We start from the raw sequence: 71,504 nt of genomic DNA, 5'->3' as shown, positions 1-71,504 counted from the left end.
GAAATCCCATCCCTTCGGATTGTCGCTGAGGCTGAAATTGATGATGATGAATGGGTCAAAACCCGCTTGGAGCAATTAAATTTGATTGATGAAAAGAGATTGGCAGCAGTATGTCATGGACAATTATATCAACAGAGAGTGGCGAGAGCATATAACAAAAAGGTACGTCCACGGAAGTTTGAAGTGGGTCAGATAGTGTTGAGACGTATCTTGCCTCATCAGGCTGAAGCAAAAGGAAAGTTCACCCCAAATTGGCAGGGCCATTTGTTATAACTAGAGTGTTGTCCAATGGGGCATTATATATGACAGATGTAGAAGGAAAATGTGTAGAAATGTCTATCAATTCCGATGCAGTCAAAAGATACTATGTATGATTTCTTTGTTTGATTGCACTTGTTTGTATTTGGCATATTTTAAGGATTGAAATGACGAAGGCATTTTGTTCTGCTATCTAAACACTTTATCCTTTGTCACCCCCTTTGAGCCTTATTTATTTTCTTTCATACCCCTCTTTCGGAATCAATGGCGCAATTCAGAAATGTATGCGCGGAAGATAAGTAAAAAAAAAGGAAAAGAAAAAGAAGAAAAAGAGAAAAGAATGAAAAAGAAAAAAAGAAGAAGAGAAAAACAAAAAAAAAAAAAAGAAGAAAAGAAAAGAAAAGTCACAACAAAGCAATTTATATGACATGAACTACATTCGACCTGATTCCTTTTGAGGATACGTAGGCAGCCTCACGGTTCGGTCCCATCAAAACAAAAATCCAAAAGTCCCCAAGCAAGAAAATGGGGCAGAAGTTGTGGTTGTTGTGAGAAATCTGATTCCGAAAGTTGTAATTTTTTTTAACCCATCTGAATTGTTTTGAGCCTTTTATACCCTTTCTTTTTAACCCTGTCCAAAAGCCCACGTTATGGTCTAAAGATAGACCTTCCGATCAGTCTTCGAGAAATGCCAAGTCAAGCAGGTAAAGGTAATTCATGTCAGGGGCAACACTCTAGTTCAAGCAGGAAAAATCAAAAATGAGAGAGTCTTATTGGTGAAAACCTTCACAGGCACCGTAAGGCGACGGGAGTTGAGAGAAATAAAAATGAGAGAGTCTTATTGGTGAAAACCCGCACGGGCGCCGTAAGGCGACGGGAGCTGAGAGAAATAAAATGAGAGAGTCTTATTGGTGAAAACCTTCACAGGCACCTTGAGACGAAAGTGAGTTGAAAAGTGAACGAATGAAAGAGGTCTGTTGGTGAGAACCTTTCAGGGCACCGCATGATGGACAAGGTCAAGGTTTAGGTAAAGTAATCAAGTTATGAAAATTCTGGGACAACAAAGTACGACAACTGAAAGTTGATTGGTTTGACAGATTGGGCCGATTAATCCGAAATGCATGTCATGATCATTGGTACCAGCTATTCCACTCAGATAAGTTTCTCTTCTTTTCCCTTTTAGCAGTCATCCGGTTTTGGATTCTTCTTATCCTTAACTCGCAAAGTCATTGCATTTCATTTTCTTTTAGGTTTTGTTTCTCTAAGATGTTTCAATGTTGATTTTGTTTGAGCAAGAAAGAAAGAGTTTCAAAGCTCACTACCAACTTCCAAAATTACAAGGCACAGGTTGGCCAGAACATACCAAAGACAGCATGATGTAAAGTGGGACACGGGGAATCACCGGAAGTTTCATCGATGGAATGATTTGGTAATATCATGGGATATGCAAAGGTCCAGATAAAAGGATTAGAGGTGTAAAACAACAGCATGTGTGTAGAACACTCGGGTCGTCAAAGGTCATGGGGTTTGAAAGTCAGTCAGAAAGTCAAGCGGTTCAGGGCCAGTTCGGGGAAGCCAGTCAAAACAAAACAACGCATTGGAAAGATCTTCAGCAAGAATGCCATCAGTTAATCACCCTTTTAAACAAACAACATTTTCTTTGATTGAAACAGGGTCAGGAAAATTCGTTTGTTGCGGAGAAACTCACCGCAAGGAATGACAAGCACCAAACAGGTTTGACAGTAAATTTTCAGGACCCTCCTGGAAAATGGGACTTAGTTTAAAATTCAAAACAATCATGAGTAGTAAGCTCTAGCATAAATGTACCCCAAAAGAATATAAGTTGGTTTCAAAATTCTCGTTCTGGAGATAGAATTCAGTTAGGAGTTGTCAGGACCCTCCTGAAAAATGGGACCTAGTTTAAAAGTCGAAACAATCATAAGTAGCAAAATCTAGCATAAATGTACCCCAAGGAATATAAGTTGGTTTCAAAGTTTGCATGTTTAAGATAGGATTCAATTAGGAGTTTTCTGGACCCTCCTAAATAATGGGACCTAGTTTTAAGATTTTCATTAGATAACAAGATGTAACGTAAGTTCTGTTTTAGGGTAGTATAACTCAGCCGTAGAATTGTCACTCTTAAGATAAGACTTGATTTTTGATTGTCAGGACCCTCATGGATAATGGGGAGTAGTTTAAGACCCTCTTAGATAAAAAGATTTAGCGAAAATCATACCTTTAAAAGATATAGCTTAGATTTAAAATTGTCGTTTAGTTAAGAGTTGTCAGGACCCCCCTGGATAATGGGACCTAGCTTTCAAATTCTTAGTAATATTTGGTAGAATGATTCAGTTAACACTCACCCATGTGCCCAGCTACCACACTAGGGCAGAAATTTTCTCTGTTTGTTGTCTATTTTGTTGAAGTCAGGAGCCCGCCCAGAGAGAAGGGAATACATTTCAAGTTGAAGTCAGGAGCCCGCCTGGAGAGCAGGGAATACATTTCAAGTTGAAGTCAGGAGCCCGCCTAGAGAGCAGGGAATACATTCAAGCGCAGCAGTTAGGAGCCCGCCTGGAGAACAAGGGAGTACAATTCAAGTTTTAGCTTTCAAATTCTTTGTTTTGTCTATTTGAAGTCAGGAGCCCGCCTGGAGAGCAGGGAATACATTTCAAGTTAAAGTCAGGAGCCCACCTGGAGAGCAGGGAATATATTTCAAGTTTAGCAATTAGGAGCCCGCCTGGAAAGCAGGGAATACATTTCAAGTCAGCAGTCAGGAGCCCGCCTGGAAAACAAGGGAGTACAATTCAAGTTTTAGCTTTCAAGTTCCTATTGATAGTTGGTAATGTGACTCGTTTCACGCTTACATGTGTGCCCATATACCCAAACTGGGGCAGAAAATTTTCTTTGTTTTATTTGTCTTGTAAAAGTTAGGAGTCCGCCTGGATAGCATGGGAATACATTCAAGTTTTGAAGTCAGGAGCCTGCTTGGAGAGCAAAGGAATACATTTCAAGTTAGCAGTCATGAGCCCGCCTGGAGAGCATGGGAATACATATCAAAGTTCAGCAGTCAGGCGTCCACTTGGAGAAAGGGAAAACATCTCAGTTTACAATTCAAGGCTGCAACAAATGGATTTCACCGAAAGAATACAAGACAACAAGGCAACAAAAAATATAAGATCAAGTTTGAAGATATAGATAGGACTTTTGTAATTCATATATCATAGCTTAGTCTAGCTTCTTATTATTTTGACATGGTGTAATAAGGGGGTTCATAAGCAGCAACAGCAACAAAGGAATCACAGCTTCACGGTAGTCCCAGCTACCAGACATTCCTGAACTACACTGACCTGATTCCTTTTTAGCCAAGGATATGTAGGCAACCTCAGAAGCAGGGTGCGGTTAACTCTTTCAAAAATGCTTCCCACGGAGTATTCAAATGGACAAAAATCGCTCGTATCCGCTCACTTATCTTTGCACGAAAACTCTTCGTTTTTTCGAGCAAAGAGGGGCAGCTGTGAGCACGAGATTTTTGCCCTATATGAATTACTCACATAAATTCAAAACAAAATAATTTCTTTCAGTATTTACAATTTTGTGAATTTTTGTGGCATTTTGTGTTAATTGTTCGCATTTTATCTGTGCATTTTAATTCATAAAAAATACAAAAATATCTTGCTTTTTTGAATTTAGGATTTAACTTTGCATTTTAGGAAATTAACAAATTAGTTGTTTTATGAAAATGGAAAATCACAAAAATAGTGTAATTTGCACTTTTAATTTTAACTTTTATTTTTAAGTAGTTTTCCTTATAATTTGTTTCTAAATTGAGTTAATTATTATTTAGGGTTAATTAGTGACTATATTGAGTTAATTAGTTTCTAAGAATTATTTTAGGATTTGTATTAATTCTGGAAAAGAGAAAAAGAAAAAGGGAACTAAAAGAAATAAGAAAGAAAGAAGAAGAGATTCAGCTTGGGCCAGCTCTTAACCAATCCACCCAGGCCCAAGCTCTTTTAACAAATCCACCACCTGATCTAAGCTCAAATGCCTCCACGCCCGGTTTGTTCCCCCTATTAATCAAAACGACCCCGTTTGGCTTAGAATCAATCCCAGCCGTCGAGGTTTGTAAGATCTGACGGTTAGCTAGGACTCCTAAGTATAAAATTGTCCGAACGCCCCCCTACCCCCCTCTCATCATCTCCACACCCTCAAAGAACATCCCGCCGTCTCCGCCATGAGCCGCCTGCCGGAATTCGCCTCCGCTGGTGGCGGTGCTCCAATCAACCCCATTTTTACACCATTAGTTCCTATCTTTCTCCTCTTTCCAAATCTCCAAACCCCCTCCCTCGAATCCCAGTCGAACTTCTCGAATCTAGAATCGAAGGGAACAACCAAAACCCTAATTTGTCCAATCTGTCCCAAAATTACACCCTAGGATCCCCTTCATCTCCTCACCCCAAATCCCTAACCTGTTTCCTTCAAATCTTCGTCAAGCTTTTCGAATTTTAGATCAAAAAATGAAGCCCTAATCTGTTTCTCCCCTACTGATTTCTAATGTTTTCAAGGCTCGATTCGAGCCCAAAAATTATGCCAGTCATTTGTTCTCAGTAAGAACAATTGATTAGTGTCATCTTTGGGTTTATTTCAAAGCTCTCCGGATTCCGGCCAAGTCGTCAATGTCCATTTAAGTTCGTCGCCTTTATCGTTTGCCTAAGGTTAGACCAGTGTTTTCTTTCTCTTATTCTTTGCTTAGTTTTGGTTTTGGTTTTCTTTATTTCATGTGTTTGAATCTGTGTGAATCCATTAGGTCTAATTGCAATAAGTTTTAGAGATTATACGTCTGTTTAATTGTTATTTTAGATGATCTTGTGAATGCTGAGTGTTTTATTCATGTTATGCTTTGTTCAATTAATAGAAGTTTTGCATTGTTGTTGAGAATGCCTTTGATATGTTTGAAGCCTTTGGCATTTGTTTAGTACTGTTTGTTCTACTTCAGGGGATCTTAGGGGAGTTAATTGTTATGCCTAGAACTTTGGGGGGTCTCAAAGGGAATGGCAGGGGTAGTAATAATTGGTTGGGCAAAGGGCAGTTTGGGGACTTCATAAGGTAAGAGAATCAATTCTGTTAGGGGAGAGGCTCTAGAAGATAGGATAAACATGAGTCTGTTAGGAGGGGTGATTTTCAGATTCTTTAGAGGGGTAAGAGGGTAAAAACAATTTGGTTTGAGAGGGTTAAAATGGGAAATAGCTAGCTAGAATAGGGCTGCACTAGATAGGCTTATATAAGGACCTCCTTCTCCTCATTTTGGGATAGTTTTTACACATTCTGAAATCTGAGAGAAAATTGGAAAGCTAAGAAATACTGAAAATTCAAAAACAGCTGAAAAGAGTGAAAGCACTGTACCATTGAATTCTCTGTTTAAATTCTAAAGTTTTCCATTGCTGAAACGAGTTTTGATTTTCTTTGAGGTTGAAAATGGCTTGAGTTTGGGTATTTGAAAGAGTTGATTTAAGTGTATTGATTGGTTTATTGTTCTACTGATGTTCTGAGTGAATTTCACTGTTCAAACTGCTGAATCTGGGATGTTTCTTGCTACTGCTTGGCTGAACCTCACTCCTTCCATTTTTCTTAATTTTCAGGTACATGTTCTAAATCCATCATGATGTAGCTCTCAAGTTGGGAATGAGAATAAAATCCATGCTGATTCCTTCTATTTTATGTGTTCATTCGATTCAATATAGTTCATTTAGCTTTATTGATTAGATAGATCTTCATGTTATGTAATTAATTAGAGACTGTTTGAACTCATGAAATGCTTTTGGATCTGTTGGTTACGTTAGTTGTAGTAAAGGTTAATTTAGCCATCTATATTAGCTGAATACAGGGTTTGTTCTAGTAAATGTATGGTATACCAGTGTTTTGGTAGTTGATTGTGTGCATTATTTGAATTCGACGCATGAAGTTCAGTGCATGTTGATTTTGGTTGTTCCATGCTTAGATATGTTAACAAAAGGAATACAGGGCTGTAATATTGAAAGGTGTCATCATATCAGTCTACTTTGGATTTTAATTTGTGGTTCTGTGATTAGAAATTTACATTAAGTGATGAGTTTAAAGGGGAGGGGGATAGCCTTAGGATTTCTTCAGCAAATGTGAATGTTTCATGGTGCTAAATTCAAGCTGGCCTTCTTCAGTAGTATGTATATCTTTCTGGGTCATCTTTCTATTTTGTGTCAGGAGTAAATCAACATGATTAAGAATCTGGGGGTATTTATTACGATCCAAGTAAATATGTATGTTGGCTTCAGGAATTCTGATAATATTGGAGTATACCTACTTCAATTTGAGTTTATTAATTAGTTGGTGGTTTCTTATTTGCTGTGTGAATAGGGTAATTGATTAAGGTCTCTATCTCTATTTGGAGCTTAGTACTTCCAATGCTCAAAAGGTCTCGTGGTGCCTGAGACTCGAACTCGAGTCGGATTATGTGGTAGCCATAGCGTTGGCTTTCCGAATTTGATTCGCTTCAGGCATCCATTTGGTGTTATGGAGATTCGATGTTGAGTCCCTCACCCCAAAATAAGAACAACATACCTTCAATAACTTGGGGCTCATTCTCGGGCCCAAATAAAACAATTTGTTTCGAATGTGCTTAGTTTGTTCGCGTTGGGCTGCTGGCACGTTAGTGATGGGTTGTCCCTCTTTGACTTTAATTCACCAATATGTTTGAGATTGGATTAAACCTTTGCTTTAAATAATCAACCTTCCCTTGTGAGTTTGTTTTCTTTTGAGGTTTCTTTAGTCACATCTTGGGCCTTAACTAACTAAATTATCAATGGTGGAGGTGTGCCATATTATAACAATACAATAGTTTATGGCCCTCCAAATGTAACTAATATTCTTTTAAAATTAGAATAGATTGAGGTGCGCCATGCCAAATATAAATAGTAATGCATGGCCCTTGGTTTAATTAATCTTGTATTGGTCCCTTAATTAATTTTGTTATCCTTAGAATTCGAGACGTGCCGTTTAGCTAAATTCCACGACCCTCGCAAAGTTGCAAACGCGAAATTGCTTTAGGCGCGCTAGTTTAATAATATTACTTTCCTAAATTCGGGTGCGCATTTATGTGACCCAAATCCAAATCACAGCGATGTTAAAATATGTCAAAGATCGCAGGTGCATTTATGTGACGCGGTTTGAGACGTGTTTTAATGACGTTGCAATTTTCCTTTAATTAATTAAATAAAAGCAGACAAAGTTAAAATTTGCACATAGGTTCATAATTGTTTAAAATCAGATAATTAAGTCGAATATAACAGTTGAGCGACCATGATAGAACCACGGAACCCGGGAATGCCTAACACCTTCTCCCGGGTTAACAGAATTCCTTACCCGGATTTTTGGTTCGCGGACTGTTAAACAGAGTCAATCTTTTCCTCGATTCGGGTTTCAACCGGTGACTTGGGACACTATTAATCTCCCATGTGGCGACTCTGAATCTTTTAAATAAATCCCGTGTCGATTGTCCTTTAATTGGAAAAAACTCCTTTAATACCCTTACGGGTGTAGGAAAAAGGAGGTGTGACAACAGTTCTAACTCACAAAGTGGGGAAAACAGGTAAACACCTTTAACAAGTAATAAGGGATTTTCAAGATTTCTTTTCATTTATCTTCAGCAATTTATATTAGGCCATAAAGGACAATATCAACATTCAATAGTTTCAGGCAAGGAATATAAGCATGCGCATATCATGCCGAGGTCGACGGCCCGCTCCAACAGAAAATGTAAATTGTGCACTGCCGAGGGTCGAACGGCTCGAACATAGATGCATCTATTACCCCGCTCGCGAACTATCCTGCGACGCGGTCAACATAAAGTAAACAAATACCCTGCTCACGAATCATACGTGCGACGCAGGTACACATAAGAATACATGCTCAAACAACCAATTAAGGATTTATCGGGGAACATTTATCCAAATAAAAGCCAATCCTCCTTTCACAATTTAAGAAAATCCAGTTTAATCCTTTTAGAAGTTCATTTACTAATTCAATGTGATTTAAGCTATTCAAACTGTCAATAAGCGGACTTAAATATAATAGTAGCTACGCACGGACTCTCGTCACCTCGTGCGTACGTAGCCCCCACAAATAGGAGCACATAACCAATTAACTCACCTATAGGGACAATTCCTTCTTACAAGGTTAGACAGGAGACTCACCTCGCTCCGAAGCCTACATTCCGATTCAAGAACGCGCTCAAACCTCCAATTTGGAGCCGAAGGATCCACAACTATTCAAACAGGGTAAGAACTAGTCAATACATGCTTAAAAGTTCATATTCTAACTATTAAACCAATTTCCCAACCCTAAATTCAAGGTTCCTATAATCCGACCCCGGACCCACGTGCCCGGATTCCGAAATTTTTTGAAGGAAGTTGTTCTTTATAACCTAAGGATAAAAAATATATGATTTTTACTCCATTCTATAACCAATTTCGTGGTTGAATCTTATTTTAAACAAAACCCTAGGTTATACTCTATTCCCATGATTTTCACTAATTTTATATGTGTTAATCTACCCGAAACTCAAGTATTAAACTAAGAATATGTGGGATAACTTACCTCAAGATGCTAGGTGGAAGTCTTCTCTCAAAAGCTCCCAAAATCGCCCAAGAAATGAGTGAAAAATGAGCAAAAATGGCCTTGAGCCCGAATAAATGAAGGCCACTGCCTTCTGCGATATCCGCATATGCGGTCTTGGGCCGCACCTGCGCTTACCGCTTCTGCAGAAGAAAGACCGCTTCTGCGGTCTGGGGCATTGCTATGAACCAGCCCACCGCTTCTGCGATTCTGCTTCTGCGGATTTAGGGCCACATCTGCGGTCTTGGGCTGCCTGGCCTTGGGCCACATCTACGGTCTTGGGCTGCCTGGCCTTGGGCCGCTTCTGCGAGGCTACGACCGCTTTTGCGGTCTCGCACCTGCGGTCAACCAACCGCATGTGCGGTTATGACAGAAGCATATGCTTCAACACTTTCCAAAAATTCCATTTCGATTCGTTAACCACCCGGAATCCACCCGAAGCCCCCGGGACCCCAACCAATCATACCAACCAGTTCCAAAACACATTACGAACTTGTTCGAGGCCTCAAATCATATCAAACAACGCTAAAATCACAAATCACACTCCATTTCAAACTTTAAGAACTTAGAATTTCAAACTTCAACATTCGACGCCGAAACCCGTCAAATCACGTCTAATTGACTTCAAATTTTGCAACAAGTCATGTTTGACATTACGGACCTACTCCAACTTCCGGAATTGGATTCCGACCTCGATATCAAAAAGTCCTTTCCCGGTCAAACTTCTTAAAAACCTTCAATCTTCTAACTTTAGCCAAATGACTCCAAAATGACCTACGAACCTTCGAATTCACTTCCGATCGCGCTCCCAACTCCAGAATCACCATACGGAGCTACTCCCAGACTCGGAATCCCAAACAGACATCAATAACACTGAAATGCACTTCAAGCCAAACTTATGAAATTTCTTCCAAAATGCTAACTTCCACAATAGGTGCCAAAACGCTCCCGGGTCATCCAAAACCCGATCCGGGCATACGCCCAAGTCCGAAATCATCATACGAACCTGCTGGAATCTTCAGATCCGATTCCGAGGTCGTTTACTCAAAATTCCAAAACCTAATTCATTCCTTCAACTTTAAGCTTCCGAACTGAGAATTCTCTTTCCAAATCAACTCTGAACTTCCCGAAATCTAATTCCGACCACGCGTACAAGTCATAATACCTGAAATGAAGTTGCTCATGGCCTCAGCCTGCTGAACGACGCGCTAGAGCTCAAAACGACTGATTGGGTCGTTACAATACATTATTTACAACTCACTCACTTACTCTTACATAGAGGTCAATGACATTACCTTTCCTTCATGAATCAAGTTCCCTCACACAACAAACGAGAGTAGTTCCACACACAATAAAATTTAATAACAATTAAGAACTCAAGATAGAAAGAATTCACTCACTCTCAGAAATAACATTCATATTCTACAAAAGATGCACCATAAGTTTGTCCACAGTGTACTACTCTACTAATCGAGCTCATTCAGTCTAGGATCAAAGCAAGACTTTAATTGGTTGTAATGTAGGCTGCGGGTCGGGTAGGATACATATGGATATAATAGTGACTACATCTCCCTAAGCACTTTAATACATACACTTTAACATTCAAACTCATACTTATGTCAAACCATAACTCCACCTTCACATTAATGTATATTAACTCTATACTTCTTTAAGCACAATTACATCAAGAGTCATCACTATCAAGGAATATTTTTCACAACAATACAACTATTTTTATTTTTTTTTCTTGAATATTTTTCACAGCAATACAACTATTTTATTTTCAATTCAAGTGGCTTTTATTTTTTCAAAACAGTGCACCTTTCTCCTTATTTCATTAGTTCCACTCAAAAGCCAAACCAACCACCCTACACTTTAACTTTTACAAAGTTCATAACAATTCAAGTGCTCATGAGAAGTGAAAAGGTTCAAATAGATGGTTAATTCAAACAAATGGGTAATGCTTGCAATGTAATTGCCAAAAAAATAGAATTACAGGCTCAAAGGGTTAACTACGATACATAATGATTAGGCGGGTAAAATATACATATCTGGATCAACAAAGAAACGCCTATATCACTTTCAAGGCTGAACAAAACTACTATTTCGCTTTGCAGACACACGGGAAATATGCGGAAATCAGTACAAAATATACCAACACAGCCTAACAATACGGTGTCACTAGTCATGAGCCTCAAAATACAACCAAGACATTGTATGAATAATACAAAATAAGTCTAAAATAACAAAATACTAAAATAGGAAGGAGGAAGGCAGGGCCGCGAACACCGTGCAGCTACCTTGCGATCTCCGGATAAACTCTGAGAATGCTGGAAGCTCTCACTCTAATGCTCGGGCACCTGGATTTTCACACAAGGTGCAGAGAGTAACGTGAGTACGCCAACTCAGTAAGTAACTAAAGTAAATAAGGTCTGAGTGTAGTGACGAGCAGTTAAAATCATGCAACAAGTCTCAACAAAAATATCAAGTCAAATTTTGCGATTTAAAAGCCAGTCATTTCATAAAAACTTCAGTTTCGATTAAAAATCCTTTGAAAGCATTTATCCAACATTTTTAACAAAGACTCAATATAAGAGAAGAGTGAAAGCAACAAAAGTCATAAACAAGCCCCTCGGGCAAGGTATCACTCGTAAATATAGCCATTAGGGCAAGCGTATCAGTTACTCGTGACTCAACTCTCGTCACTCAATACTCACTCTCAGGACTTAGGCTCATTAATATCTCATAATAACAGAAATCATAGCAACCGATGCGGCGTGCAGCCCGATCCATAGTTTATAGTCGACTACGCTCACTATGGGTGTACATACTCCGAAGGGGCTCCTACAGCCCAAGCGTCACATCGCTGCGGCACGTAGCCCGATCCAATTTATATATCGTTGCGATGTGCAACCTGATCCATATGTATATCGCTGCGGCGTGCAGCCTGATCCATATGTATATCGCTGCGGCGTGCAGCCCAATCCATATATATAATATCACTACGGCATGTTGTTGCGACCAAAACACTCACGCAAGTGTACGCGATCGACAAGTAATATAGTAGTGAGTAGAGTATCGTTCCCACGAGGAATTGTGATCAACTTCTCGACTGATATAGAGTCAAACAATTATCAATTCAAGCTAAATTATCACAAAATATATAAAGAACCAATTTACAATTTACCTAGTAATTAAACAATAATTCAATATAAAATTACTACACCAATTACACAATATTTTGAAAACAATTTGGGTAAAGATATTCTAGGGTCATGGGCTTGCTAGAGATCATGCTACTATTTTAGCTTAAGATTGATTTATTGAATTATCCGGGTTATTGATTATAGGGTTAATAATATTCATAAGAATCTGTCGAGTCCTTATGCACCTATTCAAGTTAAATTAATACCTATATGTCTATGGTATTAATATTAACTCAAATGCATTTACAACTCCTATTTTTCAACCAAGCAAGGCAATTAAGTATATGTCTATCTTAATTGCGAATCTTTCACCCGATGCCCAGGATCCGGATCTTGCTCTATTTGATTCTATATGCAATCAAGAATTTCCTTTGTCAAGTTTAATTCAAGATTCGTAAATAATATTTCACTGTTAGCTACTCAGTAAAATAATTAGAAGCAGAATCAAATAAACAACCCATAACGATAGATTCAAGATCTTCAATCTAAGCTTCAAATAACATAATTATCTAACATCCATGACCCAAGAATATTAGAGTTTTTAGCTACTCATAATCATACAAAAATCAACAATAAAAGTCTTAAACATAATATAAACAAACAAATAGAAGAAAGTTTAAAAGAACTCTTTGAATCCTTGCTCCAAGATGTTGTTCTTCTTCTCCTTTCTTAGCTCTAAGATGAAGCTCCTCCTTCTTCTATGGCTTTTTTCTCCCTCAAAATCTGATCTCCCCTCTCAATAATGGAGCTTTACTTTATGTAAGTTGAGTGAGATTAAGAAGGAATTCCAATTTTACCCCTAAACAACGTTTCTCCGGATCGGAAACGAGCGAACAAGTGCGCGATGTATGTAGTTCGCGCGATACTTCGCGCGCTTCTTCTGGATTCCAGACAGAAAAGCTCGCGAACTATTACGCGAAGTTTGAAAGTTAGTGCAATACTTAGCGCACTTCTGTAGCTCGATTTTGTCCATTTTTCCGTCTCGTCCTTGCGCACACTCGACTCCTAGGGGTTGTTCTTGCTCATAAATCATTCCAATCTCCTCTTGAAAGCATCATTTAGGCTCCTCATCCTGCAATGTATACATATCACAATTAGAGCCTAATTTTCATCAATTAACCATAATATGTCATTGGAATATAATCAAGCGGACGCATAAACAATAGCTAAATCACCTAGATTTCGCCTATTATCACATGCAGCCCGATCCATAATAGATATATAATCCTCACCATTAGGTCCTAAACCTCTCTTAGTCATTAACCTCACGTCCACTCGGGTATATCAGATAAAGATCAGGGAACTCAACCCAAACAATTTTCATATATTAATAAATAGAGTGATGAAACCAGTTTTAAACAAATAACAGGTAAAACATGCCTGAGGATATGCTTTCAAATCAAACAGAGTAAGGAAAGTAGTAAAAATACCCCTAAGGGTCTAACAGGTCGGCACAAGGCCCCAAACGAGGCGTACAACCCAACATATAGTATCAATCTCAAAAATACGGGATATCATAAGATTTCAAATCAAATACGCGGCTTAATAGTCGCTACGGGACGGACCAAGTCACAATCCCTACCAGTGCACACCCACAAACTCGTCACCTAGCATGTGCGTCACCTCATTTATCAATACAATACGAAATATCGGGGTTTTATACCCTCAAGTCCAGATTTACAATGGTTACTTACCTCAAACCGGATGAAATACTACTCCGCGACGCCCTTGCCTCTTGACTCAGCCTCAACTTGCGTAGAATATATCCAAAATTAGAATCATGACGTCAAAATATGCTAAGGGAACGAAGCCCATGCGAAAATAATCAAATTATATCAAAAATCCCAAAATTGGTCAAACTCGACCCCCGGGCCCACGTCTTAGAATCTGATAAAAATCACGCCAATAGAATCCTTATCCTCCCACGAGTTCCTTCATACCAAGAATACCAAAATCCGACCACAAATGACCCCTCAAATCCCTAGATTAAGGTCTCCAATTTCCAAGCCTAAACCCCCAATTTTAACCACTAATTATCATAAATTTCAAGCTTAAATAGTTAGAAACCATCATAGAAACAATCTTAGGGTCCAAAAATCTTACCTCCACGAAACCCTCTTGAATTCCCTCTTCAATTTGCTCTCCCAAGCTCAAACCCGTACATGAAAAATGGTGGAATAACCCAAAAATTCGCGAAAGACTTAATTTATATGCTCTGCCCCAGCTAAACCGCTTCTACTGTCAAGAATCTCGCGCCTGCGGATGCGCACTTGCGGTCCTAGGCGCGCATCTGCAGAATCCACTTAACCGCTCAAGAAACGCACCTGTGATCAAAATCCTGCACATGCACTACCGCATGTGCACTCGAACCACCGCATCTACGGTTACAAATCTTCTTCAACCTTGGCTGTATCTGCGACCCTCCTTGCATTTCTGCCGCAGGTGCGGTTATGATAGGAACTTCAGCTGCAAATTTCCAACTCTAAACTTCCCGTCAACCATCCAAAATTATCCCGAGGCTCCCGAGACCTCAAGCAAAAGTACGGACAAGTCATATGCCACTATCCAAACTTATACCAATCTTCGAAACACCTAAAACAATGTCAAATCAACAAAATAACATTGGATTCAAGCCTAAGGTTTCCAAAAACTTCCGAATTCCGCCTTTGATAAAAAAGTCTATCAAACCTCATCTGAACGACCTTAAATTTTGCAAACACATCACATATGGCACAACAGACCTACTGCAACTTCCGGAATTCCATTCTGGCCCCCATATCAAAATTTCCGCTATCAACCGGAAAACGCCAAAAATCCAATTTCGCCAATTCAAACCTAAATCTACTCCGGACCTCCAAATTACATTCCGATAATGCTCCTAAGTCCCAAATTATCTCACGAAGCTATCCGAATCATAAAAACCCGATTCCGAGATCGTTTACTCACAAGTCAACTTTCGGTTGACTTTTCTAACAAAAGACCAACTTAAGAGACTAAGTGTCTCATTTCTCTACCAAGCAACTCCGACCCCAAACTAACCAATACGATAACACATAATATAGCTGGACAAGGCATAAAGAAGCAGAAATGGGAAAACGGGGCGGTAACTCATGAAACGACCGGCCGGGTCGTTACAAAATCGTTACACATACAATAAAAATTAAAGTCGCCACAAATACATATTTACATATACACATAAATGTATATATAAAATTGTGACAATAATAAAGTGACTAAATAACTTTATAACTTTAGTATGTTTGTTTAATTGTTCGTATCTTCTTAAAACAAAGTAAATTAGCCAATCTTCTATTGCCTATGGTCTTTGGTAAGTAGTCTATAGTTCACTTTTGTCTATGGCCTGCCTCGCTCTCTTTTCAACTTAGTTATTAGTACTTCGGAGTGGTGCATACTCTCCTGCTTGGCTATTGAATGAATCTTATGCTTGTACATGTTAATAACTCAATCAATTCTTCGAAAATATATTGTATTACCTTAATTGATAATAGCCAAAAATCTCGGGCGTATGTTATTCTTGCAACTTCCTGAATGGTCTGAAGATTTGCAGGAATGGATTAGACAAATGCATATTAAATTTACTTATAATGGTGTTCAATTATCAGAAATAGAATTTCCATTCGAATCCTACCGAGAGGTCCACTAGAGGTCAGAAATTGTTGAAGAAACAACAAGATCTTTCTTTTGTCCCTTTCAGGCAATCGAAAAATAAAGAAATGGTTAATATATTCAAGATAATTACGTATTTATAAAATACCGTCTCAATTAATCCTATTTCATCAGATCGGGGATGTGATATGGTTCCGAAGGATGACGGTTCATTCGTATACTTATAGTGACTATTGTCACTTCTTTTTTCATTTTGATAGTTTCTGTGATTACATGAATTATATCTATTTATACAAATACCTCGATGATTTTAGCTCGTTAATACATAATGTCCAATAAGCATATCTTGCGTTAGTATGGAAATGGGATCCCCAATAGCCTAAGACAAAAGATTCATATGAGAAAACACAAGTAAACAGGCCTCTACTTGAGCCTCCAAAAGAGTTTTTGGCTTTGGCTAATTTTCATTAATGAATGGTAATCGACAGACACATCATATTATAGTAAGTATTGATCTAGAATTGAAAAGTAGTATTGACGTTATCAGCAAGCCAATAATAATCACAAAAATCATAAAGCAATATTCAAGGGAAACAAAAGGGTTGAAAAGGTTCATAGAAACTTATCTAGTAAGAAGGTACCGTTTCACAAATAAATGTGAACCAGAACCATGAACTTTTTTTATTAATCTCGAATGCTTTTCTAGAATTTAGGCTTTATGTTTGTTTTTGTATGTTATAATTTCAATTGATACACCCGCTATAAATGTCTGCCTTTAGATTTACAGATTGTGAAGAGTCACCACTTTCAGTAATGTGGAAGATCACATCCCTTCGAATAAATTTTGTTATTTATTTATATCTTTTGGTATAAATAAAGTATTTAAATATATTTAGAAGGGCATTTAGATACTATAACTTTTTAGTTAAGGGCTCCCAACTATTATAATAATATATAATATAAATACATAAAGATAGATATAGATAAGACTGAAGAGCATCTCATAACATTTATATTAGTCAAATAGGAAGCAACTCTTTATGAACTAACAAGAATAATAAGTATATATTGTAAGAAGCTTTTGCAAATCGGGAGGGAGTGACAATTTTGCTTTCATAAGTACTAAAACAACAAGAGCTCCATACATTAGGAGGGGAGCGTCTGTCCGTCCTTCAAAAACATCCATCATAAGGTAAAGTGAATCTAATCATAAGAACCTTAATTTATACTTTATTAAAACTTGTGTTATCTAGCTATGAGACCTCATCCTAAAAAAACGTGTGATATAAAAGTGTCACGATCCGGATTTTCCACCCGAGGAAGTCGTGATGGCGCCTACTGATAGGAGCTAGGCAAGCCAATTACTTATTACTTCTTTTAACAAACATTGACAATATTAAAGCAGCGAAACATTTAATAATAAAGCGGAAGACTTAATTGTAATTTACTGAAAACAAAACGGAAATCCATATACAACTCTACCCAAGAACCGGTGTCACAATACTCACGAACGTCTAGAGAATACTAAATACAAGGTTTGAATGAAACATATAACTGTCTGTTTCGGTACAAGAGATAACAAACTAAATAAAAATAGAAAGGGACTCTGGGCCTGCGCACGTCAGCAAGGCTACCTCGAATGTCCCCGGACTGAAGGTCAGCTCCCGAATCTCCTACTGCTGTCCAAAAGCTGCTCCGGCACTGTGATCTGTACAAAAAAATGCACAGAGTGAAGCATCAGCACAACCGACCCCATGTGTTGGTAAGTTCCTAGCCTAACCTCAGCGAAGTAGTGACGAGGCTAGACCAGACTACCAGATAAACCTGTGCAGTTATAATATATATTGCGAAAAATAAACAGGATATAAGTAGTTTATAAAAGGAGGGGGAACATGCTGTGGGGAGGTAACAGACATAACATGAAGTCTAAATTTAAAGACAGAACAGCCAACAAAAACCTATATCCGGAACAAGCACACCTAATCTGTAATTTGTTGCGGTGCGTAACCCGATCCAACCACATAACAGTACTGTTGCGGCGTGCAACCCGATCCACAATTATCATTGTTGCGGCGTGCAACCCGATCCAAATATATATAGTAATGTTGCGGCGTGCAACCCGACCCACAATTATCATTGTTGCGGCGTGCAACCCGACCCAAATATATATAGTAGTGTTGCGGCGTGCAACCCGATCCATATCAATACCTTTTATATTTGTTGCGGCGCGCAATCCGATCCTTATAAAAAGAATATCTCCAATACTCACCCAGACAACAACCGCAAATAAGGGGCAAGGGGAGTAACAATTAATGCGAGAAATCCCGACAAGGGAATATAATAACACAACTAAGTTCTGGCAAGGGAGCAATATCAATGAACTCAATATCCCGGCAAGGGAGAAAATCAACAAACCAATAATACGTCCCGACAAGGGAATAATCAATATCTAATTCTTTTTCTTTCACTTTCCACTTATAATTCACTTTATCATGCGAGCCATCGCTCCAAAGAATCAGTTAAGCATGAAAGAACCACAACAAAATCCGAACAAACACAATATAGGGACTCACGGTCATGCTAGACACCAGTGTATACACTCGTCACCATGCCTATACGCCGTACTCGACAATTAGCAATTAGCAAATAAGACTCTACTCCTATTCCCTCAAGCCAAAGTTAGACCAACACTTACCTCAACTTCCACGGCTAAATCAATCCACAACGACCGCTTTCCCTTTCGAATTCGGCTCCAACTCAATCAAATCTATGAAATAATGACTTTATAATATCAATAATAGCTAAACAAATCAAACCCAATGCCTAAATATAGATTCCCAACTTTTCTTCCAAAAATTCCAAAAATCGACCCCGGGCTCGCTTGGTCAAAACACGAGGTTCGAACCAATTTCATATCACCCATTCCCCCACGAGCCCGAATATACAATTTGTTTTCAAATTCGACCCCAAAACGAGGTCTAAATCGAAGAAAATTGAATTTGACCCAAGTGGTCTTGAAGAAATGGGGGCTTCAATGGTCTCCTAGAGCTTGGGGAATAAGAGAGCTCGAGTGAATTTGAGTTAAAACCCGTATGCCCTGTTCTGAAACTTTTTAAAAAAAAATTACTGGGCGATTTTGCACTACGCGTTCGCGACATGAGAGTCGTGTTCGCGAAGAAAGGAAGCTGACAAGCTTCGCGTTCGCGAGAGGAGGACTGGGAACGCGAAAAGGAAGGCACTGGGGGTCCACAGAATTGGCCTACGCGAACGCGAGATGTGGTTCACGAACGCGATGAAGGGAGAGCTGGAGCTACGCAAACGCGAGATGTGGTTCGCGAACGCGATGAAGGGAGAGCTGGAGCTACGCGAACGCGAGATGTGGTTCGCGAACGCGAAGAAGGGGGACACGACAGGCATCGCGAACGCGAGCTGAAGGCCGCGAACGCGAAGAAGGGAATTCCTGTGCAAAAATTGCAGAAAATCTGCTATCATCCTAAGTCCAAAACCACCCCGAACAACTCCGAAAACACTCCTTAGCCCTCGGGGCTCCTAACCAAGCACACACACTAACTCAACAACATCCTACGAACTCAACCGTGCGATCAAATCGCCAAAATAACATCAAAAACACTGAATTAAGCCTTAAAATCCATGATTTCTTCCAAATTTCATAAACTTCCATTTTTTTGAGATTTAAGTCCGAAACACGTCAAACGACATCTGATTTCAGTCAAATTCCACAGAAACGTCTTATATCACATATAAGACCTATACCAGGTGCCGGAACTAAAATACGGTCCCGATACCAACACTTTCTAATCCATTTTCATTTCAAATTTCCATATTAATTTCAGAAAAATAATTTCTTTTAAAAATTCATTTCTCGGGCTCGGGACCTCGGATTTCGATTCCGGGCATACGCCCGAGTCCTATATTTTTCTACGGACCCTCCGGGACCGTCAAATCATGGGTCCGGGTCCGTTTACCCAAAATGTTGACCAAAGTCAACTTTGCTCATTTTAATTCCATATTTTAGCATTTTTTTTTTTACAGAATTTCACATATAAGCTTTCCGGCTACGCGCCCGGACTGCGTACGCAAATCGAGGCGACTAAAAATGAAATTTTCAAGGCCTCGAAAGCACGAAATAAATGAAAAAACAGGTGATGACCCTTTGGGTCGTCACAAAAAGGATGCCCCATTATGGGATTTTATGTTAACACTATTTGATTTTATGGTCTTATACAAGAAAATACACACGATGTAATCATTTTTTAACTATAAGGAGTGATGACTGTTTCTATGACCCATGGTCGGTAAGCAAAATTATGACATAGGCAATAAACATCGCAATTATCAATATTGGCCCTAGTATATCTACTGGCAATATATCATACCCTTAAACTCCAGCAACGACAACTTAGATTCTTTTGAAATTTCAAACATACAATTGATAATTTTGTACAACTTCATCTCAATGAGTATAGTTGAAGCTACGCACAATTAATTTAAGTAATAAAATGTACAACTCATATTTCTCGAACTTAGTTTATCAATTTTATATTTGATATTTCTAAAGGCCGCTCAACATGCATTGCAATCTTAATAATACGTGACGTAAATTTGAGCTTACGTGGTATTGCCGATGCATTGCAATTTATGTACGATCTCTAATACTCAACCCTAATGTAGTGTGACGCTCGATATTGATACAATAAGATACTTGTTGTCAATGTAATAAAATACTATCATATAGTAACACAATGAGATACTAGATGTTGACAACATGAAAGGTGCTTGACGTTGAGCGGGAGTTTCATACATTTTTTCATTAAAGTGCTTTAGATTGTCACTCAATAATAATCCTAATGTCCTAATTAAAATAACATGCATGTCAGTCGCCTATAAATGATCATTTTTTTTTATTTTCGTATTTAGACTACAACATCAATCAATATTGTACATTTATTCTTGATAGTATACGCTCTTTTATGTTCGTGATCCAAAGGATTTTGTACATTACCATATCTTATTTTTTTACTCATTAGCATCGCATAAAACACAAAATATAAATGATCAAATTAATAAAGTTCTTGCATGAAAGTTTACATGTGCTTTGTCATATAATGGACTTAGGTAAAAGTGTATATAATATTTCAAGAACATGTGTGCATTATTACGAAGAGTTTGATTCATGATTTATATTTAACGTGTTCAACCTTTAGATTTTTACTATGAATTCATTATATTTTTAAATTTTTTCTCTTCCATCTTTCTTCCTATCTTGCTTCCCTCTTCCTCTTTTTGTCCTTCTTGAGCTGAGGGTCTATTGGAAATAACCTCTCTACCTGCATTAGGTAAGGGTAAGGTCTGCGTACAGACTACTCTCCCCAGACACCACATGTTGAGATCAAATTGGGTTTGTTGTTGTTGTTGTAAACCGTGATAGTTGGAGGGGAACAATAATTTCAATATGTCAGACTTGGTGATTTTGAAAGAAAGTAAAATAAAAAGTACTTAATTAAAACGCAAAAAGGGGATACGATACATGCCCATCTCCTAAGAATAGACCCGATTCTTAGAAAAAGAAAAAAGGTGAAAAAAAGAATAAAATAGATGTGAGATCTAAACCTCTTGGCTCAATTCTAGAAAAAGAAAGGAAAAAATAACAAGATATACGTGAATTTGAAACATGACTCCACTTTTAAAGGTGTACACAATAATTATAGCAAAAGACTCTTTAAACTTGGGTACATAGATGTATATTCAAGCAATCTTAAAGAGATAGTTGCATTCTTTGAGTTCATTCTCCTCACGTCCAACCACTCTTCTATTTTAATAAACATAATTTCTCTTTCATCCTTTTCAAAATAAACTAGTAGGTCAGAATAAATTTATCAACTTTTCACTAATTATATAACAATAATTATTATTATTAGGGGTGTACATGGACCGGGTTGGTTCGTTTTTTATCAAAACCAAACCAAATCAATTATATCGGTTTGGATTGATTCGGTTTTGTCGGGTTTTTCGGGTTTTTTTGTTACATGAATATTATTTCAATCTTACTTTGTTAAATTATAGGTAAAGTTTTGATAAGTGAATATATATTTAGTAAATATGGAAAAAAATTAACAAACATATGATCTATTAAAATATTCTAATGGGAGAATTTTTTTAGTAACACATGATAGTTATTTTCTTATCCGTCTAACAATAAGTTTTTGTTAGTTTACGCTTTCAAGGTTAATACATAAGAGAATTCCAAATATTTCTACATTTTCTAAAGAAAATTCACTATAAAGTCTTAAAAATATAAATAATATTTATAAATTTATATGTCGGTTTGGTTCGGATTTTTTTACTCAATACCAAACCAAGTCAAACCAAACCTAGTCGGGTGTTTTAATCGGTTTAGTTTGGTTTTTCGATTTGGTGCGATTTTCCGGTTCGGTTTGAACACCCCTAGTCTATAATATGTTTATAGCTTCTTGGTATGTCCTTATGCAATGCTTCAAGGAGCTCTTTATAGTTTAGCCGCGTGATGAACATTTTACGGCAAGTTTTTTGTTTAATTTTTATTCCTTGCTGATTTTGAATTAGAAACATCTTATTTAATCACGAGCAATCTATCTAGTAATAACTCTAATACTTTTCCTATTGTTTTTTTTACCATAGACATGTTTTTTTTAGCGAAAAATATTGTTATATATGAATGTTGTTGATCAATCATCGTTGTCGGTTAAAACATTTTCATGTTGGTATCGTTCATATCATTCATTTATTGTCCTTCAATACGTGGGAAATATTCTATACTAGATGGCATTTGGTAGCTTGTGCATTATCTTATATTTGAATTTAGTAGTAGGTGATTATATGTTAGTGCCTTCCGAATAAACTTGGATTGGCATCATAAATTGTGATTTGTTACAACTGATGCAAAATAATACTATATGTTACTAATAAGGGCGTAATCAGGTACCGAATAATCTATGTTATGATAAAAGTGAAACCTCCAAATCAAAAATTTAAAACTTAAGTAAATTATAATGCAAGCTTATGTATTAAAATTGTAATAAAAATAAGTATTATTCTCTCCGGTTCATTTTAATTGATATTTTGGTCCTTTTTTATGATCCATAATATTGGATTTTTTCTAAGTTACTCTGCGAGTAAATAGTCTTCAAGTATTTGTTATATTTCAAATAAATAAATATAATTAATGTTAAAAGGTAGAATTTGTTAATATGTGCGATCAAAAAAAATCAAATAAAGAGGGAGTACAAAATTAAAATCTCCAGAAAGAACTCCCAAACGGGAAGCGCTAACATTTGACGGAACTTCAAAAATTACAAGCCGCAAAGTTATCAGTGAGCTTCAACGGAACTCCACCCCCTTCCCCTCCCCTCTCTCTCACTTATGTTGAATTTGAGATTTCGACGTAGGTTCTGAAATAGAGGGTTTAAAAATTTGAGTTGACACTTGTTATTGGTTTCTTCTCTTGTCAATCCTTTTGATTTTTTGACCTAGGGTTTGAACAACCTTGTGGATCTTCTGTTGTATTGTGTTGTGTTGTAAACGATTAGTATATTTTTCAAGGGCTAGGTCCTTGATTTTGTAGGCCTCACTTTACTGGTACTTTTCCTTGGTTTTTGCGTGATAACCAATCACTGTTGTTCATTGAATTGTTTTATTGCATTCTTATTGAAATGTTGTACGCAACGACAAAAACCATGCTTATTCTTTGGAGTAGTACTTTAACCTGATAAGGTTGTTTCGATTTACCTTGTGAATTGATATCTGGTATGATGGTTATTTCTTTTGAGGTGGGTCACATAGCATGGTAGGTTAAAACATCATGGGTGAAGAATCTGTGCAATATGAATGATGTAATGTTATAGTTTGTCAAGTCTCAGTTTATTTCTGTTTCAATTGTTGGAAGTATTTGATTTACTGTATTTCGGTGAGTGAGAAGAATCAACTGATGATTTTATTCGATAGAGAAAAGTATATTACTATATGTTTTGTATAAAACATAATCAACTGCCTTACAATGTAACTAATCCATATGCTAGATTTGTGTGATTGAGGGCAGGAACTCTAGCAATTTTGACACCCAAATGCATTTTAAATCTATCTTTCATTTTATGTATTTTGCTGTTTAATGCAGTTAAAGATGGGGTCTGATCTGAGGAGGTGGGTTTCAGACAAATTGATGTCTCTTTTGGGGTACTCACAGCCCACAGTTGTTACTTATGTTCTTACTCTTTGTAAGTCCTCTTCTTATATTTTAATAAACTTTGATTAGAGTACCTACATTCTGATGTTAAATTGTTGTGGCAACATTGTTCATAATATCACTTCAATGCAGCTAAGAAAGCTTCATCACCTTCTGATCTGATTAATCAGCTCGTAGATATGGGAATGTCATCCTCGGGTGAAACAAGGGTGTTTGCTCAAGAAATTTTTTCTAGAGTTGAGCGCAAGACGACAGAGCCAAATGTTAGAATTTCTTACAATTTCAGTTAGTTCACAGGGTTTGACTAGTGAGGATTCTTTTGGTGAAACATTGCGCTTTATCTCTTAACATTCGGTATTTCTTGTTGCACCAGCTTTATTTACAACAAGAAAGGGAGGCTGCAAAGTTGGTGAGGAAGCAAAAAACCTACACGCTTCTGGAGGCTGATGATGATGATGACAATAATGTTGGTAGTGAAAGTAATTCTGTGTCCTCTCAGACTAGGAAAGAGGATACCCATCAGAAGAAGTTCAGGAAGAGGGTTGAGACCCATGAAGACGAAGACGAAGACGACGAGGCATAGTGCTTATACTCTTCTTCTTGATAGAATTCGGTTTTGTTTCTGATGGTAAGCTGCTCCGATAGTGCTTGTTGTATTAACAGGTTTCCTTCTATCGACTAAATATGATGGTGCAGGTAGTTAGGAATGTGGGCGATGAAAGACGGGTTAGGAGACGAACTTCCCTAGATGAAGATGACCGTGACGACTCTGAGGTACAGCTTATGGTCTATTCTTTCAACTTTTTTGCGTGTTCACCTTCTCCATACTCAGAACTCCCGAACCATTTGATATTACTTGCATGTTTTGCTGTCGTAGTCAGAAGAAGAAATACTACGGGACCAAAAGGAGAGGGAGGAGTTGGAACGACATCTCAGAGAGCGAGATGCTGCTGGAACTAGAAAGGTGAGCAATTTTATCATCGTTTGAACCTCCGTGTGCTTAGCTAGCATGCAGTGCTTTTATGATTTGAATTCGCTGTCAGGTTGGTTTGGGTGGAAAGGTATGTTTGAGTTATTGGTAAATCAATCTATTAATTCTTCTGTTTTCAGAGTTGTAAAATTGAAGCATGGATGCACTCTAGGCAATGAAAGATTGGTCCCGTACAAATGCGAATCTAATGGAGTAGTCTTGTGGATTTGACTATCTTTTAATGCATTTGAAACCGACAATTTTCGATGAAGCTTTTATTTAAGTTTTTGTTGGTTTAGTTGCTGTTAATTTGAAAGTTTAAAACTGAGGCACATATGCGCTTGGATCTTCTGTGTTCTATTTGCTCATATACACCTTCTATTAGGTTCCCGGTCTGAGCATCACATTCTTTGATTGTGTTTGTACATTGATATAACCTATATATTTGAATGTCTCTCTTGATTGGTTGCTCTTTACCTTATAGAAAAAATAGTTGCTCTTTTCTTCATAAAAAAAATGTTGCTCTTTTAATTTTAAAATTGAAAAAATGTGGCATGCATGCTCGAGGATTTTCTGTGTCATTTTGCTAGCTTTTACATGAGCTCATTTATTCATGTATTTGTTTATTTTTCTTATTCTTCAGTAGAAAAAATGAGAATTTGTGCAAATGAGCTCATACATGAATAAATGAGCTTATTCTTTGATTGTGTTTGTGCATTGATATAACCTGTATATTTGAATGTCTCTCTTGATTAGTTGCTCTTTAGCTTATAGAACAAATAGTTGCTCTTTTCTTCATATCCAATAATATCTTTTGTTGAAATTATTGAATATGATTTCATCCTGTGTCTACTACTGGAGGTCAGACTTATTTCTTGTGCGCTGATGGTATTCAGTTTCATCTTTCTTCGTTTTAATACTACTGTGGTATTTTTGTCTTCGTTAACAGTTGGCAGAGCCAAAATTAACAAGGAAGGAGGAAGGTACTTACTATAGATACAGTTCCTGCTGTACATGTATCTGTTTATTTTTCTTATCCTTCAGTAGAAAAAATGAGAATTAATGCAAATGAGCTCATATATACATGAATAAATGACAGAAGAGGCAATCAGGAGGTCTGATGCGTTGGAGCGAGATGACATTGGAGCTTTAAGGTTAGTCACCATACAAACTAGTTCAGTATTCTAGTATTATCTTGCATCTCACAAAATCTTCTAGTAACCACGTCAATCCATCCTGAACTTGCAATACCTCTTCTATTTGAAGTTCATTTACTTATCTATTTTGTTCAAAGGAGCTAATTGAAGTTGGTGTGTCACTTTTACCTGTAGTACTATGTTAATAGTTTTAAGAATGAACTTTATCCCCCCCCCCCTCCCCCAAAAAAAAGAAAAAAAAGGGAAGCAGATGAAATAGGCATGTTGGACTTAGGAAAACATTATCTTGCTTGTTAGTAGATAAAATGGCAAGGGACATGAATTGGAGCTTGGATGTCATTTTTTCCCGCCTATTGAGTATTCCACTCTTAAAGAAGAAGAAAAAACTAGATAGCTCTGCTTAAAAAAGGGCAGCTTTCGATTCAGGCTAATCTGCTTTCAGATAAAAGACAACGCGATAAGTATGTACAGATTGGGGACATGGTTTGACCAAGTCATTTGTCAAATCAGCATCTAGTTTGCATGAAAAGTATAAGTGGAGCATCAAGCTCTTTTAATATGGAATACATCTGTCTGGATATTCTCATACTTCATTCTAAACAAGTTAAAGATATGATGGTGTTCTTCAAGCAGCTTTTCTTTCTATTCAATCTTCTATAGTCTCCAACTCGTGGTTGTTTCATCTACTGTCCTTTTTAATACCCATAAAATGTTGAACATCAAGACGTGAGAGTCCATATTTGAATTTGCAATGCAACAGTGGTTTGTGCATTCACTGTGACCTGTGCCAGAGAACACCACTTCAGAGTTGAGAGGAGATAGTACTAGTGACAGAAAAAAGGCGCATTGTGGCATTTGGACTAGAAAGCTATGTTTCTATTCATCCTTTCTAGGATTGATTGGGTATGTAATTGAGAAGAACTTATTCGTCATCCTTATCATTTCTGTTTCAAAAAAATAAAATAAAATTGAGAAGCACTTGGGTGTTAATGTCTAACAAGGTTTTGGTGAAAGACTGATCTTTTGTAAGATTGAATGGCTTTGTGCACATTAATTTTCTAGTGCATTGCATTCGATACTTAGTTTTCCTTTACTATGCTTATGTATGTTTTATTCTTTTTCTTTTTCTTGTGGGATTTGGGAGAAGGGTGAAAGAGGTTTTGGGGTTGGGGGCTTCTGTTATGTACAATTTAAAATGGACGGTCCAATTTTGGGATGAGGTACTGTATCTTTGCATCTGGGCCTCCATGAAGGACAATGTTGAATTATAGGCCTCAGTAGCCGGATTTGCTATTACTATGTGAAGGATTTAGGGCAGAAATTGGAAACAAATTTACTTGTGTGAACAATTTGTTCGGGCAATCTCAGAATATCTTCCTAAGCTTTAAAAAATATCACATGCCAATACTTATTATTTTGCACATTAAGTATTTGGCTCTTTAGCTGGCCGCCGATCCTTGTTATTTTGCACATTGAGTATTGGGCTGTTAAGCTGGCATTCACAGATAATTTACAGACTCACGTCCCAATTTCACTCTGATCCAGGAAGGTTTCGAGACGAGAATATTTAAAGAAGAGGGAGCAGAAGAAGCTAGAGGAACTAAGGTATTTAGATGATTGGGTATTATAGTTTACAGTCACTTATTGTATGGAAGTAAATTACGTTTTCCTATGTTATATAATCTTAAATTATTTCATTCTGGTAAGTAGTCAATGTATAACCATGTTTGTGGTTTTCCAGAGACGATATAGAGGATGAGCAATACCTGTTTGAGGGAGTGAAGCTGACAGAAGCGGAGCAACGTGAATTAAGGCAAGGAAATATACTTCCCCTGCTTTGTTTTGATGCTTATTCTGTAATAATTCTTAATATAAGATTGCTTTTCCTAATTCATCTGGTTTCTTCATTGCAATTGATTCCATACTGAACTCACTCAGTGGCACTTGTTTATTTGAAGACTTATTCTTGCTATTCAGAGATTGCATGATGTGGAGTGCATCTACTATTTTCCAGCTTACCAAAATTTTGAATCCCATAGTGGTTTGTGTTTATCATTCTCTTTTAGTAGCTTATGTAAATGGGTTTTACATGCCTTGTCTTTCCTGCTTTGGTGGAAGTCCTACTTCTAGTTGACGTGAAGTCATCCCATGTTTCTCATCTGTTGTCACTTGATTTATCTGACTACTTGTTCAATGGTTGTGATAATATACGGATTCCAGCTATCACTCAATGTGATATAATTTCATCATTCCCTTATCATGTGAAGATACTGATGAGTACTAAATGAATTCTTGTGAACGTGGAATTAGTGCCTTTTTGCATTTGCCTTTTTTAGTTTTTGGTCTAACATTCTCTTAAGTAGACTTTGATTGAATGCGGGATTGCTTTATATGTGCATATGCTATTGTGTGCTCAGGACCTTTGCAATTTTGCAGCTATAAAAAACAGATATATGAACTAGTTAAGAAGCGATCAGAAGACACCGATGACCTAGGCGAGGTAATCGATATTCTAAATATTTATCGCTTCCAAGAACATTTTTTGATGTGATACATTATTTTTTATTGTCTGTAGCATTTACTGCTTTGATTTCTTCCTTGTCATAGTTCCTGGCATCTCCTTCTCTTTCCCTCCCCCACAACATATGAATAAAAAGTAGAAAGAAAAAATGATGTCTAGGTCATTACTGCCAGTGATCCTTCCTTGTCCTAACCTTCCTTTTGTGAAGACTCGTTTTTGTTCTATCGCCAGTATTATTTCTTCAATCTTCTCCTAGATTTGTTGTGTGAATTATATGTTCCGTCCATAGTTGAAATAGTGGATGATTATACCTTTTTTTTTTTTTGAAAAGTTAACAGATTCCAATATATTGATAAAAGTAGTCCCTAGCACAAAGATTGTGCTAAGGAGTAACAAGTTACAAGACCCAAAATTGACAAAAAACCAATTTTGTAACAGCTACAAGGAGCCAATGAGATCTACTAGGGATTCTGCATCTCGTACAAGAGCTTCTTTACACCAAAAATAAAACAAAAATATACAGTTCATCTTAATCCTTTGTTCAGGGCTTGCCACATCTTCAAAGGATCTAGAGTTTCTTTCCTTCCAAATTGTCCATCAAATTTACAATGTTCCACCACTTCTTTTGGCCTGTAATTATCCTGGAGCCAGTCCAACTTGCCATCATCTCATCAGTTCTCCTAGGCATTGTCCAGCTTTGGCCTTTCATGCTCATGATTGTACCTTTTTTTAGAAGTCCTTTTTACAAAGTATCAATAACTGGAAGAAAAAACATCAAATGTTGTTCTCGCTCTTACCTTTTCTGAACAAACTAGTGGATGTTTGTTGGGGGTGCACGGTAATCAGAATTTTAGCAATTACTGGAAGCCCTATATTACTGTTTTCTACTTGGTTTATTTTCTTATCCCATGTTTAATGTGCCAAATTATTCATCAGATAGGCCTAAATCAAGGACAATGAGTTTGATGCGATATTACTAGGGCCACTAATCTGAAGAAGATGTAAACCAATTGTAAAAATATTGGAAAAAAATTTGTAAAAATATTGGAAATCGGGCATGGAAATTAAGTTGATTAAGTTTGAACTCTATTCCATTTTCCAGTTTATCTCAGTTCTTGTATGTAAATCACTTATTGTTGTTTTATTCTAAATACAGTATAGGATGCCTGATGCCTATGATCTTGAAGGTGGTGTAAATCAGGAAAAGAGATTTTCGGTGGCTTCAGAGCGTTACAGGTTAGTTATATTGAGAAAGATAGTCGTAACAGTTGTTCTAGCATACGGAGATGCGTAAAAGTGCGATATGGTCTTGGAAAGTCAATTTTTTAATTAAATTTTTTATATGGTCTTGTATTCTGTTTTGACATTTCCAGGGATCCAGATGCTGCTGAAAAGATGAACCCCTTTGCAGAACAAGAAGCATGGGAAGAACATCAGATTGGTAATCTCCAATTCACTGCTGCAATACTCAAGTTTTTGATGAACTTAGGAAGTTTTCTAGTCTCTAAGTCTGGAGTCATCGCAATGCAGGGAAGGCAACGCTTAAATTCGGGTCAAAAAATAGAAAGCCCACATCTGAGGACTATCAGTAAGTTCTAGTTTCTCTCCCTCTCCCCCCCTCACCCCCCCCCCCCAAAAAAAAAAAAAAGAAAAAAGAATAACCCCGCACATGTAAGTGTACAATGTGTACATACAGAAAGGATGGTATGGAAGAATTGGCTTCTGTGCTTTACAGTTAGTGGATTTTTCTGTATCAAGGATCTGAAGGTATTTGTTTTCCAGCTAAATCTTATTATTCAAACCCGAGAACTACTTTGGTGCAGATTTGTTTTTGAAGACCAAATTGAGTTCATAAAGGCAGCAGTGATGGATGGTATTAATGTATGTCTGCTTATTCAATCTTGTCAACGTGTTATGCTAAATCTCTTTTCGCTAATTTCTTGATCATTGGTTTAAGGCCGTCTTTGGTTTGTATGCAGGTTGACCAAGAGTCTCCCGCTGAGTCAATAGAGAAGTCTATGGCTAAATCAGCATTTGAAAAACTTCAGGTATCAATTTATCAGCATCATGTTGTGCAATAGAATTAGCACTTATGGGATGTTTGGTATGCGAACAAGTTATAGCAGGATTACAATGTAGGGATTATAATACGTGGATTAAATAACATGTTTTGTGGTAGATATTCGGTTCATTGCATTAAAATTGGGATTTAGGGTATAATATAAACCTCGTGTTTGGTTTTCCACTAGATAAACTTGGAAAAATTTTGTTTCCAGTTTTAACCTTGGCCTTCTTAAAAAAATTTGGGAGAAGAGCTTTGGGGAAGGGCATCTTTGTCTTTTGATTGTTTTATCTCGGGATTAGCTAACCTGGGATAGTTATCCCACGTGGAATGTGGTATACGAATAAACGGATAGGAGTTGATAATGAAGGTCTGCATATACAAAGTTTTGTCTTTTCTGTTAGAATTCTTCACTTTTGCTCTCTGGCTTTTGCACATTATTATACTACGAGGTTTTTATTGAGACCATTTTTCTAGATTGACAATGGGTTGTACCTTCCAATTTTGTTGCGTTCGATTATTGAAACTCATTTTTGCTGATCGTCTTTCCTGTATGCATTCTTTAGGAGGATAGGAAGACCCTACCAATATATCCCTACAGGGATGATTTGCTCCAAGCTGTTAATGATCATCAGGTTAGGTTGGTTGCTTTGCATTTGTTTTTACTTTTCTTTTGTTGTGGTCTCAGGCTAGTTATAATGTAATTTTTACTAAATTGTTGTGTAGACGCTATATACAAATTTGTTGCTTGTTGCAGGTTCTTGTTATTGTTGGAGAAACGGGTTCCGGGAAGACCACCCAGATACCGCAGTATCTACACGAGGCGGGGTATACCAAACGCGGGAAGGTATGGATGTCTCTTATCTAGAAGGGAGGATGTTTCTTTTAAGAGGCAGAGACTGTTTTCTGGGATAGCATTAACTACCATGCCAAGGGAAGTGGCTGGAACTAAAAGAGAATGACGCCTAATTAATTGAGGGATATGCTATCTTACAACTCCTTTTTGATAAGTACTGTGGACTATTCACATAAGCACCAGGAAGGTTCTGAAGTTACAAAAGTTCAGAGGACTTCCCCTTTAGTTCAGGAGTCCGAGAAGTCCACCAATTAGTCGAAATCATTTACACTTTTTAAGTTTCCCCAGCAAACCAGAAGTCAATTAGCATCTAAATTCGACATAGTGTATTGCTTTTGTATTTCATTCAAAGTATCTATTGTTTCTCTCTCTAGATTCCCCCGAGTACATAAAGGTTTTCTTCATAAAGCTCTTATACGCTTCCTACCTCTTTATCCCCGTCCGCTATTTATAGCATCCTTTAAGGTCTTTGCGATGCCGACTGTACTCCGAAATGATTAAGGAATATTCTCCAGATTTGACTGACTGGAGGGTGATGCAGAAAGTAAAGGTTTATGGCCTCAGTTGATTGTTCACAAATGTAACATCTACTGCAAGGTATAACTCCCCCTTGGCTGCAGATTATCCATAGATACGTCCTTATGCGTAGCAGTCCTTATAAGCATTCTAGTGGAGTTTTACTCTTCCTGAAAGTTTTCCAATGCCCAGAGAGTATTCACACCATTTCCCAGCAAAAGCACGCCGCAAGATTTTTCGGTAAACTATCCTCTCTCTTATCAGCTACCTCCTCCACATATGCTTTGTAAATCCTTATTAAAATGGATGGAAATAAGAGAACATATGTTTTCTTGTTTCCTTTTCAGCATTGCCGAACACTTAAGGAAAATAATAAAATTCTCCCCATGATGGATTTGAATCACCAAGTCCCTCCACCCGTGTTTCTTGGTCCAAGCATAGTGCAAGTTATGTTGTCATATACAGCTCCATTTCCTTGTAGGAAGAACATGGTTGGAGCCAGCAAAGAGTTGGCAATCTTAGTTCAAAACAAACTTTGCTACAATTGGCCTCCTTATCTCTTTTTATACTAAATGTTGAGAACCTCTCAGTTCAAACTCTGGCTGTTGCTGTTGGGCTCTCTGTTATTTTAGGTTTGGTTTGTGGGTCTTGTTTCTGCAATTCTTGAGAGTGCTCTCTCTCTCTCTCTCCCTTCCTTTTTTTTTTGTTGAGAAGGTAACATTTGTTGTATATATATAACTGCACCAAAGCTAGTATAGTCATCCATAATTACAAAAGGGCCACAGGAATATATTAATCCTTAAACTACTTACAAGGATCCTATAGCTTCAACAAAAGACTCTAGATCTTCCATGTATTCTTGCTTACACCAAAAATGGAAAAGGGATAAAAATTGCATTTTCAGTTTCTGGATAGAGCTGTATTTATCTTCAAAGCATCTTTGGTTTCTCTCATTCCACCAAATGCAAGCTGGGACAATCTATGTGAAGCAAGCAACTTTTTAAGGAATTGTTGAACTTCTCTCTCTCTCTTCCTTTGATCAAAGACCTTTGGAAATCTTTCCACATAGCTTTTATGAATTGTTGAAGGCTTGCATGTATCTTGTGTACTCATTCTGTAGCTGTCTACGAATGTGGTGATAACTGTATGGTCACCTTATTTGCAGTTCAGTTAATTGGATTGTCTGTCACTATATTGCTACGGGAATAAATATTTGGGGAAGAGTTTTTTATCTTGAGGTAGGAGGAGCATTTTTCAAGGGTCCTGCCAGTATGGTATGTTAACTTCGGTTGATTCTGTGAGGACTTCTCCGGTCATTTTCTTACTCCTCATGTCGTGTTTCTACCTTTAGAGATCTTTTGGCTCATCTTACTTTTGCAGATTCGTTGCGTGTTTATTCTGTGTCCCTTTCTTTTCACTGTTGTCTTACTTTTGAGCTTGGTCAAAATAATGCATGGAACCTACATATTCATGGGCTGTGTCTCTGCCAACTGAAGGTGCGGTAGAATGAAGGAACTTCCTAAAGAGGTTTTCTCTGTTGCCCTTGCAGCAATCCCAAATAGGGAATAGGGAAGCCAGAACATTTGGCTATCCTAAATCATGTCTTTAGGAGATGAATCCTACATGACTTTCTGCCTGAAATCTTGTAATGTAGGACAGCAAGGCCCTCTGTCAATTCCTTATTTTTTAGGCAACTCGAAGTTTTTGAACATGAACCGTAAATTTTGTAGTGATTCTTTTTGGCAGTGATCTTATTGTCAAGGCAATGTATTCTCCAATGGTTGAAGCCATTAAACGCCTATTCTTAGTGATGTAAAACTGGAATCAGAAATATGGTTTATGGTTGCTGAAACTAATATTTGCTTCTCACAGATTGGATGTACTCAACCTCGTCGAGTTGCTGCAATGAGTGTTTCTGCACGTGTTTCTCAAGAAATGGGAGTGAAACTTGGGCACGAGGTATGCTTCAGATGATATGTTTGCTCTTACTTCTATTAGTTGTAGATGATGTGTTTGCTCTTCATTTAGCATATGTTAAAGTTGAAAAAGAGGAAAGCTGGTTCTCATGTAGTTTGTAGCGAGACTCCTCTTGATTGTGTTTGCACTGAGACATTTTTGCTAATCGAGTTCTGGTACATCAGAGAACATCAAAGGCTTCTGATTTTTATTTATTATCTGCTCAGTTGTTTGCGTGATCTCTTGACATTGTCTTGTTCAAATGATATTTGTACCTTAGGACTTGACATATTTCGTCAATCTTTACATCAGCTTCCAACATGTAATGATTGAATCTGTCATGTCCAGGTTGGCTACTCTATTCGCTTTGAAGACTGCACTTCCGAAAAAACATTGCTGAAATATATGACTGATGGGATGTTGCTGAGAGAATTCCTTGGTGAGCCTGATCTAGCAAGCTATAGGTCTGTGCTGTAGTAAATGATTTTATTGGTATCCTTACCAAACTCCCAAGCCTTTTGATTTGTCTAATCAAGTATTTGGCTTTTCAGTGTCATCATGGTCGACGAGGCTCACGAAAGAACGTTATCCACTGACATCTTGTTTGGCTTGGTTAAGGCAAGTTCTCCCTATTCTAGCCTTTAAATCTTAATATGATGCTCACTCTTGGTCATAATTGGAAGTTGCCCTTTGTGTGGGAACTGAAAAATGGACATTATGAACTCTTTACTTGTTTGTTTTGTCAATGCAGCATGCATACATGAAATTAGATAGAAACTCTTGTTACTGGATATATCCTAATTTTCACTACAGTTCAGGAAGAGAAACCTGGAGAAAATTTAATGAAAAAAAAATCTCCTCATAGAAAGGCTTTTCCATTGGGCTCCCCAAAATTCTCACTTTGATTCTCCAGGCAAGAAATGGACTTTTCCCAACTTTCTTATACTTTCAAAGGAAACATGCAACAGAAAATGTTCTCTGTTGTTTTTTCTTCCCTAGTTTCCAAGCAAATGATTAATAATATTATGGTAGCTGGTGGGGTTGTATGGATTGGTGAACTAGGATGGGGAGTAACAACTTTACATGGGTCTCATTTGACCTTCAATTGTGACATTCATGAGTGTGAAACTGCATCCCCATCACCTTCTTGTTGCTGATATAGCTACTTACTTTATCACAGGATATTGCTCGATTTCGGCCTGATCTAAAGTTGCTTATTTCAAGTGCGACTCTAGATGCAGAGAAGTTCAGTGATTATTTCGACTGTGCTCCAATTTTTAAAATTCCTGGAAGGCGGTTTCCAGTTGAGATACATTACACAAAAGCACCAGAGGCCGATTACTTGGATGCAGCAGTAGTCACCGCTCTTCAGATCCATGTAACTCAGCCACCTGGTGATGGTGATATCTTAATCTTTTTGACTGGGCAGGAGGAGATTGAAACAGCAGAGGAGATCATAAAGCACCGGATAAAGGGTCTGGGGACAAAAATTGCTGAGTTGATAATTTGCCCAATATATGCAAACCTGCCAACAGAACTGCAGGCCAAGATATTTGAGCCCACTCCTGAAGGGGCTCGTAAGGTTGTCCTGGCTACAAATATTGCTGAAACATCATTGACGATTGATGGGATTAAATATGTTATTGATCCAGGATTCTCTAAGATGAAGTCTTACAACCCTCGGACAGGAATGGAGTCACTACTGGTCACTCCTATATCGAAGGCGTCTGCGAACCAACGTGCTGGTCGATCTGGAAGAACTGGTCCTGGGAAGTGCTTTCGATTATACACTGCATATAACTACATGAATGATTTGGAAGATAACACAGTCCCAGAAATACAAAGGACCAACCTTGCAAACGTCGTGCTCTCTCTCAAGAGCCTTGGGATTCATGACTTGCTGAATTTTGACTTCATGGACCCCCCACCAGCAGAAGCTCTACTTAAAGCGCTGGAACTGCTCTTTGCCCTTAGTGCCCTTAATAAGCTTGGTGAGTTAACAAAAGTAGGTAGAAGAATGGCCGAGTTTCCTCTAGATCCGATGCTGTCCAAGATGATTGTTGCCTCTGATAAGTACAAGTGCTCTGATGAAATAATAAGTATTGCTGCAATGCTTTCTGTGGGGAATTCTATCTTCTATCGTCCAAAGGACAAACAAGTCCATGCGGACAATGCACGGATGAACTTTCATATGGGCAATGTGGGAGATCATATTGCGTTGCTAAAGGTTAGTTGCTGAATGATAATAAACCTGTTTTGGTACAATCATATCCCTGGTCAATATAGGTTTTTGTGGCATGATGATGTGCTTTGCATATCTTCTTACTTCATATTTGTATCTTCCCCTTGGTCAATCCTGCCTCTGAAGTACACCCCAATGGGTAGAGACAAAGTAGAAACAAGTTTCCATATGGTGGACTTGCCTCCAAGAGGTAGTTTTCTCGGGTCGGAGGTAGGCATGACAAATTTTCTAAACCAGAATAAAGAAATGTCTTGTATGATCAGGTGAAATTAAGTGCTACCATGCGGGTATATATTTCTTTTGGTGTCAGGGGGGAGGGTACATCTGTAGGATGTTAAAGAAAATGCAATATCTTTATCACACTTCAAAATAATTGTCATTCCATGTTAACACACTATCATTATTATTATTATTACTCCCTCCGTTTCAATTTATGTGAACCTATTTCCTTTTTGGTCCGTGCCAAAAAGAATGACCCCTTTCCTTATTTGGAAACAATTTACCTTTATGCAATGATTTATAGCCACACAAAATATATGTACCTCATTTTACACCACAAGTTCAAAAGTCTTCTCTCTTTTCTTAAACTCCGTGCCCAGTCAAATGGGTTCACATAAATTGAAACGGAGGGAGTAGTAATTTTTCTTTGTGTGTGAGAACAATTGGGTAAACTTTCTCCAAGTTAAATTCTCTTGATGAAAGGAGACATTTTCATCAGAACATGATTCTCTACAAAAGACGCCCAATCTTCTATACAAGTAGGGGCTATATGAGTGCACCAAAAAGCGATCAAAGATAAAAGACTATTCTTAAGATGTGAAAAAGGAGACTCAATCGCCTCAAAAGCTCTCCTATTTCTCTCCCCCCAAACTATCCACATGAGAGCTAATGGGGCGAACTTCCACGCCTTTTGCTTTCTTCTTCTACGGAAACCGGCCCAGCTGCATAACATTTCCTTTACAGTGCTTGGCATCACCCATTGAACACTAAAAGGATTCAGGATTTCCCTCCACAAAGCCCACACTATCATTATTTATTTACTTGAAATTTAGCTGGCTACCTTCAAATAAAGAAAAGAAAATCTAGTTTGCAGCTTGGATGCATGCTAAAAATGGCTTTCTTCTTTGTCTACTGTTGTTCTTCAGGTTTATAATTCCTGGAAGGAAACAAACTTCTCAACACAGTGGTGCTATGAGAACTACATCCAGGTTAGTATCAAATTCTTGTTTTATGCTGTGATAGTCTCCTCTTTTTCATGAAAGACATTTAATAGCTAAATAAAATGCATCCAGGTTAGTTTCAAATTCTTGTTCTACGCTGAGTTAGCCTCTTCTTTTCCTTGTTGAAGGAAGCCATCTAGCCCAATAAAATTTGTATTTAGCTATGAATCATGATTCTGTTGCTACAAAAATATTTTAGTGCTACCATGTTTTCTTTAAATTTCACCAGTGTTATTAGAAGATCATTTTATCCACGGGGCTTTAACTAAAAAGGGCACTTATTATTAACAATAAAGAAAAGGCCCTTAATATTTTTCCATTCTCTAGATTTTTATAATAAGATGGGCTTAAGTGGAGCGACATGGAGGGGGATTCATATGACCAAACTCAATTTGATTGTGTTTGAGGCTTGTTGTATTGTTGTATCACAGACATGGCTACGGGAGGGAATTTCCCCTGACAGGACTGCAACTTTTACGGAAGGGGTTTGGGGGGAGTGATTGTAACTTTAAGTGATGAGTACTGTTGATTCATCATTGTTACTTGTAATGTTTAATGAAAAGTTCTTTTAACTTTCTAGGTCAGAAGCATGAAGAGAGCCAGGGATATCCGAGATCAATTGGAGGGCCTGCTGGAAAGGGTGGAAATTGAGTTGACTTCAAATATTAATGACTTGGAAGGTATAAAGAAGTCTATTACATCAGGATTTTTCCCCCACTCAGCAAAACTACAAAAGAATGGGTCTTATCGAACTGTTAAACATGCCCAGACAGTTCACATTCACCCCAGCTCAGGTTTAGCACAGGTAAGGATTTTGTTTACTTAGAGATAGAAAAATAAGTAGAAAAAGATGTTGCAAGTTACAAGAAGCTCTAATACATTGTTTGCTTGTGATGTTAAATCTAGGATAACTAATCCATGTATTATTTTATACACCAATTGGTCTATTATCTTATCCCACCAACATGGAATAACTAATCCATCTACAAGCTATACATGGATACAAGCACCAAAAGGACAAAAGTACCTTTTGTCTTTTTTCTAAAAGCCTATGAAGACCAAATACCCAAGGTTATAGTTATAAATTCATTATTTTTAGTTTAAAAAGTAAACAAACAATTTAGATGATACTTTGTATACCCAATTTTAGTGCAATGAACCAAACATCCAACAAGAAATAATCCATGTACTATTAATTTTCATATTATTAATCCCTGCATTACTACTTCCTACATTATATTCAATGTATAACTTGTGTTTGAACCAAACAACCCCTGAGTGTTGGGAATGTGAGTCTCAATGTCTCTTTTTTCACACCACCTATGACTCCTAGAGTTGATTTTACTTTCATCCTCTAGCATAAAATGTTATGTTGCTGATGAAGTCTTCCCACTCATTCATAATATTCCTCCCCATTCCGTACCCAAAAGGGAGTTTGGTATTTTTGGTCCTCCATCTCCCTTTTTGCGTACTTTTATTTTTTTCACCTCTCTCCATATATCGTGCTTCTTAATCACGAATTATCATAACCATTTTCCTAATAAGGTCTTTCCGAAAACTTGGAGATCTTTCATTCCAACTGTCTAAGTGGAACTATCTAGTCCCATTTGCTGAGTCCCGTAGGAAGTTCCTTTGAAGCATTTCCAATTTACCTATGATACTGCGTGAAGTAATGATAATGCACGTAGAGATGCTACCGGAATCTATAGAGCTGACTTTATTGGAAGTACCCAAGGGTAAGCTCAGATAAGTAATTGGAACTTGGAAGAGTTTAGAGTTCCAACCACAACACTTGTGCTAAATGTTCAATATTGTTAACGTCATCCATCAGAATGCTATCACATTTCTTGAGGTTGATCTTGAGGGCTGACACTGTTTGGAAACATATAGGAACCTGTCTAAAGTTATCTCCTTGGTTAATGTCTGTGTCACAGAAAACTTAAGTGTTGTCTGCAAACAAGAGATGTGACCCTTCATTGTATCTTGTACCGGATTGCGGTAGAGAAGTCCCTCAAGCAACTACTTGCCATAGCTATCCATTTTTTTACCCAACACTTTGAGTTTCAAGATGAATAGCATGGGGGATGATGGGTCATCCTCTCTCACGCCCTTGAGCTCCAAAAATCACCCATTCACTAGGAGTGAGAATCTAACGACTGATATGCATAACTTGATCCCTTTCTCCACCTATCTGAGTCATATCTTCACATTTTAGATCCAGGAACTCCCAATTCACATGATTGTAGGCCTTCTCAAGGTTAAGTTAGCACAAGATTCTCGACTTCCCTACCTCCTTCTGGGATCGACCACTTCGTTTGCTACCAAGATGCTTCTAGGATTTGTCTTCTATCCATGAACACATTCTGAGACGTTGACTCTATCTTGTCCAACACCTTCTTTGATCTAGTGGAAAACATTTTAGAGATTATCTTGTTGATGCTCCCACTGGACTTATAGGCGGCATGTAATGATTGGTGTTCATTGCTCCTTTTTTTGGTATGATGACTTTAAAGGATGTGTCGAGGCTTCTTCAATTTGGAGTCTCTTAAAATCAGTATTGGCAAAGGCTCATTTAAGGCGCGCTTAAGCCCCGAAGCTCAAAAAAGCTCAGGGGTATGCACTTTGCCACTTAGGCCGCGCTTCAATGTAGGCAAAGCACCAAGGCACGCACCTCATTGCCCATAAATTCTATGTTGATAGAGCGATAACAAAACAACAAATATAATTGCAAAAATATATATTTATTGTTAAGGAAATCATTATGAAAATAGAATATGAGTCGAGCATGCATTATATATATATATATATATATATATATATATATATATATATATATATTTGCTTCACAGCGCCTTTTTAAACTAAAACCCACATTTTAATTGCGCTTTGCACTTAAAGCTTTGATAGACCCGGAGTGCTTTTTAACGCTTTTCGCCCTTGACAACACTGCCTAAAATGCAACAATGGTTTTCATAACGTTTGCTTTGACTGTCGAATGCTGTTGGAAGGACGCTGGATGAATCCATCTGGCCCGGAGTCCATAGTACTTGCACGATTCTCTGCTGCCTCCCTCACCTCGTCTTCCCCAATCTCCCTGTCCAACTACTCCCTCTTATCATGTCCTATTTTTTTTAATAACCGTGGTGGTCTGGCCAGCTTGTGCGCACCTCGGCTAATTCCATTGGGTACCTGCCACCTTCCACCAGCAACATGTACTAGGTAACTCTATCCGCCAAGGCTTGGATAGATGGGAAGAAATCACCTAGTATTCTTTGCCTCCGCTAGGATTTGAACCTGAGACCTCATGGGTTTCACCCACTCCATTGACCTCTAGGCCACACCCTTTGGTGCTCATATCATGTCCTATTTGGTGGAATTATTGCCTTTTAAACTTAGCTTTCCAACTCACCTCACCTTTATACAAGCATGCGCTATCGCCCCTCTTATCTCCTCTCCTCATATAACCCTCTATCCTCTTCCAAAGACTCTTGAAGTTTAGCCTCCTATTCACCACTGCTGCCTGTGAAAGAATCTTGTATCAGTCTCCTCCAACCACGAAGCGTCGATCCCCTTTTCCCCTCAACTTCCACCAACTCATAAACTCTCACTTCTTCACCTCTACCCTTCCAAGATCCTCCCTATTCCACACCTGTATCTGTCCTTTCGTCATTTTCAACTTCTTTTCGAGTTTGAATGATGGCGTGCCTGTGACTGCAATCCAATTCCACCAGTACCGCTACTCTATTTACGAGATCTTTATCCTCAGCCTCATGTTCTCGAATCTGAAAGGGGCATGCGTGCTTCTTCCTCCACTACCATCTAGCATGATGGGTTAATGGTCCTCGATCTGCACCTTGACTGGAGAATCTGTGGTATGTTCAGTACCATTTCCTTCCAAGAGTTTGATGCCAAGAATCTTCGCTAGCGTTTGGGCATAGATTTGATTGGAACTTGAAAAAAGAGTTTTTGAAGTTGTGTTGAAAAATCTTTTTTGAAAGTTGAAATTGGGGTTTTGGACATGCATTTTATTTGAAGAAAAGTTGAAGTTTTGTGAGTGGAAGAAAAATTTTCACCCAAAAACTGCCCTAACCAGTTTTTTGGGATCTTGGAATTTTTTGAAATTATTTTTCCCAAAACATGATTATATTTCATAAACAAACAATGTTTTCAATTTTTTTTTGAAAAAATGAAGTCAAAATCTATGGCCAAACGGGAGCTTCAACTCTTGTTTATGATGTCGATCCTTCAGCCGTGGCCCGTATGTAACTACTAACTAGCTTCTGTCAAAGGAAGATCATAGTATGGTTTACTTTGTATTTTTAGGTTGAAAAGAGAGGCAGTCTGCCCTTTTCGTTCTTATGGATTTATTAGTCTTGTGATGCTCTTCCCTGACAACTGGTATTTCTGTGTGTTGTTTAGCTAATTATGACTGAGCCAGCCAATGAGGTCTTATCTCCCCCACCCCTCTCATTTTAATCCTTCCACGCTTTCAAATCGCATGCACTCAGTTTGTTGTGCTTTGTATTTTTAAGTTGTCAAGACAGATAATGTAACCTTAGTGATGATAGTAACTTCATGAGAATCATTTGCTCTTGCATATTGTAGGTGCTCCCTAGATGGGTTGTCTACCATGAGCTGGTCCTGACAACTAAGGAGTACATGCGGCAGGTTAGTCCACCTCTCCTTTATCTCTCTTCTTTTTGTTTCGTAGCAGGGTTATTATTGCGTTTGCTTAATCATCACAGAGATTGTAATTGAGGGTTTTCCTGGCAGGCAACTGAACTGAAACCCGAATGGCTTGTAGAAATAGCTCCTCACTACTATCAGTTGAAAGATGTTGAAGACGGTAAGCTTTCTAACTCTCTTTTGCATTATTTTCGGTTTCTGTTAGTCTGGCTGCTTTATTGGTGTCTCACAGCTAGACTACATCCCATCTCCTGGTTGAGGGACTTGCAATCCAACATGAACATTTGGTTTTAGGCAAGGGACTAGTTGCATTCAGCTTTGTTTTCAATAAAATATTGATATTTCCATCGGAGGAGGGTAGGATTGCACTTGTTGTTTCATAATTTAAAAAAAAACTTTTACAAGGGGTCATATAATTTTTTTTTTTATCATTGCCTTCTGTAGTCTCAACTTCAAGTGGCGTGTGACTGCAGAAAAGTAAAATGAAACCCCTTATTTTTGGCAGCCATATGCAACTGCTGGAAGGATGTCTTATAAGCTGCATCTAGTTTCATTTATTAGAGAATTAGATCCAACGAGCCTTGCTTGCAATGGAGTCATCTGAAGGCGGAGACACAGTTTTATTTAGTTTAAAATACTTATCTGCTTGATGCATATTAGGGGCCAAAATATCCAAAGTATAATCCTCATCCGCTTGATGCCTATTAGGACCAAAATATTTAATGTTGAGGCCATTAATTATCATATTTTTTTGGAGGTTTGGCAATCGGATTTCATTCCAGGAAAATTATGATGTCGTTCCATTTGTTCTATTTGAATAACATAATATTGTTGTGTTTATATGCCTTCTGCAGCTAGCTCAAAGAAAATGCCTCGCGGAAGTGGCCTTGCATCTTAGGATCAACTCCTATTTTTGCAAAAGAAAAGAGCATTGTCAAGAGAGTGGTTTATGCTATGAAAATCTGCTCATTATACTGCTAGGCAGGACTCTGCTAACTGAAGAAGTCCATGGACATTAACTGAGATGACTAGATAACTGTATATATGATTTTGTAGATGATTTTTGTAAATTTACGGCTGTAATTTTCTCTGCGTGCGTCTTTTTGATGCATTTGTTGTATGAGGGAGCTCAACTGTCTGATTAATGAGCTGCACCTCCTTTTAGTGATTGATACTGTGTATTAGTTATGTAGTAGGAGTATATAAATTGTGGTTAATCCATTTGTTTTATACGATGAGCTTGCTATGACCGAGTTAACAAAAGAAAATAGTGGCGATTACAGAAGAAAAGTATTCTTGTCATGCGCTAGTACTTTAAATTCAACAAAGCTCTCCTCTAATTCCTATACTGCTTTTGTTTATATAAGACTAGTTTTTGGGCACACGCATTGCGTGTGTATCCCATATCAATGAGTATAAAAATTCTAAAATAACAATTAAAGAAAAAAGTGAGTTTTGAAAATGACGAATGTCAATCATATTCAATAAAGGTATCATTCCCTTCCCACATAAATCATTTGATGTCTTACTGTAATTTCTTACACTTTGTACTTACTTTAGAAGCTCACGAAGATATTTGCTTGGTAGCGCAGAAAAAATAGATGTGTTGATTTGTATTCACATTATGCATAAAAGTGATTCATTCATTCAATGACCTTTACACTAAACTAAGGAAACAACTGAAAAAGAAAGCTTGAGCATTGCAAGCTCGCATAGTTCTAACTTCTAAGGAGATGAATTGTTATCTCTAAAAGCAAGAATATCTTAGTTATAACAACACGAAACAATATCTTTAAACTTCTTTATAGATAAAATGTCAATTCACATTTTGTATTTTGATTGACATTTTATCTATAAATGTCAATTCACATTTTGTACAGATAATAAATTTTGATTTGTATTCACATTGTGCATAAAAGTGATTCATTCATTCAATGACCTTTACACTAAACTAAGGAAACAACTGAAAAAGAAAGCTTGAGCAATGCAAGCTCGCATAGTTCTAATGAGATGGATTGTTATCTCTAAAAGCAGGAATATCTCAGTTATAACAACGCGAAACAATATCTTTAAACTTCTTTATAGATAAAATGTCAATTCCGACAAACAAATTCCTTAGTCCAAATTGTCCACAAATTGTAGGCAACTATGTTCGAGAGCTCGTCTGAAGTTTGATATATCAACTACCAAGTCTCCCACCCTTATGTTTGCTTCATAAGTCTTGTTCATTAATAAACATATATAGATGAAGATTGAAGAGATGGGCAAAGCTTCATTGATCGTATACATCAATTGTTGTCTCCTCTCCTCATTTTCAATGATCCTTCCATCAAAGCTAAGCGTCATGACCCATCACTCCCTTAATTTACAATCTAGCTTCGCTCTCTTAAAGTCTATTTTTCTAGCTTTATGAGATGCAAAATCTAAGCTTTTCGATGGTGAAAGCTTTTCTTTTGTCATCCCTCTACTGTTTTGTTTGGTTTCCTGGAGATATTTTAATCATCCTTGTTAAATCTACAAATAATATGAGCTTTCTTTTCTATACTTTTAATTCCTTTGTTTCCCAGTATAGAAGGCACTAAGAAACAATGAATAAAATGGATGATGGCAGCAACTATTGACAATAAATAAATAGTTAATGGGGCCTCAAAAGATCGGGGCCTAAAGCAGTTGCTTTAGCTGCTTGGCCCTTCAACCTTCAACCGGCATTGCGGCGAACACATTCACTTCAATCATTTAGTGTCTAAAAGTCGAGTGACAACGTGAGGACAAGGGACGGAGAAGCAGTATATGGATGCCCATCATTCAGAATTACATGAGAACGATCGAAGAATCGCAGCCTGAAATGTAAGACCTTATGGATGCTGAAGATTATCTGAATGATGAGTAGAAGTTCAATGTAACTGATAGGCTCATCCTGTTGTGCTTAGTGACATAAGAATGCACATATGATCTCCAGTTGTTTAAGACAAATTAGGTATCTATATAAGTGTCTTCTAGAATTCTAAGCGTCCAAAACAGAAATGTTCCTAATGCTAGCTGTTTTTACTTATTGTGCGTAAAAGGAGATAAAGAATTAATCTTTTTGTCTTCCTTTTAATTGTACTACTACTAACCAAATGTTTATTATTGTGGGAACTAAACTGAAATAAACAAAGAGGTAAATAGATCATCCGTTTTGTCTTTAACTAACTAATAAATAATTATTACTACAAACGATGAAAGAAACAAAAATACATGTTGAAATAACTACATGTAAGAAAATTTACACACCTAATAAGCTGCAATAACTATGGGTAAATGGAATAAATTTTAACGGGCATTTTAGTAAACTAACTTCACCGAAAAATGTTCATGCTTATAATATACTATGATATGATGTTTGAGGAGACACGAAGGGTAAGGCGATTTGATACTATGTATAAGTGTGGTCATAAATTAGCTCACTGCCCTTATTACGCTAGTTGATAACTTCATTTTACCCTTTTTTTTCCCGATTGTAATTTCATTTTCCTGTTGTCCCATGTTATATCATATTTTAAAGGAAGGGATGTACAAAATCGAGCTGCATTTTCCTCTCGCCAGTCCTCTTGATCTTGTAATTTATGCTAAAATTTGGTTGAAGATCTATATTTATTCTTAGAATGTCGTTAAGAGAAGATAATATTATGTATTTGGAAGTCTAATTTGGTTAGGGCATGTTATAACAATCTAAATTAGAAAGATATGGAGTTGTTATTATTGACTTTTTGTTAATATTATTGCACTCTGGAATAAGAGTAAGGTTTGTGTACACATTATTATTGCACTCTGGAATAGGAGTAAGGTTTGTGTACACACTATCTTTCCCGGACTCCACTTGAGGGATTTAATTTGGTGGTTGCTGTATTGCACGACAATTTTGTAATAACGACAATAAAAGCAGGAACTCTTCGTGTTGATAATGAGGTTGACAATAGTCTTTTTTTTTTGCCAACCGAAGAACGTTATATTATAGATTTAATTTAACATACTACTACAAGGAGCATTAGGTCTTACTGACCCTAGGTTACAAAAACTACTACTACATAGTTCGATGGGTTGTCTCATATAGGACCCCATGCTATTACAATCAGCTAGATAATCTTCTAGACAAAAAGATGGTATAGCTGGTGGTGCAGTGACATTGAGCTTTCTTTCGTAGGCTACTCCATTTTAATCTGCACAGATTTCCTCTAAAAAAAGGTCGACGGTAGAAAGAGGGTAGTTGAAGATTCGTGTTGTTCCAAATTTGCTCCATGTTTATCTAGCAGATGTGCTATGCGGTTCTGATCCCTGTAGGTATGCATTATACGTGGATTACCCAGTCGTTGGAGAAAGAACCTGCATTCAAACAAAAGGGATGAGTTGCATGTTGTGGTTTTGTAAAAGAGATATTACCTTTGTGGAGTTAACATTGACTTCCAGTGGTGTTAAATTATGGAGCCAAGCGATTTGTAAACCTGTAAGTAGGGCACAGATTTCCATATGGGTGGAGTTTCCCGCTTGCCTACTTCCAGTAAAACTTACTATCCAATTACCCGCGGAGTTACGGATCACCCCACCCAAACAATTCCTACGTGGTGTTCCCTGTGAAGAACCATCAGTGTTTAGTTTATAGTATCCTCCAGGTGGTGGACGCCATTTGAAATAGATAGAGCGTGTTTGTGCTTTTGTGATCTCCTTTTGAATAATATAGAAGTATACTGCCGCTTGTGAAATTATTTTATAAGGATTTGGAGTTTCTGTTATATTCTCAAAAATATTTTTGTTGCGATTGTTCCATATATGCCAAATGGCATATGACAAGAGGATATGTGGTGGTAGGTTGTGTGGCATTGGGTGTGCAAGATAAAGTAGAGTTTTGATGTTAGTCAGAGGAGATTCAACATCCAAATATTTGGGTTACGTGAGAGAGGCCGATGTATTGCTATAGTTGTTGTGTATTTGGACACAAGAAGAGCAAGTTATTAATATTTTCATCCTCTAGGTGACAAATTGAGCAAAGTCTGGATGTAGTGATGTGCAATTTGTAAAGATAGGCAGTTGTTGGTAGGCGATTGTGTCCAATTAACCAAAGAAATTTTTTTTTTTTTGGAGGAAGCTTGAAGGCCCATATCCACTTGAAATTATTATGGGTTTGCAGATTTGGATGTTGGAGTAGAGGGATTTCACTGTAAATTGACCATTTGGTGTTAGGCTCCATATAATTTGGTCATAGGCCTAAGGATTATGTAAGAATGGTATATAGGATGGTTAAACATAGAGTGCGGTAGCTCAAATGGCAAAGTATAAAGATTTATGATGTGTTGAGACAAATGATGGCTAACCGTAGAGCTTAACTCATGGCGTGGTAGTGGACCTTCAAAGAAGTTCCTAAGTAAAATATTAGGCCCAATCCATGGATCCGTCCAGAAGCGAATATGTTGTCTTGTGGCAATGTGCCATACTATGCCTTTTTGGAAAAATTGCCATCCAAGTTTGATAACTTTCCATATATTAGAAATTTGGTATTTGGGCGTCTAAATATTGTACTTGTGAAAAAGTATGGATGCCCAAAGTGAGGAAGGGGAGTTAAATAGTCGCCATGCTAAGGCGCCCAAAAGTGCGTCATTTTTAATACTGAGATTTTGGGTCCCCAAACCCCCTTGGGCTTTTGTGTTTTGAACAGTATTCCATTTTAGTAGATGGATTTTTTTCCTGTTTTGAGTAATACCCCACAAGAAATTTCTTTGTTTGGAGGCTGCACGGTGAGCAAGTTGAGTATTATTGGATGGTGTAGAAGATTGGTGCTGGTGAAGGATGTGGTCCTTCTGTATTGGAAGTTGAGAGGTAATCTGTTCATTTGTAGGAATTGGAAAGAAAGAGTAATCAATATTTATTGAATTTGGAATGGAAGTGGAGGTTAATGATGGAGTTTCAGTGGAGGATCTATCTTGAGAGGTTAAAAAAGTATAATTAATGTGAAAAATTCGGGGGTGATGTAGCTGTAATGAATGAGGAAGGGCATGTGATGGGTTTATAGAGGCAACCTTTTGTGCTGGTTGGGCTGTAGGGTATAATTGATTTGGGTTGTTTGAGTATGCGGATGGTAATGGGCTAAAGTTAATCGATACGTAGGTATAGTGGATTCAGTATTGGCATGTTGGAGATATTATTGTAATTGGGTGGCTATTGATGTAATTGGTGGAGATTTGGTCGTGTAAGGTGTAGGATGAGGTGTCAATGTATTTGCCATGTGGACACTTTAGACCTATTAATTTTTTGACGTGGAGTGTGGTGGGAGTGTGGGTATGAGTTGTGTGGGCTATAGGTAGCTCTAGTGTTGTATCAGAAGGAGGTGGAATATTTTGTGGGCTTGGTTCTGGGTTTGGATTTTGCCCCGTTACTGCTGGGCTACTAGGTGTGAAGTTGGGCTCTAGCATTGTTGCGTCTTCTATTTCTTCTAATAGTTCAATAGCAGAATTATTAAATTTTTTTGAAGGGGTGATATAGTCTTTTCATGGAGGTATTTTACTAGGGTTAGTGTGTGAAGTCGTAGGTGAGTTGCCTGCGGGGTCTGTTATAACTGTCGTCTTTGCATGAATTGGCATATGGTAATTTTGCAAGGGATGTCCTCTAGATCGTGGAAGTAAAACTGCTTCTCTTCGTCTAGGAGGACTTCTGTGGTTGTATTTTTGGGGGAACTAGATTGTTTTCCATTCACCTTCTATTTGTTTAGTTTGAGAAGTGATAGGCATTTGGGTAGTGGAACAGGGAGTAATCCTTTGATTGGTGGCTGAATTGTTAGGGTCTGGAGGTATACTTCTTGTGTTTGGCGTGATTTGGAATGGACATAGATTAGTGGTGTGGTCTAGTCTGCCACATTTGGTACAGAGCATATTAAGGCCTTCATAAAGTATTTGTTGATAGTGCATACCAATAAACACATGTGTTTGAAGTGGCTTTTCAAAAGGGACTTCAATGCAAATGCGTGCATATCTAGCCTAGTTGTAGCAGAAGTGCAAGTGTCAATTTTTAGGAGTGTACCGACTTTGGACCCCACACGTTGGAGAATTTCAAAATCGTAAAGGGTAATTCAGGCAGTCTGATCCAAATTGCGAAATATGTGAGTTGTGCAGATGAAGCAATGAATTTGGGCTCCCATTTTCACACAGAGAGGAAGTGATTAAAGATAAACCAAGGCCCTTCATGCAACGGTTTAGTCATTTTTCTCTCGTTGAAATTTGATGAGAGAAAAATCTGAGCCCAAATCGATGAGCGGGAGGTCTTCAAATGGTTTCCATAAGATTTTAAGTTTAGCACGTAACATTTGGTGACCCATACGTCCAAAAACCTTAACTATTACAGAGTATTTCTAGGGTGTGTATAATCTAGCTTTGTTGGAAGTAGATAAAGGAATGAAAGTTTCTGTATTGGCTTTGTTTGTGGTTTTGTCTGAGAGGACTAGGTAGGAGTGGGTAGCACGACAAGTGTTTTGTATATGGTTGAGTTGATTATGATCTAGCAGGATTTGCATGTAGGTTGGTGTCGTATTCGATGGAGTAGTGGTATGAGGAATGAGATTATCAATATGCATCGATATGTCTGGTGGTTCCGGAGGTGGTAAGTTGTGGTTGGTGGATGTCATGATGGTTTTATTGGTGTTTAGTGGTAGGGGAATAAGGAAAAGTTTAGAGAGAAGTGAGAGACTCTCTCTATGCTAATGTTTTGAGCTCGACAATAGTCGTGCTCGCTTTATGAACGAAAAGGTCTAATTATCACAAATATCTTAAATTATTATTCAACATTGAGTAAGATGACTCCACCACTGAAGAGATAGAGCTTTTTTTTGTTTAATGTTTAATGAATTTGTAGTACCTTTGAAAAATGAATTACATGGAACCAATATTTTTCTTAATATAGGAGAAGCTTGTTGATGTAAATAAATATTGTTATTGGTGTTACATCGCGAAATTGACAATTTTGTGCTCGATATATGCATAAAAAATTGTGTTTTACATGTACACAAACCAAACTTTATCTTTTTTTGGTGGGTTAATATAAAATAATAAAATAAAATAAAAGAAAAAAAGAACAGTCAGGTGTACTAAGCTCTCGTTAAGTGCGGATCCCGAAAAAGACAATGTGGGTTGCTCTATTGTTGTTGATTACAAGAGTCTATCCTAGGTAGCCTTACCTACATTTCCCTTGCATTCAACTTTACCGGCAACTTGACCTTAATATTTTGTAGGAGCGACGTCGTCCTGAAGATACAAGTGGAAAACCCCTATCAAAACCCGTTTAGTTGGCCCAGTTCTCTTGCTCTTCCGATTCGATTGCAGTGCAGAGCAAAGGAGAGAGAGACGCAAAAATTTACATATATGATTCGTCAGACGTTCTATTCAAACTCAGCATCAAATTCTCGTCGCTGGATTTCTTCGACAACACAACTTCATGTCTCCTCTTGGATGGACAAGATTAAAGGTGCATTTACCGGCGGCCAAAAGACTTCCTCTGAACCTGAATTACCCACCTCTCAGTCATTCACTCTCCCTCGTAAGTATTTGTAATACATTGACAGCATATAGTAAGATCCTTTATTGTGTTGTCTGAGTTTACTTTTTCCTATTTGATGGGATGTTTTAGGATTTGCGGACGAATTGAGCAAAGCAAGGAAATTGGGGACTCTGAAGCAATACATTGTAGGGCGAAGTAGCGAAGCTACATTTGCTGATGCTTTTGAGAAGCAAGAATCTATTATCAGATATCTTGGTGCTTTGGATCCCACTGGAGAGGTTTTCCCCTCATTTTCCTTTTCTCTATAGCCCTTTTTTGTCTAACTTGTGATTTTGTTATATCAAAGGGAGTTAACAACCTGAAGATTGAAAAAATTTATTTACAACCTTAGTGTTTACAAATCCGACATAAGTTCACTATGGAAAGTTCAAAGGGAAACCTACTTATCCAGATACAATTAATCCTTGCTTGCAAATCACACAAGTTTTTCATGCATACTTCCGTGATATAGCCATTCCCTATTTATGTGGGGGATTGTTAAGGATTTTAAGAAGGAAAAGTCTTAAAAAAGGGTGAATGGGAAATGGAGGGAAAATAAAATTTTTGAGTAAAATTTTAAGTGTCCCTCTCTTGAAATATTGTCCCATATTGGAAGAAGAAAAGGATTTTGGTGGGTGTATATACAATTGATCTTCTTGTAACTCTTAAAGAGTTAAGAAGAAGGCAAGTCTCGCGCCGTCGTCGCTCAGCTTCGGCTTCGGCCTCGGATTTGGATTTTGTCAAATGATCGATTGATTGATTAATTTTTTGGACCAAATTTATTTGTTAATAGTAAATATTAACGTAATATTATCCGTGTTTGTAACGGATATGTTCCAATCCGCGTATCTGTCCCACCAGTTCTGTTAGCAGTCTAGTGCTCCTTCCACCATGGCCAAGTGCTTCCTCCATAATAGCCTAGCGCATGCTCCACCATGAGTGGTGGCTGGTCATTCTCTTAACAGCTGACTGCACATATGTGCAGTAGCTGTTAGAGCAAGGACACACAAAACACAAAAAACTGAACGAAAAAAACAAAAAAAAAAACAGAATAAGAGCTGTTAGGAGAAGGCACAGGCAGAAACGAAATTGAGAGCTTGGCTATCGTCGATCTCCTCTTCGGTAAGAACTCAACGTCGGCTATAAATTGCAGTCCTTCCTCTCAGAATTTCCATTCGACTTCTGAGTTCTCCTTCCTTGTTCTGCATTGTTTTAAACTACAAACAAAGCAACCGTAAGTGTGATTTGCTGCTGAACTTTGTGTTCGCTGAAACATAGGGGATTAAAGTACCGCTACACCAGTGTGTAATTCGTTCTATCCTGGGAGGAAATAATCCATAACCTTGGGTACTAGGAGGGGATTAAATTCCTTAAGGAAACATTGTGAATTCAGTGGGCTCGAATTAATTACTGTTTCGTTTATATTTACGTTTATACGCTAATTTTCTTTTCTCCAGAATTATTATTTATAAATACAGCAAATAAGAAGTAGCAACCAACAGTTAACAACCTGAAGATTGAAACAATTTATGTTACAACCTTAGTGTTTACAAAGTCTGAACTTTTGATAGATTTCATGGATTCCCTGCAGTGGGAAAAAGGAATTCAAAGTCCTTTTTATGTGAAATATCATGCACCTTCTTACTGCAATTAAATGAATTTTCACATAACTTAATCCAACAAACAACAACAAACCCAGTGGATCCCACAAGTGAGGTTTGGGGAGGGTAGTTGTACACAGACCTTACCCCTACCTGGGAAGGTAGAGACGTTGTGTCCGATAGACCCTTGGCTCAGTAAAGATGAAACAAAGCAAAGCAGTAGTCATGTGTAGGATAGATGGAAGAGACTATTGTTGTGACAAGAATTGGATAACCTATTGAAGCTCTTTCTGTCATAATTCTTTATTCTTTTAAATAAAAAATAGAATCTTCAACCAATTCAAAAGCAAGAGGCAGCAAAACATTGCAAGTGCACAATAGCTGATGTTGAGAATACATTGGCAAAGTTTACTTGGGCAAAAGAAGCACAAACAAAACTTGAGAAGATGAAGGAAGAAGGGAAGCCAATGCCAAAGAACATGGCTGAGGTACTGTATATTGCATTTAAGATTGCTGCTCTATGGCATATCTTCGCTCTTTGTTTTACTCCCTCCATTCTATTTTATGGGACACTTTCTTTTTAGGATGTTCCAAAAAGATTGGTGCATCTAAAAAAATCATTTTACCTTTAATAAAATAATTTGTTTGAACTCCACTTGATATAAGATCTGATATTTTTATCAGGAGAGAGAAAGATGAAAGGACACATGGAACTCTTAACATCTCTAAATTAATTGTCCGCAGTAAGGACAATTTTGGTACTTCGCGTAATAATTAGTTTATGTGACAAAAGTTTTCTTTTATTTCGTAAATTCCATGTCCAGTCAAACTTATTTACATAAAATGGGAATGAGGGAGTATTACAGCTTTTTTTTAAATTTCTTAAATCTTCTATATACCATATTAGGTTTTCTGGTGGTTTGATTCTTTCACTTTCTGGGATTTTTGTTTGCATTGTGGAGAGATGCATATTCTTTTTGCATTCTAAGAAAAGAAATCTTCAGTTTTATCTTACTTCATCAAAAAAAAAAGAAGAAATCTTCAGTCTTATCTATCTTCATCAAAAAAAAAAAAAAGAAATCCTCAGTTATAGATGCCAGTAATGTAGGTGCATGTGTATCATTATGAAGTGAGTATGGGTTTGTTGTCTCTGGTCCAGTTAACAGTTATGGGCCGTGGTGGAAATTCAATAGCACTCAAGATCCTTCTCATCCAAATACTTGGTTCTGCACAGAGTCTTCAGAATATGAGAAAAGAATGCATACAATGTGTTCCAGTATTGGTGCTTCCTTTTTCTGTGGTTATATGAAGTTGACTTATTTTGGGTTCTTCTAATATTAGGTTCAAAAGTTGATGGGTTCATCCCCGATGGATGTTGCACGATCAAACTTGGCTAAGAGTGGGCATATTAGTAGGAATGCATTCTGTCCTTGTGGTTCCAAGAAGAGATACAAAAGGTACTTCTGCTTTTCTTATTGTTAAACATGAACGGCTATTTCTCAATGTTTGAATTCCTTAGAGCAGGAAGAGAAATAAGACGTGTTTACTAGATTGCGCTATTGGTTGCCATTGTTCGTGTCTTCTCTCCGTGTACTGTAAAGACTACCAAACTTTTCTCTTCCTTCTCCTTTTGCCATCTCTCTTGACCAGTCCGTAATCCACAGGCGGTTTTAGGTGATTATCAAATGAAATGTCCTATGAGATGCAGGAAACATAGACATTTCTGTTTCCGTGATGTATGGAATCCATACATAGAGTGGGTGTGGATTATTAATCATGTTTGATAGGAGTTTCCAGATTCAATGTTTGCATGGTTTCTGTCAGAGGTGATTTATGGTTTTACTAACATTCCAATGTCATGATGTCACATCATTGACGCTGATCATCTAAGTCGTGGGTTGTTTCATCCTCAGAAACCTTGACCTATTTTTTTTTTCCCTGGGGCTTTTTGAGGTCGTTTGGGGGGTTTATGGTCCAATAGTATAAGGGGGGACAAATTTAAACAATTTATCATAGTAGAGGGACAGATCAGACCCTTTTCCGTTTTCTGTATGCTTGTATATTGGATATTCGAAATATTTTGTGCTCTGGAGCGATGAATATTGTTTATAGATTATGTATACAATTAGTGTTTAACCCTATATTATAATGTTATCTCCCCTCTCTCTGTCTCTCTCCAAAAGGAGCTCCGCTGTTCCTGTTATTTTCCTCTTCTGCGTTAGCCCGCCCTCCCCCCTTTTCTCACGTGACACGAAGGACTTGCATGTCTGAGTTAACTCATTAGCCCATCAGCTACTGAATTTAAGAATTGTTAGAGTATAACCAACTGGTGTAGATGAGCTGTTTCCTGGAGATATCACCGTAGGATACTTGCCCAATCTCTACTCTCAAGATCTAGGAGAAAAGGGGGAGGGAAGAAGGCAATAAAGTTGTGAGGAAGAGGGGGATAAAGGAACTGCATCAATAGTGGCTTCTCCAGCCTACTCTGCCACCCTACCCTCCCCTTTTTTTTGTGCTTATTGTCTTGCTGTTGTGGTTTATGTAGGTGTTGCGGGAAGGATTCAACAATTTAAAGAAGAAACAAGCAAGAATAAGTCAACAAATCTAGCTAAAGTTGAGGGGCAAACATGTTCAAAAGAAGAAATTCTTATATAGTCGGAATATCATTTTCTTTTTGTAGTCTTGATATTCTTTTTCCCTTTTCTCCTGGTGTACGGACTCATTTTTATTTGGTCATGGATTGGCCACTAGAACTAGAGTCGGCTTCCTTAATTAAGTCCGTTGTTCCTTGGTAGCTCAGTAATATTTAGTGCGGTAGATTGTTGATTACTAGCAATAACTCGTGATTCCAAATGATGTGCGGACGGCTTGTCTAGTGATTGATGTGGGTGCCAATGCTATGTCGTTTAATAATAACAATTAGAAATGAACTTGTCTTTTCGCTAATGCACATCAAAATTCACTGAAAAATTGTACGGGCGACCAAATATTGGGCGCCCCCATTTAACTTATACCCACTTTTTAAAAATATTTTTAACTTGTACTCACTTTTTAAACAACTTAAGATCTCTTTCTCCTCCTCCTTCGTCTTCTTCTTTCTTCTTCTTCTTCGGGTGACAATGATTTTATATGGTGTTTGTGAATATATTTTAAGGTAGTTTATGATGTTTTACAGTGGTGAGCTGTTATGACGTTTTATTTTTTACTATTGCTTAGAGTTTCTTTTTTTTTTTTAATTGCAAAATAGATTCATTAGATTTATTGTTGTTTTGACAAATTGATGATTGATGTTTGTTCCTGATGATATTTGGAGGTTATGTTTCAAATTTGAGTTCATTTGGAGTAGATTTAGGTATTAAATCGTATATTGGATGTTATAATTCGTTGGTTGCACTTTAGACCTTTTGGCCTTAAGTGTAATTTTTCACTTCTGATTTATTGGCCTTTAAGTATAGCAAAATGTTTGTTGCACTTCAGACCTTTTGGCCTTAAGTGCATCTGAAGTGAAATTTTCACTTCAGACTTATTGGCCTTAATTGCATGAAATCATTGGTTACACTTAAGACCTATTTGGCCTTAAGTGTATTTGAAGTGCAAATTTTAACTTTAGACTTATTGACCTTAAGTGAATGAAAACGTTTATTGCACTTCAGATTTTTTGGCCTTAAGTGCATTTGAAGTGTAATTTTCCACTTCAGACTTATTAGCCTTAAATGCATGAAATCATTGGCTGCACTTCAGACCTATTTGACCTTAAGTGTATTTGAAGTGTAGTTTTTTCACTTCAGACTAATTTTTCTTAACTTCAGATCTGATAAGTCTGAAGTTGATCGTAAAGTGGGTAGACTTGCAAACTTTTTTGCAAAGTGGGTATAGATTCAATTGTGATTGCAAAACAGGGTATAGATGCAAAAGCCCCAAAATTCACCTTCTGTTTTGGTCCTATCTAGTTTCAAGGATAATTGGTGATAAATTAGGAGAAAAAACTGGTGTTAAACTATTATTATGAGTAATTATGGATAAATTCTGATATTAGCATCAGCTTCAGAAAAATTAGCAGTACAATTCTGGATAAATTCTGTTTTGGTACAATTATTGATTTGAAAAATTGTTATTAAACCATGACAAAGAATACAATCTATTCAAACATAGTTTTCAGAAAACAATACAGTACAATATGTAAGAACAATACACAATGATGATAAATAATAATCAGAACAGAGTGCAAGAAAATTTCTTGAAAACAAATCCAAGAATAGTAATCTTTCCAGAGATTGTGTTGAACATTGAGGAGTCAACTCTGCTAACAAAACGATTCTTTTGATCATTTGCTTCTGCAAGAAAGTTAGGGGTCGTTTGGTAGGGTGTATAAGAATAGTGCGGAATAAGGTGTATTAGTAATACATGGATTAGTAATGTATGTGTTAGTAATGCAAGCGTTAGTTGTGCATATATTATTTCTTATCTACTGTTTGGTGTGGTGTATTAAAATTATAATGCATTGCATAAGTTTTAAGAAAAATAATTGTCTACAGAAATACCCTTCATATTCTCTAGCTTTAAGAGACTTTAAGGACAATTTTGTCTTTAACCATGCTAATGCATGCATTAACAGCCTTGGTATTACTAATGCCATAGTTTTTTATGCATTACTTATACATAAGATAATACCAAGTATAATGTATAATTAATACAAGTTTTAGTTATACACAGGTTGAAAAAGTGTATCAAACAAAGTATTAGTAATGCATAGAGCTAATGCTTGCATTATTTTTTCTATTACCTCCTACCAAATGACCCCTTAGATCTTTAAGTTTTAGAAGTCACTAGCTTTGCTTTTGCTCATCTTTCTATATATTAAAAAAAAGAGTTTTTCCATCCATTGTTGAAAACAAAAAACGGAGTCTGAATTATAAAATATATATCAAGAAGAAAATGCCCGAACTAATCAGAACAAGGCAATTTTGTTATTGTAGTACAAAGTGATTGTATAATGAGCTGGGAAGCTGACGTTTAAACTGAAAGTAAAGAAAAAAGGACATATTTTGAACCATGCAATTGGAAAATAGTAATTTAAAGGCCTGAAGTTGAAAAAAATTGAAAGAATTGGATCTTCCTCTCATTTCTAGTGCTTAAACCAGGGGAAGGCAACCTGAGATTTCTCATGCCAAAGCGGGCATATCCTTGAGCCATGCATCCAAAGGTTTTCCAATGGAGTAGACAATGAACCCGATTTCTCTGAGCTTCTCCGCGTCAACAACGTTCCTCCCATCAAACACGAATGCAGGCTTTTGCATGGTATCGTAAATCTTCTTGAAATCAAGTGTTTTGAACTCATCCCACTCAGTGAGAATGCAGACACCGTGGGCGTCTTTTGTTGCCTCATAAGCATCCCAGACGACGTTAACTTGCTTTACTGCAAAAGGGCTCATTGGTTGGAGGTGAGTTGGATGATCCCAATCAAACTTTTTCATTGAGAGATCCTTTGTTATTTGATCCTCAGTGACCTGTGGATCATATATGCTCAGATGAGCATTGTCTCCCAACAAGCCTTTACACACATCAATTGCAGGAGTTTCCCTAGTGTCACCTGTGTCTTTCTTGAAGGCAAAACCAAGAATTGCAACCTTCTTTCCAGAAACTGTGTTAAACATTGAGGAAACCATTCGGTTAACAAACCGATTCTTTTGGTAGTCATTCACCTGGATCACTTGCTTCCAGTAATTGGCAACTTCTTTAAGGCCATTACATTCACATATGTAAACCAAGTTGAGGATATCCTTTTGGAAACAAGAACCACCAAAACCAACACTGGCATTGAGGAATTTTGGTCCAATTCGGGTGTCCTTACCAACAGCGTTGGAAACTTGTGTAACATCAGCCCCAGTAGCTTCACAAAGTGCTGACATTGCATTAACAGATGAAATCCTCTGAGCCAAGAAGGCGTTGGCAGCGAGCTTTGAGAGCTCGGCTGACCAGAGATTGGTGCAGATGATTCTGTCTTCAGGCACCCAATGCGCATACACTTGTTTGAGGGCGTGGATCGCCTTTTGCCCTTCAGGGGTGTCTCTTCCTCCAATTAGAACGCGATCTGGATTGAAAAGATCCTGAATTGCAGTTCCCTCAGCAAGAAATTCTGGATTTGAGAGGATTTGATAGTTAATTCCCTTGCTGTTATGACTGAGTATTTTCTCGATTGCCTCAGCTGTTTTCACAGGAACAGTTGATTTCTCCACAACAATCTTATCGTTCTTGGATACGTCTGCTATCATTCGAGCAGCACTCTCCCAGTATGTAAGGTCTGCTGCTTTCCCAGCTCCAAGTCCACGAGTTTTCGTTGGGGTGTTAACAGAAACAAAGATGATATCTGCTTCTGAGACATGTTTCTCTACTTCAGTACTAAAGAAAAGGTTCTTTCCTCGGCGTTGCTTCACCACATCATCAAGTCCAGGCTCATAGATAGGCAGCTGATCACTATTCCATGCTGCAATTCGGGCAACAGAGATATCAACAACAGCTACTTCAATTGAGGGGCACTTGAGGGCAATGACCGCCATAGTCGGTCCACCAACATATCCAGCTCCAATGCAACAAATCTTCACCATCTTTTCCTGCAATATGAAACCTGGTAAACAGGGAAGTATTAGATTCAGAACCAAGCTTGTCTGCAGTATCCTAATTATTATTTTAACAGAATTTAATGCTTCATTTGGTCCATCATTAAGATAGGCTGTAAGGTAACAGGAAATTTATCCAGCAAAAAGCTGTAAGTTTCTATCTAGGTGTCATCTTTACATTTGAACTTGCATTAATAAAGAAAAGTATTGCATCTGATAAAAGGAATCATATCCCACAACCAAAGGGATATCTCTTTTTATTTGTCCAATTAACAACCACCATATTCTCCCAATGTCCTAATCAGCCTCCACAATATGACTTTCATATGTGAATGCTCTGATTACAGATACAAAGAGAACTGGATAAACTTCGCTACATCTTTTTCTTTTCTTTTCTTTTCTTTTCTTTTTTGTGCCCCCATAAAAGGATCGCACCGACATGCTAAAGACGTGTCAATATCAGTGCACCAGGGATAATTCCAACCAAAGCATATACTAAAAGTTGATAAGGAGTATAAAATTAGGAGCTTTTCAGATAGTTTAGTTGCAAGCATCATCCAATGCACAAAGTCTATGGCACAATTATGAGTACATGTTACAAACATGAGCTGACATAGAAACAAAAATGACAAAAAGAATACACAAAGAAACTGACAAAAAGAAGAAGCTGAAGCAGAAGAGAAAGAAAGGATCAAAACTGAGACAGTACAGCAACAACAACGACCTAGTGAAATCCCACTAGTGGGGTCTGGGGAGGGTAGTGTGTACGCAGACCTTACCCCTACCCGAGGGGTAGAGAGGCTGTTTCCGAAAGACCCTCAGATCAAAACTGAGACAGTATTACACAAAAATTGAACTAGAAATCTTGCGAAGAGAAACAACTACTATAAACCACTTCAATAAAAGTTACCTCTAGAAAAGGAAGATATGAAGAAGAAAAATATGTCTTGATTCTGAAATGAAATGGTGTACAAATATGTGGAAAGACCACTTTATATAATGGAAAAAAGACTAAAGGGTGTAAGCCAATGGACTCTCAAAAACTAAGTAAAGTGCCAAATGTAAGATTTAAAGTCTGATTCAGAATGTTGAACACGTTTTCAAGAGGGACCTTTCAGTAACTAACAAGGTAAATTCCACCATCTCTTTCTGCCTTTTCTCTTCAGCAAAGACAGACTTTACACTTGGACTGGTTTCTGACCACTCCCTCAACCATGTTTCAATTTTGAAACAATGGTTTAATACTCTTACCAACCTTTTCTGCTAGAATTAAAGTTCATTGCACGGTTAATATAACTAATGGTGCATTTACACAATCTAGATAATTTATTAAGTAAATACAGTTTAAAGTTCACTATATTGAAAAAAAAAAAAAAGTAGAAGTGTATTTAACTTAAATGTTTATGCAAAAGTTCCGTGGTGGAACTAGTACTTGATTACGAGTTTGGCCGAACCTAATAACTTTCGTTCAAATACTATATTTGTCTTAAGAAAGTCATTAAATAAGTACAAATTGGTAATTTAAAACCTAGTAACTTAAAAGGATTAGAATCATGAATCCATAAACTTCAAGAGATGGCTCCACCTCTGAAAAAGTTCGCAACACATTAAAATGGGAAAGCAAAAAAAAAAAAACGTGTCTTGGTTTATGATTATTTATGTTGCTCGAACTCTCCGAAAATGTCGATGAGTGTGTGTCGGATCCCCAAAATTAGTACCCCTCTTTCTCATATTATGTGTCGTGTTTCTCTTTTACGCGGTCCTTAAGAAATATTAATTAGGAAATGGATTGGACTATTCTACCCTTATTTATGTCTTAAGATATAATCTCTTCATTGAATACTTATTCTATTTATGTGTTATCTCCATCTTCAAGAACAATTATTACTAAGGGTAAAAAAGGAAAAAAATAATCAATTTTGTCTTGAACTTCTAAAATGACAAATAATTTGAGATAACTATTTTTAGTAACCACGACTGATAATATGAGACGGAGGGAGTATATTTTTTGGAGGATCCGATACGGGTACGACAACTATTTTGGGGAGTCCGCACAACATATCACAAGTAAAGTCCATTTACCAAAAGAAAAAAAGACACATTTTTTACTCCAAACTAAATTTACAACAATGGATTTTGAACAAAACAGTCTCACAAGGTGGGGGGAAAACCTTTTTTTTTTTTTATAATTATTAATTTGTTGCAAAGTGAACCAATTTAACTAGAGGTGCAATTTTCATGTGAAAATGAGGTTGTAACTCCAACAAGAAAAATGTTTTTGACTGGTACAGTAACAGAAAGAGAATGAAGAAAAAGAAAGTTCAGAAAGAACGTGATGTGTTTGTTCAAAGGACATTGAGTAAGATTAAAGAAAGATTAATTACAGCTAATAGCATGGTATTAATAAATTAATACATTATGGTTAGAGGAAAAAAACAAGAAGTACTTATTAGAAAGCTTGCTTTGAAGGCAACAGAGCTTGAAATCAACGTGTTGGGTACCTGAAAAATGGCCTCTTCAGCAACAGAAATGAAAAGCTTTAACTTCACTACTTATGGATGGTGAGAGACTAATTTATTTTGCTTATTCTTTTTCTTTTGGGGTGTACAAGAAAAGTTTGGATTATTTTATTTTCAGCTAGAGAATATTATGGTTTTGAAAATTTTGATAAAAAGAAAAAAAAAAGGAAGTTTTGCTTAGATTGGTGATCAATTCGGTCTAGTGAGATGCATGTAATTTTATCGAAAAACCAAGAGGAAATAGCCTTCCATTTTTTGATTTGTATTTAGTAATAAACAAATAGAAAATAAATTTTTTTTTTGCAGGAGTAAACGTTGAAAATGCTTCAAATTCTTAAAATTGTAAAAGCATATACCAATTAAAGTAGCAATTCATGGTGTCTAGACACTACATGATACCTTCAAAGGTAATTAACTGGTAACGTACTAAAGATATTAAATTTATTACTCTAAATAACTATTTTCTGATGTATATAAATAAATTTTGGAGAAGGCAATAAGTATAAATGTGATAAATTTGTGAATCGAAGATAAGTTACTTCACTACTCAATATATTCATACTCTCAACAGCCCTCCTCAAGCTAGAGGAGGTGAAGATGTTCTTCATCCCTAGCTTGGATAACAAATAGCTATGCTGCATTCTTCTCAGGCCTTTGGTGAGGATGTCAGCTTGTTGATCAGTAGTATTGACATAAACAGTGTGGATCAACCCTGACTGGATCTTCTCACGTACAAAATGACAGTCGATGTCAATATGTTTGGTCCGTTCATGAAAGACATACTCCCTCTGTTCCAGTTTATGTGAACCTATTTCCTTTTTGGTCCGTTCCAAAAAGAATGAACCCTTTCTAAATTTGGTAACAATTTAGCTTAAAGTTACAACTTTACCCTTAATGAGAAGCTTTTATAACCACACAAATACTCTGGGCCCCATTTGAACTTGTTTAGGACCACAAATTCCAAAAGTCTTCATTTTTTACTTAAACTTCGTGCTCAGTCAAACAGGTTCACATAAATTGGAACGGAGGGGGTAATTTTTTGTTAAGAAACACTTAACTCCTTGAACAAACCAATGAGCCAAATAATCTCAGGCACTGTTGAGGCAAGACTCCTATATTCTGCTTCAGCAGAACTTCTGGAAACTGTTGATTGTTTTTTGGACTTCCATGAAATTAGGGAATCACCAAACTTTACTAATAACTTGTTATAGATATCCTACTGTTGAGGCAAGCTGCCCAATCAGCATCACAGAAAGCTGCTAGTGAGCCAGAACAATCAGTTTTCATCAACACCCCTAGTCCAGGACAGTTTTTGATGTATCTCACAATCCTGAGAGCAGCATCTATCTGAGAAGATTTAGGATTGTGCATAAACTGACTTAGTGTATGGATAGCAAATGAGATGCCTGGCCTAGTGACTGTCAAGTACAACAGCCTTCCAAGTAATCTTTGGTATGGTCCTGGATCCTCTAATAGAGCATCATCATCTGTAGAGTTTGTGTGTGTATCAAACTCCAATGTGGTCAGCTGGGCATTCAATTCCAAAGGTGAACCCAAAGGTTTAGAACCCGATAAACCCAGATCAGCAATTAACTCCAGACTATACTTCCTTTGATGCATCAAGATCCCTGGCAAACTTAATTCCCAGGAAATATTTCAGCTCTCCCAAATCTTTGATTTTGAAGTTATCCTGCAACTGTGATTTAGTCTCTTGTATTAGCTCTAAGTTATCTCCAGTGATGAGGAGATCATCTACATACACAAGAACCACCACAAGCTGCCTTGAGGATTTTTTAGTGAATAAGGAATAGTCTAGGTGGCTTTGTTGAAAACCTGATGCAAGTAGTGCTGTAGTGAGTTTGATATTCCATTGCTGAGATGCTTGCTTAAGCCCATAGAATGATTTATGCAGTTTACATACCAGTGATCTGTTGTTACATCCCACAAAACCTAGTGGAATACACATGAATACCTCTTCAGTTAAATCTCCTTGAAGAAAGGCATTGTACACATCCATTTTATGGATGGTCCAATGCTTGGCAACAACTAAAGCAATCACACTCCTGATTGTCACCATTTTCACTACTGGTGAAAAGGTTTCTTGGTAATCCAACCCCTCTTTCTGATTGTATTCTTTGGCTACAAGTCATGCCTTAAACTTCTCAACCTCTCCAGTTGCCTTGTACTTGATTTTGTATACCTATTTGAACCCTATAGCTCTCTTCTCATGAGGCAGTGGTACTATCTCCCAAGTTTTGTTATCCTCAAGTGCCTTTATTTCTGTCTGTATTGCCTCAATCCACCTCTTGTCCTTTGCAGCTTCATAGTAGCTATTAGGCTCCTGTTCTGAAGAGAAGCGAGACAAGTAACTTTGATACTTGGGTGACAGTTGATCATAGCCTATGACAGCAGTTATTGGATATCTGCAACTGTTACTTTGTGTACCTTTGTCAGCTGTTACATAATCCTTGAGCCAAATGGGAGGTTTAGAAGTCCTGCTTGACTTTCTAGCAACCTCAATAGGTGGTATACTCAATTTTGGAACTGCAGTTGGCATAGAAGTTGGGGGATTTGATGTTGGAGGGATTGAAGTGGATATTGAATGGGTTGGAGAAGTCTCTGAATGTCCATGATCTGAGTTGAGTACTGGGGAACTCTCTGGAATAGGAACAATGGGTGAGTCTCTAGCTGGAGTTGATGTAGAATGTGGATAATACTCATGATCTGGAGTACTATGATCATAGAGTGTTCTCATATTCAAGTAATCTAGGAAGGATTGGTCAGTTCCCTCCTATGGATTCTGGAAAGGAAAAGCATCTTCAAAGAAGGTTACATCTCTACTGATGAAATATACATTGTGCTCAAGGTCAAGAAGTTTATATCATTTCTGGAGTGCTGCATATCCCAATAGTACACACTTCACAGCTCTAGGCCCAATCTTGTCAGTTTTAGGCAACAATGAAGCAAAGCACAAGCACCCTATTATTCTTAAATGAGCTAAAGAAGGCTGTCTGTGATACAACAGTTCAAAAGGTGACTAGTTTCCAAGCACTATGGATAACACTCTATTGATAATATATACAGCTGTCTCAATGCAATCTCCCCAAAATCTAGCTGGTAGATGACCCTGGAATCTGATAGCCCTTGCAATCTCCAAAATGTGTCTGTGTCTTCTTTCTACTACCCCATTCTGCTGAGGTGTATATGGGCATGAACTTTGGTGTAAGATCTCATGCAGCTGAAATAATTCGCTACATTGAGTATTGAAAAACTCACTCCCATTGTCTGACCTGAACATTTTAACAGACTTGCCAAATTGAGTTTTAACCATAACAAGAAAATTCTTAAGGATGAAAATTACATCAGATTTCAGTCTTATCAGAAAAGTCCAAGTCCATCTAGTGTAATCATCCACTAATGTAAGAAAAAACTTCATTCCATTATAGGTAGCAACCTTGTAAGGTCCCCAAACATCCATATGAATTAGTTGAAAAGCTTCAATACTTCTATAGTATTTACTGGAAAAGGCATTCTAGTTTGCCTTGCCAAAGGGCAAATCTCACATCTATGAACATTATTGAAATCTAAACTGTTTCTGAAATATTGTAGTTTTCTAATGACTGGTAGAGCCACATGCCCCATTCTCTTGTGCCATATATCTGGACCTCTTAGCTTCATTACTATAAAGGCTTTGTGAGAATGCATCATTTTGTGTGACTCTACTGATATCATGGTGTATAATCCATTTTCTTCCCTACCAATCTCCTTCACCCTCCCAGACCAGAGGTCCTGAAATACACAAAATGTAGGAAAGAAGGAAGCAAAACAGTTCAGATCTTTTGTCACCTTGGAGACCGACAATGAACTTGAAAGCAGGAACACATAAGACATTCTTAATAGTGTCACCTCCTGACAATATACCATGATAAATTTGTGAATCGAAGATGAATATTGAGCTAAGAAATGAGAGAAGAAATTGGGGAAGAAGAAAGCTCATCTTCATTATCAATTAACCGCCTCTGTACAGTGTTAACTACCAGTTATATACTAATACAGCTGGACTAACTAATTGCTAACTATAGTTAGTTAAACTATGATTAGACTAAACTCTAGTTATCTTAAGTTACTTCACTACTCAATACATTCATACTCTCAACAAAATGCTTAAAAGTTTTTTTGGGAAGCTTAGCCCCTTAAAAAAATTAATTATGATGGAATTTTGACTATTTTATCCTTATTCATGTCTTAATATTTAATCTTTCTTCATCGGAATGTTGTAGTCTTCAAGGATAATTATTACTCCCTCCGTTCACTTTCATTTGACACGTTTTGACTTTTCACGCCCCTTAAGAAATAAAAAATGAAGTGCATAATTTACCATGATATCTATATTAATTGATGCATATTTTATTGGATTTGAGAAAATGATTTGAAATGAGTAATAAATACTGTGGATATAACAGGAATTTTTTTTTGTCTTCTCTTGATATGCGTAAAGTGACAAGTAAAAATGAAAATATACTGTCAAGTAAAAGTGAACGGAGGGAATAGTTATTACTAAGGATAAAAAGGAAAAGATAATTAATTTTGTCTTGAACTTCTAAAGTGACAAATAATTTGAGACAATTATTTTTAATGATTATAACTGATAATATGAGACGGAGGGAGTAGATGATTATATCTCAAACCTCGATTGTGATGTAGTAATTAATTTTTTTGATAGTTGAGGATCTCATGACCTTAACTACATTTGTCACCTTGGGATCTGAAAATCTAATATTTATGATATTTCTCCATATAAAATCAGCATTTTTGTTTGCCATTGTACGTAATTATTAATAACAACTCATTAGAGATATTCGAAGAAAGACTGTTGAGGGAGATTGAATTTTAAATAGGTAAAATCATATGGGCGTGTGTTAAATGATGATTGCATATATAAACTTGCACTTTATCCTTTCTCAAGCTTTACTTTTTTTTTCCTTTTTTAATTTTTTTTTTATGGCGTGATGAATTATTAAAGCTCCACAGCCTTTCTTGGAATCAAGTTATTCGAACACTGTATGGAGTCTAGTTGACAAGATGAGTGTGTGATAGACGTTTGTAAGAATGTATGTACCGATTATTTTTACTAATAAAAATAAAAGAAAACACTGTCATAATTTATAAATTGGTCAAATATATAAAAGGAGAAGCAAAACGAGAAGTACAAGAAACGGCTGCACGCCATGGCGGTCATGTGCAAATGGTCAAAATTATGCCATCCTTTTGGTAAATTAGTTAGAAAATTATTAGTATATAATATTCATATATTGGTTTAACAGTTTTCGGGCATTAGTTTCCGTTTTTTTAAAAAAAAAAAAAAAAAAAAACAAGTCAATCGTGAAAGCAAAATTAGTAAAATTGAATAAATGTCAACTAATTGGCTATTTTATTTAAAACTGTACTCGTTTTAAATTCTACTTTTTTTTGACTTCTTACAAATTTTAAGAGCATGTTACGAAACAGATAACTTAATATTTGCAATGACCAGATACAAAGTATTACATCGATTTTTGCATTTGTTTATTTTATATAATAGAGAAAAAAAATTACGTAGAAAAGCATAAAAAATGAGTAATGTGTACGTTCCGTTTTGTATATCTTTCTTTCTTCACCTTCCATTTTGTATATCTGAAAGAAGTTTTTGGGACATCAACCTCGAACAATTAAAAATAATAAAAACAAATCAGCCAACTCCAAATATAAGAAATGTACCTACACTCGAGACGTAAAATAAAACTTGGATTGAAGATAAAAAGTATAACATTTTGTTAAACTAATTAAAAAATAACTAAGGTGCAAAGTAAATCTTAGTGAAACATAATAATATCTGACAACGAAATATGGCAGTACGTAAGAAAATGAACAAGGCTTTCTTGGATCGTGTGAGTGGAAAGGAAGAATAATCAATAAAATTAATCACTATGAAAAAGTGAACTTTGTATTTTCTCTCAAGAGTCAACTTCTTTACAATAGTTTTTCTCAGAATGAACTTCGCTACTCGACCTCGGCTTCTCAACGGCTTGCTCCTGCTCGTTGTCGGGCTTCAGTCGACCTCGGCCTGGCCGCCCAAATCGAAACATAGTCTTCTCTAATAACGACCTTCTCATGCCTGATTTCCTAAGCTGGATTTTGACCCATACACTACTCACAGGCAGAAACGATTCTTTTCCCTATGTATGACTTCTTCCCGTAATGTTCATTGAAACAACAGGCAATATAAGAAAGCTGTTACCCCACCATTTATCCTCAGCCCACTACGATGGTCCAAACAGCTAAAAGCTGCAAGCATTGGCCAACCCATAATCCTCAACTACTGGGTGGTTTGGATATCGTTACAGCCACTGTTTGTTGGGTACTATATAAAAACACGCCCAAAGGGACGAAACACTTGAGCACAAATTAGACCGTAGGACCACGAGGACACTGGTTCAACCATCATAAAATTTGCCTCTTCACTCGATGTTAACTAGCTTTGTATACATTTCTAATTTCCATATATTTTACATGTGAAATGGAAGAACCTGTAAAAAAGGGCAGAGAACTTTACACAAAACTTCCTATTAACTGCTGCAACCTAAAAAGTGTCAGTGTCTAAGAGAGTCTAAGGGCCATTTCTTGAAGAAGTGCCCGCTTCTGTGATGCATCGATCACTTGATTGGATTCCGCATTCTCAAGCACATCGGCAATTATTGCTGCTGCATGACCTAGAGGTTCTTCTGCTGCTCTCTTCAGCATGAAGGCCTGTAACAGCAGCAGGGTCAAATTATAGATGCTGAATTAGTTCAATAAATTTAACGTGAAAACCCATTTTCCCTCCCCCTCTCCCCACTCTTGGAAAAAACAAAGCATACGCAAGTGTAATTGACCTGTCCATGATGTGTTATTGTCAATGTACATGGTTGCTGATACCAGGGTTCTCCATCTATTTGAACAGGAAATCCAGCAAAAAGTTGAATTTTGATCAATTGCCCCTGTGCAAGCCTCCGAGCTTTCGAAAGCCCCACCTGTTTGCAAGAGCAGTAACCTTATCACAAAAGAGTGAAATAAAAGCAGAAAGATCAAATAGACACATCATGTCAATAACCATCAAAAACTGCTCTTCCAGTTATACAACTGCAGCAAATCTTGTCAGAGGATCAGCAGATGTAATTACTGAACGCCTCTCCAGTAAGGATATGAACACACAACATAGACAACTGCCCGAGAGGAAGCTACTTTAACACTCTGTGAAAATTTTCCTCAACAAAAAAGAAACAGCTTCCACAGGACCATGAAAATTACTTTTGCTACACTTAACGTCTCAGAAATCGTTTCCTATATACCTGAAGCTTCCCAAGATGCCAGGTCCCAGAAATGCTGACAACCTCCAGCATCTTGTCATGCATGGATTGAGGATCAAGATTGTCATAAGTTTCATCTTCGTTCTGCCACAAGTCTACTCCGCCCATGTAGCTTCCAATATTAGCTACAAGAACACCTTCTGCATCCTACAGATCAAGTCACAAAGTAATAACTCATCATTAAAGATTAATAATCTTTTAGTTGCTGAAGGTGGTTTCAAGACCGTGATGACTCTAAAACATCTTTAAGAAGAATATACAGAATTATCCACCAAATTTCCCTTATAAACTTTTGGACCTTTTATCATGATAGAAGATTTCCTAGTATCTCCAGAGAGTTCGATAGTATTATTGCAACTTATATAAGAATGATGAGAGTCACTAAAAGATAGACTGCAGTAAGAATCACATATCAAATGACTAAAAGTAGATATTCGAAGCAAAAATGTTTTTTCCACAAGAATAGTTAAGCCTTTTGTCACCACCTCAGGAACCTCAATCTCAACACCATCAACTTCCACCCTAACTTGCCATGGAAAATCTGCAAATGTCCGATCCATGATACTCTTAGCACCTTCTCTGGCATAAAGAACTTTGTTCATAAACTGCAGCAGTTTTGCAACCGAAAAAAAAAAAAAAATATCAGTCACAAATGCATATAAAATAGAAAGGAGACATACATGGAAGATAACTCTCAGTTACGCCAAAAAAATTCCATACGATCCTACAAACAAGAGATGCATGAATACATAGATGATGCAATTCATTACATAAGTCAAAGCAAACTTTAAATTATACAGACCTATTTCTTTATCAAACTAAATTCACAAACCCAATTATCATGCTCCACATGATCTTATAGAAGATGATCTGCATACCTGATTGTAGAACTTCTCGGGGTTTTCCTCCCTCATATTATGGATTTCTAATGCAACCTTTGCATCACAGCCAACCCCTGGAACATCAATAACGAACACTAATCAAAATTTGCAACCAAAAAAAAAATTAGAATTGAAAAAAACACTGGAAAAGGGAGATGATGATCATAACATTCTCCAATAAAGCAAACTTAATATATCATCTGCCGTCCAAAGAAGAACAGTTACCATACCAAGGTAGTTGTTCAAGAACTTCGGGGCTTGAAGCAGCTTGCCTTGTTGGTCTAAGATAGAAACTTTCCATCGATCAAGGATAGTTACTGCAGCTTGTTCAATATCATGCAAAAGTGTGCAAAGACCACCTTGTCTCTCTACAGAACCCAAGCCACCTCCCCAGGAAAGAACTCGAGCCAAATCATTTCCTGTCCCAGCGGGAAGTATTGCCACTGGTGGAGGAGAAACATAGTTTTGTTTATCTACGGCATTCAAAACCCAGCCTACAGTACCATCACCTCCACATACAAGAACCCGGAAGTGAGGCACCCTTCTAAAAAGATGCAGACCGACTTCGGGCCCATCGGTTGAACTCAACTCAAAGACCTAATTAGCATATCCATGAAAAATCAGATCAACACATTGGCTCGCTGGCAAAAACATTCATGAATCTACTGAAAAAGCTGGACCACAAAGTAGCCTTTAAACAGAAAAGACTAGACATCTTTAATGATGTTCATAAGGCATATAATCAAGTAGCATAAAAGGAAATTAGCACTCCCCCGCACCGAAACCTGTAAAGGGATAATGTATTTATCTATCACCACATTTGTTCCTCTGCCCGATAGAGATCTGCCTAAGTCTAATTTACAACATTCACCAAAATACCAAGATTATACAAGTCAATCGTTGATAATGAAACATTATTAGGCGGTACATTTACAATTATCCAAGGAATGTGTTACGACACTTTCAAAAGCATGTTGGCAGATAAAATAGGGCTCATAGAATCTTTTTAGCAGCTACAAGCGCAAGCCCTCTAAGCCATTTAAAGGACAGGTGAATTAACTAACCACCTATGGTGGTAACATTCCTCAAAATGTAATTGTTGCACTGATTAACACATTACTACCGATAGATAAATAGAGAGAGCAAGAATTATTCACAAGCTGGATGCTAAAATAACAGTGAGTAGCTAAGGAGCTTCACCTCACCTGCACTGGATTTAATAAAAGGTTTAACCGCTGCCTAAGTGAATCTCCTCGTTGAGCTCCACTTTTCTTGTTTATAAAAACTAGCAAAGGCCTGGCATCTGGAGGCAAATCAGTCAATTCATATTTCTGCCTTATCCCTATTAATTGAGATTCATCCCTCTGATTAATGGATGAACTCCTCTTGAAGCTGGGTATAGATATCATCTTTTTCACACCACTGTCTTGCTGCTGATCCACACCCTCTCTATTTACACAGCCATTGCATTTTTCCTCTATTCTACAATTACCATTTACTTGATGACTATCAGCAGTGCTTTCAGCAGTTGTGTCCCCAGTAGCATCACCATTGCTTGTCTCTGCAGAGGTCCCATTCCCATGTTTCTCATTACTGTGTTTGTATTTCTTGCTTTGACTTATTATACTAGCACGCACTGAAGATGCAATCTCGTTGGCTCCTTGTGTGATAGAACTCAGCAGTCCGCCCGCAGAAGTCCTGTTAAGCTCTTTCACATAAAGTGGCGATAGAATAAGCCTTCTGAAAGGGCCCAGGTCACAAATATCACCAGTTTCATTGAACA

The 71,504-nt window shown here is 37.3% G+C and overlaps 5 protein-coding genes across 8 annotated transcripts in view; 2 read left to right on the top strand and 3 right to left on the bottom strand.

Annotated features, from left to right (window-relative positions):
- The first annotated feature begins 22,994 nt into the window (after positions 1-22,994).
- On the top strand, positions 22,995-43,452 carry LOC107783100 (pre-mRNA-splicing factor ATP-dependent RNA helicase DEAH1). 4 transcript variants are annotated; one of them, XM_016604065.2, is made up of 27 exons: positions 22,995-23,107; positions 23,908-24,007; positions 24,109-24,239; positions 24,350-24,553; positions 24,673-24,750; positions 24,854-24,940; positions 25,896-25,929; positions 26,046-26,100; positions 27,649-27,708; positions 27,845-27,916; positions 28,540-28,603; positions 29,781-29,860; positions 29,998-30,065; positions 30,155-30,212; positions 30,448-30,505; positions 30,604-30,672; positions 31,253-31,321; positions 31,444-31,533; positions 33,931-34,017; positions 34,363-34,478; positions 34,566-34,632; positions 35,195-36,241; positions 37,402-37,464; positions 38,057-38,281; positions 42,082-42,144; positions 42,250-42,322; positions 43,017-43,452. In XM_016604065.2, the coding sequence occupies exons 2-27, from the start codon at positions 23,914-23,916 to the stop codon at positions 43,058-43,060; spliced, it is 3,156 nt and encodes a 1,051-aa protein (XP_016459551.2). In that variant the 5' UTR covers positions 22,995-23,107; positions 23,908-23,913; the 3' UTR covers positions 43,061-43,452. The 4 variants fall into 4 exon arrangements, with proteins under 4 accessions (XP_016459551.2, XP_016459554.2, XP_016459553.2 ...); XM_016604068.2 differs by having other exon boundaries at positions 23,049-23,107; positions 24,350-24,604; XM_016604067.2 differs by having other exon boundaries at positions 23,059-23,178.
- A 6,954-nt stretch (positions 43,453-50,406) lies between these two features.
- Positions 50,407-55,113, top strand: LOC107783101 (uncharacterized). Its single transcript, XM_016604069.2, has 5 exons — positions 50,407-50,718; positions 50,809-50,957; positions 52,646-52,807; positions 53,661-53,776; positions 54,865-55,113. Exons 1-5 carry the CDS (start codon positions 50,544-50,546, stop codon positions 54,890-54,892), a joined length of 630 nt encoding a protein of 209 aa, XP_016459555.1. The 5' UTR covers positions 50,407-50,543; the 3' UTR covers positions 54,893-55,113.
- A 2,109-nt stretch (positions 55,114-57,222) lies between these two features.
- On the bottom strand, positions 57,223-60,179 carry LOC107783103 (UDP-glucose 6-dehydrogenase 4). The gene is made up of 2 exons (XM_016604070.2): positions 59,847-60,179; positions 57,223-58,944 (listed from the first exon to the last, which is right to left on the bottom strand). The coding sequence occupies exon 2, from the start codon at positions 58,922-58,924 to the stop codon at positions 57,482-57,484; it is 1,443 nt and encodes a 480-aa protein (XP_016459556.1). The 5' UTR covers positions 58,925-58,944; positions 59,847-60,179; the 3' UTR covers positions 57,223-57,481.
- Positions 60,180-63,655: 3,476 nt separating this feature from the next.
- Positions 63,656-64,933, bottom strand: LOC142182334 (uncharacterized). Its single transcript, XM_075256593.1, has 2 exons — positions 64,538-64,933; positions 63,656-64,246 (listed from the first exon to the last, which is right to left on the bottom strand). Exons 1-2 carry the CDS (start codon positions 64,931-64,933, stop codon positions 63,656-63,658), a joined length of 987 nt encoding a protein of 328 aa, XP_075112694.1.
- Positions 64,934-67,927: 2,994 nt separating this feature from the next.
- LOC107783094 (diacylglycerol kinase 1) overlaps positions 67,928-71,504 on the bottom strand; it is a 5,243-nt gene continuing 1,666 nt past the window's right edge. Inside the window, exons 2-8 of the mRNA XM_075256684.1 lie at positions 70,927-71,504; positions 69,952-70,318; positions 69,719-69,795; positions 69,326-69,445; positions 68,823-68,987; positions 68,367-68,504; positions 67,928-68,241 (exon numbers count right to left, since the gene is read on the bottom strand). The exon at positions 70,927-71,504 is cut by the window's right edge and continues 942 nt beyond it. Of these exons, the coding sequence (XP_075112785.1) occupies positions 68,092-68,241; positions 68,367-68,504; positions 68,823-68,987; positions 69,326-69,445; positions 69,719-69,795; positions 69,952-70,318; positions 70,927-71,504 (1,595 nt within the window). The 3' untranslated portion in view covers positions 67,928-68,091. The remainder of the gene's footprint in view (positions 68,242-68,366; positions 68,505-68,822; positions 68,988-69,325; positions 69,446-69,718; positions 69,796-69,951; positions 70,319-70,926) is intronic.

This window comes from Nicotiana tabacum, chromosome 6, assembly GCF_000715075.1.
Source record: "Nicotiana tabacum cultivar K326 chromosome 6, ASM71507v2, whole genome shotgun sequence".
NCBI classification, from domain to species: Eukaryota; Viridiplantae; Streptophyta; class Magnoliopsida; order Solanales; family Solanaceae; genus Nicotiana; species Nicotiana tabacum.
This window is presented reverse-complemented; position numbering and strand designations above follow the sequence as displayed.

Bases quoted from the DNA above. Each gene is read 5' to 3' on its own strand.
- LOC107783103 (XM_016604070.2), bottom strand. From the start codon at position 58,924: ATGGTGAAGATTTGTTGCATTGGAGCTGGATATGTTGGTGGACCGACT.
- LOC107783100 (XM_016604065.2), top strand. From the start codon at position 23,914: ATGGGGTCTGATCTGAGGAGGTGGGTTTCAGACAAATTGATGTCTCTT. The intron at 30,213-30,447 runs GTAAGTTCTAGT...ACTTTGGTGCAG, and splicing joins CCCACATCTGAGGACTATCA to ATTTGTTTTTGAAGACCAAA. The intron at 30,673-31,252 runs GTATCAATTTAT...TGCATTCTTTAG, and splicing joins CAGCATTTGAAAAACTTCAG to GAGGATAGGAAGACCCTACC.
- LOC107783101 (XM_016604069.2), top strand. From the start codon at position 50,544: ATGATTCGTCAGACGTTCTATTCAAACTCAGCATCAAATTCTCGTCGC. The intron at 50,719-50,808 runs GTAAGTATTTGT...GGGATGTTTTAG, and splicing joins TCAGTCATTCACTCTCCCTC to GATTTGCGGACGAATTGAGC. The intron at 52,808-53,660 runs GTACTGTATATT...TTCTAATATTAG, and splicing joins TGCCAAAGAACATGGCTGAG to GTTCAAAAGTTGATGGGTTC.
- LOC142182334 (XM_075256593.1), bottom strand. From the start codon at position 64,933: ATGGATGTTTGGGGACCTTACAAGGTTGCTACCTATAATGGAATGAAG. The intron at 64,247-64,537 runs GTATATATTATC...CAGAATCCATAG, and splicing joins GAGATTGCATTGAGACAGCT to GAGGGAACTGACCAATCCTT.